This window comes from Hemiscyllium ocellatum, chromosome 30, assembly GCF_020745735.1.
Source record: "Hemiscyllium ocellatum isolate sHemOce1 chromosome 30, sHemOce1.pat.X.cur, whole genome shotgun sequence".
Taxonomy (NCBI): domain Eukaryota; kingdom Metazoa; phylum Chordata; class Chondrichthyes; order Orectolobiformes; family Hemiscylliidae; genus Hemiscyllium; species Hemiscyllium ocellatum.
In genome coordinates, this window is record NC_083430.1 from 32327057 (window position 1) to 32399145 (window position 72089).

Sequence of the window (72089 nt, forward strand, 5' to 3'; positions counted from 1 at the left end):
AAACAACTGATAAAGCAAAGGATCCGCTATTATCCATAATTTGTTTTTGACACAGTTAATCTATTTTAAAGTGTTCAAGAAATCCCTTGCTTTCTCTGCTGAGTCAAAGTTGTAAACAGACTCTCCACAGCTGAAGTGCAGTTTGGCCAGATACCGCACAGAATACTGAATGTTCAGGTCTCTCAATCACTTCCTGACTTCATCAAAGGATTTCTTTTTTCTAAGTAAAGCCCCAGCGTTCTGGAGACTTCCATAATCATTTGATTCTCCCTTTTAGCACTGGAGTTATAGTGGGACTGGGCAGGGGCGCTGATCTGACAGGCCTGTTGTACACACACCTGGCCCAACCAGACTCCCAGTTTCAGAAGCTGCAGGAGCCACTGCTCCAGGGAGCTGAGCAGAAACTCACCATCTTCGCGCTCCGGGTGCCCAATAAAACGCATGTCTTTTCTTCAACCTCGATTCTCAAGGTCATCGACCTGGTCAAGCAAGGCCCGCACCTGGCTTTCCACACCTCCGAATTCTCTGCTGTGGTCCTCTGTTCGACCGCCTCCATACATTGATCAAACTTTTGTAGCATGACAGAGATCGGTTCCAGTGTCAACGTGATTTTCTCTCAACATTTTACAAGCTCAGAGGCTAAGTTCTGCTGTTCCACTGGGTTCAAAGGCATTTGTGCGGGGGTTAGCTCCATGGCCCTGGGCACATTTGATAGAGGAGTGCCCTACTTGCTGCAAACTTCATGATCCCTTTCTTTTGATCATCTTCTTCTTCCCAAAATGTTAAAATTAGTGTTTAAAGGTTCTTAGGGTTTTATTTTACTTTATTTTCCTGATTTTTCTTATAAATGGCCAGTGGGGGGAGGGTGAAAGTACTACTTTACTTGGGTTATGGTACAGAGCTCAACCCATCTATCAGATCGCCGCTATCTTGGATCCCAATTTATGACCCATCTAACCCATTGACTGGCACCCCATCCACTCTCTCCACCATCTATGTGTACCATCACCAAGATGCACTGCAGGAACTCACCAACACCATCCAAACCTTCAACATTTACCACCTCGGAAGATAAAGGAAGCAGTATCACCCGGCCCTTCCAAGTCACACACGACCCTGGTTTGAATTATATTGCTGTTTCCTCACTGTTGTTGGGTCAAAGTCCTGGAACTGCCTAAAATTCTAACAGCACTATGGTGTACTTTTCACACACGAACAGTGAAATAACTTCACAGAGGTCAGTATCTCGTCACCAAGTCACCTTTTATTTACACGCGCATAGTATTTGAGCCAAGTCCAGCTTTCTCAGAACCAGCTCCCAAAACAAAACCCCTGACATTCCTGTTTGTACCCTGATTAGACCTGGAACAGCCCCAATCAGGGAGCTCATATGCTGAAATCCAACTGGCTGACCTCATTACAATCACTGCAGATGGCAATGTCTAATCCAGCAGCTCCTCATCTTCTCCAGGGCAATTTGGGATGGGCAACAAATGCTGGCCGAGCTAACGACACTCAGTTCTAGTAAAATATATTTTTAAAAAACTTTATCCTACTTCATGCTATATATTATCAGGTCCTTTTAACTGAGTTTCAAATAGAGTTTTCAATAAAGTCTATACATTAAATATTATAAACAATACAGCTTTATTTATTAGATAAGAAATTCACATTTTAAATGTTACATCTCCTGTATAATGCAATGCTGCCCATTTACTGTTTCTAAATTGAATCAGAGTCCTGTTTATGAATTAGGTCATGATGGGTTGGAGCAGGAGTAGGATTCACATCTCTACCTATGCAGAATTTAATCACCAGTTTTCTTTTCATACGTCAAAAGCAGACTGGCTTTGCTTTGAAGTAACTCCAGAACAACCTAAAATAAACAGGCAAAATGCCTAAAAGCAGGCTTCTCACCAAATCCAGTGCTCAATATCAGTGTTCAGAAGGAAAATAGTAATCACGGTAAATTTTGAGATACAGTTTCAAAAAGCTTCGGAAGTACACAAGTGTTTAGAAAATTCTCCAAGCTGCACACAAGCTGAAACACGATGCTTACTTTTGTTACCAGATCTGTCTCTCATTTCGTCCACCAATCTGGAAACCTCTTAGCAGCAAGGCAGCATAACATTAAGTGAAAGTGACATATTTGTACAATGTGTTGAAAGAAATCATTTCAATTAATTTTTTCCTTCTCCTATCAGGTAAAAATTAGATAGCCAAATGGCATTGAGAGAAAAATAACTCGATATGGGTACCTAGATCTTTTCCTTGGAATAAGAACCAAATTTAACTAACTTCTTCTCTTGAAAAACTTGAAGGGTTGGCTTTTTAAAAAATTTCACCTAGTTTTCCATTCATCGTTCATTACCATTTTCAGGCTTATAATTGTTCACAGATAAACAAACAGTCTTTTCATGCTTTGGAAAATATGTAAGTGTCAGACAATGGAATTCAGAGTTAGAAACAAAATATATTAGTCAGTATCACATTCAAACTTGGACTGAAGTTTACATCAGGTACCAAACCAAAAACATTTTAAATAACAAAATGAATACAAATAAGTTATCACTGGACTAAATAAAGCCTCCGCATCTTATTGCATAATTTTTGGGATATTAAGTACAAACAAAAAATCAGATTTTAGATAGGTGAAACTTTAAAATCTGAACGCACAAAGCATATTCAGTTTTCTATTGAAAAGTTTCTGGTACATACTAGAACCTTGACAATGGCAAGCACAAAATAAGTAACTTTATGGGTCACAGTATTTGTCCAGACAATTTGAATGGAGCCACCAAGTTGTATCAATTAGATGAATTTACATAAACGCTTTCAGTGCTGCAGTTTCTCAAAAAAGTACATCTTTTTACCATTGTTCTACCTCGAACAAGATGAACCCAACCTGTTATAATCATTTCAGGCAACTATATTGTCTGTTATTGGAAGTATATGGGGTGGAATTTCAATTGTTTACATTGGAACTTTAATGGAAGAAATTCAGAACTTCCTTTCTATTTTAATTAGATCATCTCTGGAGTATACAACCAACTGGACTTGAAGAAATGGGTTCTTGCTGGAGTAGAGTCCATTCAAAATTAAATCCCCAGTGAAGCAATATATAAGTAGAGTCAGAACAACATGATGCAGGATACATAGCACCCTCAATAAGCACAAACAAACAAGAAGGAAAAAAATGCAAATACAAGAAATAATGAAAACACAAAAAGAAGCAATACGAAGCTTCACCCAAAACTTGTTAAGGGTGTTTCCTCTTTCGCAGATCAGTCAGCATTTGAAAACTGTCCCAAAATTTATCACTATTTATCATTTTAAAGGCGTTTTCTTTCAATCCCCATGCAGCTCCACATTGCTACCAACATAAAATTTCACAAATCCATGATGTTAGCAACCAGAAACAATGATACATGTTAATGAGACAGTTCTTCAATCATTCTGAACAAATGCCTTAACCATAACGGAAGACAGGTTGGGGAGGAACAAAAGCAGTGGTGACCTTGTAAACATTAACATTGCATTCTTCAGAAGTAACACATAGGCTGTGTGTCAAAAGAAGTAGTAAAGATGACAAACTTTTGAAGACCCAAAGATTTATAATCCACAGATATACATATTATAGAACAGTAATGAAAAACACCAACATTTGATATGATCTGGAAGGATGTGGCAGAGCATGAACACAGGAATTCATTGCCATATTCAGTTTTTCGAGGCTCTCTGGGTTAAATCCATGGCTAATAAATTGTTTTCCATTCAGGGTCTTTAAATGTCAAACGTTTGCCAATAATACAACTTCACAATGCAACAATCTACTGTGATGACAGAATATCTTCTTACTGTACAGAATAATATAGTGCTATGACATATTATTCTTCTCCAGCTGGAAGGTTTTCTTCAATTCTTTTAATGAATTTCAGTCTGATTTCTGTTACATTGTCACCCTTGAGTGTGTCCTGGACAAATTTCACATCGATTGCCATTTGAACCTGTAAGAAAGAAATGGTTGAAGAAAGAATAATCAGTACTATTGATTCCACTAGCTTCTTGGCTGAGTGTCAGAATTGTTCATTTCCTTTCAACTCATGGTCAATTAACTTCAGGATATCTCATACTTACAGCATTACATCATCAAAAACACTTGATCATAGTTTCATCCATGATTTAGTCAGTCATTCTTTTATATACACATATGTCTTTAAAAAACTCATCCTGATTTAATGACAATTTAAAATATTTATTACTGAAAAATGAATAGACTATTCTGAAATCAATTTGTGGATATTCAATTTATGTTATACATCACACAAATGTAAACAACCAACTGAATAAATTGCTTTCATACAAGAACTTAATTTATTGGAATAACTATTTAAATAGGCAGGAGAATTATTTAAAAATAAGACAAACTTTTAAAATGGTTTTGATTCAAAGTTAATTCATATCACAATAACTAGCAAGGAGAAAATAATTTGCATGTAAACTTCATATCCTACTGTACAGGGTCAGTGGAAGTGGAATTGTATTAGGCATTTGAGAAACAGATGTGCTCAAAAGAAAATCTGACTGGAAATTTGAAACAAAAACAAAAATTGCTGGTGAAATTCAATGTCTGGCAGCATCTGTGTCAGCACAAATTTGTTAGATTAGGTTAGATTAGATTCCCTACAGTATGGAAACAGGTCCATCGACCCAACAAATCTACAGTTCATTGGAACGAAAAGTCTCAGTTATGAGGAGAGGTTGGATAGGCTGGATTTGTTGTCTTTGATGTACAGGATCTGATTAAAATATACAAGAATTACGAGAGGCAGAGGCAGGGTAGGTTATGAGAATCTTTTCCTTATATCTAAGAACAGTGGGCACAAGTTTAAGGTGAGGAGTAAGTGGTTTAGAAGAGATTGGAGGTTAAACTTTTTCACCATGAGGGTGATGGAAATATGGAGCATGCTGCCTGACAGGATGTGGACGCAGGTTCGATTAACATTTAAGAGGCACTTAAAACACTTAAAATGTCAAGACACAGTAGGTTGTGGATCAAATGCACATAAGTAGGATTGGTGTTTGTTGGTCAGTACTGACATGGTGGGCTGAAGGGCCTGTTTCTATGCTGTATTACTCTATGAACATTTCAGGTCCAGTGACCCTTCTTCAGATATGTTCTATTCTGGGCCAAACTACATAAGTGCATGCCAAATTCACTTTATTGAAACAATCGACAACTTTTCATAAGATAGTGCCTCTTGCATTGAAGAAATTCCCGAGGCAATTTGGCATGCCAAATTAGACAAAATAGGATACCAAATCAAAGATGATACTGGATAGTTAAAACCTTATTCAGAGAATTGAGGATTGAAGGATGGCCTTATAAATTGGAAAAAATTCAAGAGGCATGACAACAGCTTCCAGCTGAGTTGGCTGTAGTTATGGCTGCCAGTGGAGAGGGGGAATGACTAAGCAAGGCCAGTACTTTTTGCTCATTCTTGCTTGCCCTTGAACTTCTGGTTCTCTATACGATTTCAGAGGGCATTTGAGTTAACCACACCGCTGGAGTCTGGTGTCAAGTGTAGACTAGATCAAGTAAAATTGGAAGTTTCCTTCCATAAACTAAGGTTTTTTTAAAAAAAAAAATTGACAATGGTTACTTGGTGATTAATTTCACTTTTAATTCCAGATTTTTTTAAAAATTGAATTTACATTTCACCATCTACCTTGTCGGATTTCAAGCAATTTCTCCAAAACTTTGGCTTGAGCTGGTATATTACTAGCCCACTGGCATTAATACAGTGTCAGCACCTCCCCCAGAAGACAACAAAGCAGCAAGAGTCAGAAAGCATTAAAATGAATTTAATTATAAGGATAACAATTTAAAGGAGAGGTAAGGACTGATTAGGGATAGTCAGCATGGCTATGTAGATGGGAAATCAGAATGCCTAGTTTGGAAGAAGGCTATTCGCCTATTGAGACCACACCACCCCTCTGAAGAACAGCCCAGCCATGACCGCGAACCCCGTGCCCCCCACCACTCCAGATACCTTTGTACATAATCTAATTTAATGTTACATTGTAGTACTAAAGAGGTGCTGTTTGTCAGAAGTGCTTCCTTCAATTTAGATGCTCAAAGACGGCCACATTTTCTCCAAGATCCTGCGTACAAATATTGCTCACAAGCAAAAAATAATTATGTTGTCCTTATATACTTGCTGCTGCTTCTAACATCATGCATATTAATTACCACATACTGTTCTCTAGTTTACAACACATGAAGTACTGAAATGTGATCATTAACTGTGAAATGTTTTAAGACGCTATATCAATATAACTCTTTCTTTCGTTCATTAGAGCATGTATCAAGTTAAAACACAAGCATGGTCCTACTGCCTAAATAAACTCATATGGAATCAGATTTAGCTAAATGAGCATTAAGTGCTAAACTGTAGATGCACTCACCATTTCCAATGCACCTCTCAGAACTCCGCAGAGAAGATTAGAATAGATCAAACCAGAATGATTATCAGGCAATTCCACAAAGTCAACAAGTGGATTATTTTCCAGAATTAATGAAAATTCATCCCCAGCTGCACTCCAGTTGGTCACACTGGGAGTTATACCCAGGTACATTTTAAAAGCAACCTGTTAGCAAGTTAAAAAATTGCAAGCAATAAATCAACGTGACCACCTGATGACGTTTTTTTAAATAAAAGGCTACGATTTTACATATATAATAATTGTAAAACAGACAGCTTTCTACACTATGGAGGAAATCAAATTATAACCTCTGAAGCACACACTTGCAGGGTCAAATATGAAAATCCAGATTTTGCAGTCCAATTGCCATTCTCCTCCGAAGGCTTTACTATTACAGTACCTCAATATCAGAACACATTCAACTGTGTGAAGTTGAAGTACTTACACATTATTTATCAACTAAAAACATCACACGTTAAGCCTGCTGCAGTAAAGTAGAAGCTAATTATAATTATAGTTTTTTAAAAAAGTGTGGTTAATGATTATACTGTTAAATAACGTCATTGCCCAGGAAGCTTTATTTTACAAGATAAAACTCATTTGCTGTATTCATAAGCTATTAGTGATGAATTTTAAATTTAAAATATATTAATTGAACTTTTCCTATCCACTTAATTGTTTACTTCAATTAAATTTTTCACATCCAATCTTTATTTGCTGTCTTAATTTCAATTTTTTTGTTGCACTCCATAACTTTTGACTTGAGTCCAATCAGCCTTCAATATATATTAAATGATGCAGCCTCCGCTGCTCATTGTGGAAGAGAACTTCAGATATCAACAAACCTCAGGAAAGGTGTTCTTCCACATCTGTCTTAAATGGGAGACTCCTTATTTTTAAACTGCGCCCTTCATTTTGAATTCCCTTACAATAGGAAATGACATATCAACATCTATCCTGCTGAGTCCAATCAGAACCATATAATGTTTCAGTAAGTTCACCACTAATTTTTCGAAAATCCAACCGTACAGGTCCAACTTACTCAATCTTTCCTCATTAGAAAGTGCCTTCTTTCCAAATATTAGCCAAGCAAGGCCTCTACTGAATGAGATTCTAAATTAGAAAAGATCTCCATTTAACAGCCCACGAAAAATGTACAGGCAGCTGTATGCTTATGTCTTGTTACCGCTGACCACAAAATCAGGCTCAATAATTTTCACAAGGGCATCTTACAAATAGCCATGTAAATAGCTCACCTACATAATAACTTTTGTAAAGTAGATACCCCCTGGATATTACCAGATGCAATTTCCAGCCACAACATCAATTAACATAGTACCAAACACACTAGTTATCGAGTTGCATTTGCTACAAAACATAGCAAATTCTAGCCAAGGCTTGAAATTGTGTTATGACTGCAAGGTTTTAAGAAAGATATCGATTTAGACACTCTCCTTAAAATCGTATCAAGTAATTTAGAGTAAAGAAGAAAAACATGATCTGTTGGCAAGATCTGCCCCATAATCAGCCTATTCATAGCTTGCTACCATGGGTTCTAGGGTCCTAGATAAAGTGCTATTGAAATTCATGTCTCGGATTTAAACTCTGAACACAACGGAAGGGGCATATGTACTTGCTATTGTAGACTTCTTGTCTCAGATTTTAAAAATGAAAGAGAAAAGCAAAGGGAAAAGGCTGATTTTATTGTTCACTATGAGGCAAAGTGTTGGTCATGTGATTTTGCCTAATCAGAGACAATGTCTGTGGACATACAAGAACTCAAAAATTCCTTCTAGTATGGCCAGGACAAGAATTGTAGGTGCGCACCATGCTACTGGAGGTCAGTTTGGGACACTGATGGAAAGGACATTCAGCAGTCACTGACTCAATATTACAACACAGTCTAACAGAGAAAGGTGAACAGAAAAGTTGGGACTAAGTTTTACCTCTTAAAAACATAAGATGTATGTGAATGTGTATGGGTTTATTGTAGTTATGAAATTAATAACAGTTATCTTCTTAATACCTCTACTACTAACTCAATCAGTTTACGCTGATTTTAAGTTGCATTTTACTGTGTTAATTTGGAATTTGCCAGGGGATTCTTTTAAGATGGTCACAGGAAATACAATTTTTTTTATAAAAGAAGTTTCAACTGGAATTGTATCATGTTATAATGTTGAAACTTTTGATAGTGGATTACAGCCTTCACAACATTTAAAAATACATACACTTACTGATTGTAAAAACATGATTCTGAAGCAATTTTAGTTTTGCAAGTTCTAATAATACTGCCCATTTCTAACAAGTTTTGCTTCATAAGATGACCGTCAGCATTGAAAGGTTATTTAACTTGAGTTAATTCATGTAAAAATCTAACTCACCTTTGCAATGACATCTGCAGTTTCACGAAAATCATGACATCTTCCAACATTAGAACGAGCCAAAAAATCTTCTATCAGTCTGACTCCAATGTTGTATCCCCTTTGTTGAAACATAAGACAAACCAATATTGTTTATTTAGCAGAAAATAATTACTTTAAAAGAAGTCATATAAAACTCTTCAAACGCGGGTCTCCTTTGTAAACATTCAAAGTAATTAGAAAATTAGGAAATAATTTTTAGATACAAGCGAAAACAAATTTCCATTGCTGCCAAAAGATGCACTTATCAGCTTGTCAAAACTCAGAAACGCACATCAACAGAAAGTACGCTTAGTAACATAGTCAGGTGTTCAGAACACTTGAAGCTCACATTTCTTTTGGAATATGCTTTGTTAATAGGAACAGAATGCAGAATTCCCAACTAATTCACTTTCATTCAATCTCTTTAAAATTCTAAGCTTAATGCAATCACTGCATTGAAATGTACTTAATTTCCTCATTTAATCTCTTCAAACTTATTGTACTGGAGACCTCAAACTTTCACCTTGGCTTCTCAATCAAGAAATAAACTGTATCAATGTTAAAATCCAAATATTGCATTTCTGATAAATTAAATGCAGGAAGGATACCCCAGATGGTGGGGGAGTTCAGATACAGGAGTCATAGTTTAAGGAGAAGGGCTAAACCATTTAGAACCAGACTGAGAAGAACTTTTTTTCATCAGAGAGTGATGAGTTGATAAAATTCACTACCGCAGAAAGTGGTTGAGGCCAAAACCTGGTTGCTTCAAAGAGGTGGTAGATATCACTCTTGTGGCTAAAAGGATCAAGGGATATGGGCAATGATTGAGCTCAATGATGAGTCGTAGTAATATTCAATATCAGAGTAAGCTCAAAGCGTTGAATGGCCTACTCCTGCTACCACATTCTATGTTTCTATGTAACAGGCTGTTGCATTGCTCCCGAAAAGAATTAACCATGGTAACAGACAAACGTACATGCATCATCTGCCTCATGCATGAGTAATGAGAAAGTTTAATCCTTCAACAGAAGACTCACACAGCTAGATAAAGGTTAGTGTAGAATCATTATATCAGACATGGAAATATTACAGCAAATCTGGCAACTACAAAGGGCCTTGTATATATTGACTGAAGCATTCAAATAGACTTACATTTTATCCAACTGTTTATTAACATCTTCATCATTTTCATAATCTTTACACAGTTGTGTAACTAAAGCTCCATAGGTCAGAGTGAATAACTCTGAGTTCTGTTGAGGAAGGGAAAGAAATTTAGCAAAGTATTTGGAAACACCAAGAACTGCATCAAAAAATTTTACAAATCTTACCCCCATCTGAAGCTGGTTATTGATAAAGGAGATCAGAAGTTTGTTTAACAAGTTTGACAACATATTGACTGCATTTTAAAAACATGAACGAGCAACTTGCTCCTTGACCAAATGAAAAAAATTATTGATTCATATGTCAATCATTAGATACAGCCACTGCCAAAGAAAATGGCAGCAAGTGAGAAGTGGAAAACAGGTTAAGCAATACAAAATAAACAATTTTAATTTCTAGTTTCATTTTTGAAATTTTAAAATATTTATTTATGGCACATGCACATCACTGCTTTGGCCAGCATTTGTTGTCCATCCAATTACCCTCGACAAAATGGTTGCAAGCGGGGTTCTTGAATATTTTGACACAGCAATAATGAAGGATGGTGAAATTGTTCCATGTCAGGATGGTGTGTGGTGTTCCAACACACATGCTGCTCTTGTTGGTCTCAGTGAAGGAGGTTGCAGGTTAGGAAGGTGCTGTTGAAGAAACTTTGGTAAGTCACAGCTGTGCATCTTGTAGTTGGAAAAATGTTGAATCCACTGACCAAATGTACTGTCCAATGTTTTCAATGAGATAAATGCAAAATAATCATGAGTAAGTCCACAGAAATTTTATTTTCAAGCAACTGATCAGATCAAACCAGTTAATTAAAAATAATTGCACGCTCATTGAACTATTTATAGTTATTTTAATTAATGTTTTTGACAGGCTATGACACATCTCCGAGAGCTAGGACTTGAACCCAAGCCTTCTGTCACACTAATGTGCTAACTAATACTATTAATAACTTTCAGAATATCACAAATGAGCCTCATTGACAACTTTCAACCTTCAGTAAATTGGCACAAAACTACAGTGTTCATGTGCATTGTCAACTAAACAAATTGAAGAAATACACTTCAAAACATACTTTATATTCTAAAATGGACCTGTAATTTTTTAAAAGATATTTGATTTATAATTTTTTCTTAGACACTATTTCCATTCAGTATGATTAGATGTTACATCAGACAATTCATGGCCTATTTGACTTCAACAGTCTTCTGGATATTAGAATAATTCAAACTGAAGGGGACAAATTAATGGATAATGATTTCAGTATAGACTGACTCAGAACAATGGATGACAATATCGGAAGTGGAAAGATATCTTGGTGACAACAGCCCAAAATTTATGAATAACAGCTCAAGATCAAAGGATTAAAGTAACCCAACTTCAACTCAGCATTTACTGACCATTCCTAACTGCCCAAGAGAAGATGGTAATTAGCCACCTTCTTAAACCACTGCAGTCCATGTGAAGTTGGTACACCCAGTACCATTAGCGAGTGAGTTCCAGGATGTTATGCCATCACCATTGCTAGGTCAAAGATACAGTTCCAAATCAAGATGGTATATGGTTTGGAGGGGCATGTATAGGCAATGTTCCCACACTTCTGCTGCCTTTGTCCTTCGCAGAATTCACTGGTTTGAAAACAACCGTCAAGGAAGCATCAGTGAGTTGATTCAGCACATCTTGTATATGGCATACATGCTGCATTGATGGTGAGGGGAGTAAATGTTGAAGATGATAGGTGAGATGATATATTGGCTTCTTTGTCCTGGGTGACGTTGCACTTGTAGCAAAATCTAATGATGTAGGAGCACAGGTAGGCCATTTGGTCCCTCAAGCCTGCTCCACCATTCAGGATGATCAAAATAGTCTAAATAAATTGATTCAATATTATTTCCACTTCATGAAACCATGCACAGTCTTCCTCATTACCTCTCACTCCAAGTGTGTAGTTTATAATCTCTTCAATGATCAATTCGCGCACCTTCCCCACAACAGACATCATGCTCACTGGCCCAGTTTTCCAGCTTTCCATCTCCCTACGTTCTTGAATAGAGGGGTAATATTTGCTACTTTCCAGTCTGATGGAACCTTTCCTAAATGAAGGAACTTTGGAAAATTAAAACCAACACATTTACTATCTCACATATTATACCTTTTTAAAGATCCTAGGATGACATCCATCTGCACCCGAGGTCTTGTCAGCCTGTAGCTCCATCAGTGTGCTTTATGCTGCTTTCCTGGTGATTGGAAATTTACCTAGTTCTTCTCTCCCTTCCAACACCTGATTTACAACTAATGTTTTTTGCTGGCTTGCTAGTAAAGAAGAAAAATTTGTTTGTTTCATCTATCTTTCCTAATTGTCCATTAACCCCCCCATCTCTCTCTCTCTCCCTCCAGAGAACCACTAACTTTGCTTACTCTTTTGCTTTTTAAGTACTATCGGAACTCTTGCCATATGTATTGGCATTTGTAACTAGCTGCCTCTCATACCCCAATTCCTTCATCCAGATTAACCTTTTCGTCCTTTTCTGCCATTCTTTATATTCTGACCAATCACCTGACTGGTCAGTCAGCTTTGCGCAGATTTATACTTTTTCCTTAAGTCTGATGCTTTCCCCAACTTCTTCAGTTAACCACAGATAGTAGGTCCGCCTTTACATTTCTAAATTGTCATATGTTTGCACACTTGCACTCATCCAGGCAAATGGATAGCATATTATCACAATCACGATTGCACCTTGTAAATGCAAGGCAGGATTTGGGACAGAGATGAATGATTCACTAAAGAATTCCCCGACAGTGACCTGCTCGTGTAGCCATTGTTTTTACACAGTTCATTAGTTCAGTTTCTGGTCACTGGCCCCATGATGCTGATAGAGTCAGAGATATACAACATGGAAACAGAAGCTTTGGTCCAACTCATCTATGCCAACCTTCTTCATTATCCTATCTACTTGCAACTCCACTTTCAAGGAAGTATGAACCTGCAATTCAAGGTCTCTTTGTTCTGCAATATTCCCCAGGACATTACCATTAAGTGTATAAGTCATGCCCTGATTTGTCTTCCCAAAATGCTGAAGAAAGTGAGGACTGCAGAAGTTGGAGAGCAGCTTCAAAACGTCAACTCTCCTGCTCCTCGGATGCTGCCTGACAAGCTGTGCTTTTCCAGTACCACACTTTTTGACTCTTTCCAAAATGCAGCACCTCACAATTATGTAAATAGTAGTGATTCAGAACTATTAATGCAATTAAATGTCAAAGAGAGATGGTTAGATTGTCTCTTTTTGAGGTGGTCATTGATGGTATATAAGTGCCAGGTAAATATGCTAGTTGCCACTTAGCAGCCTAAGCCTGAATGCTGTCCATGTCTCGCTGCAGATGGACATAGATGCTTCAATATCTGAGGATTTGTAAATGGCAGTGAGTACTGTGTGCAATTCTGGTCTCCCTGCTGTAGGAAGGATGTTGTGAAACTCGAAAGGGTTCAGACACGATTTACAAGGAAGTTGCCAGGGTTGGAGAGTTTGAGCTATAGGAAGAGGCTGAATAGATCAGGACTACTTTCAATCATCAGTGACATCCTCCTTCTGGTTTTAATGACAGAGATAAAGTTTTGTTGAAACAGCAGAAAATGATTGAGCCTAGGTCACTAAAGTTTCCATGCATTCACCTGGAACTCAGTAGCCCTCATTGGAACACATTCTACTAATAATTTGAAGATTTATGTTGGTGGATGGGCCTGAGGATGGGCCAGAGAAGATGTGTCCCTTTGCTTCACAAGTGGAAAGTGAGCAACAGCTCAAATTGTGACTGATCATTTATTGTCAGACCATCACCCACATAGCAAATTTATGCTCATGGGCATTGTTTCTGGTAGTAGCACAACAATTTTGTCGGCTGAAGGCATTGAACAAATTGTTAATCTTGACATCAAACTGAAACTGCTTCCCCAGACATACACATTTTAAATATTGCTAAAAATTAGACAAAACTCTATACATTTTTCATGAATTTCTACAAAAGGCAAAAATTCAGGTTGAGCAATTTGATCCAATGCTTGAATACTCGCACAATATCACTATAGTGATACAAAAGACTGGAGCAGCTCAAGAATATGTAATTGTCATTTTACTAATTTTTATTAACTTTATGAATTTATTTACATATCATTTTAAACCTAGTAGAAAAGTAGTTTTTCAGTTTCATGGTAGTTAAAGATACATTATTCCAGGTTTGATATAAGCTCTTGGAAATGTGAGTATAAACCTTCCTATTGCTATTTATGAAACACACACGAGGAACAGAAGCCTTCATCAAGAAAATATTCATTCATTCAAAATAATGGAACAAAGCTAATTAATCCACCTATCCAGAGAACATTTTCAGGAACTGGACTTTGGTAGGCAGAACCCAATTACTAAAAAAACGTTACCCAAAGTAAAACTTACTTTGAAATGTAAAGTTCCAGAAACCTTTTAGAACAATCATAATGTTTTAACATCTTCTTCCTAATTGTTAGTTCAAACAAGCAAGAACAATGTCACATGTTACTACTTAAAACCTTATTTTATATTTCAAGAGAATGAATGTGAAAGCTAGGTTAGAAGATCAAAATGGTAACAACTTTTTAAAAAATCCATTCAGTGAATGTGGGCTTTGCTGGCTAGGGTAACATGCATTGCTCACCCCTAATTGGCCTGGAGAAGGTGGTAATGAGCTACCTTCTTGAACTGTGGTGGTCCATTTTGTGGAGGCACACCCACAATATTGATAGGAAAGGAATTCCAGAGGTTTGGCCAAGCAAAAGTGAAGGAATTGTTATTTTTCTTGGGGGTGTGTGGAATTTTGCAGGTCTGGATGCTTTCATGCATCTGCTGTCCTTGTTCCTCTAGATGGTTGCAGTCACAGATTTAGAAGGTGCCAAGGAGCCTTGGTGAATTTCTGCAGTATCTTGGTGAAGGCAGTAATGTTTGTGGATGCGATGTCAATGAAGTGGGCTGCTCGGTCCTGGATGACATCAAGCTTTTTGAGTGTTGCTGAAGCTGCACTCATCCAGTCAAGTTAGGATCATTCCATGATAGTCCTCATTTGTGCTTTACAAATGGTTGCACTCTGATCTGCTCTTGCAGCCATGAAGGTCAGTTAGCTCAATTGGCTGGATGGCTGGTTTAGAATGTAGTGTTGCCAACAGCATGGGTTCAATTCTGACATTATCATGAAGGCCCCTCTTTCTCAACCTTGCCCCCTTGTGGTGACCCTCAGGTCAGCATCAGCTGTCTCTCTCACCCCCTCTCTCTATTGAGAGAACATCCAATATCCTCTGGGACTATGACATCCATATTTCTTGGAGTTATAAAATTTATATAGCAAAGACATTTCAGCTTCTGGTCAATGGTTACCCCCAGTGTGTTGATGTTAGAGGATTCAACAAAGGTAATGTTGAGGGGCAATGTTTAAGTTCTTTCTTGCTAAAGATGGTCAGTGCCAAGCAATTATCATTAATGTTACTTGCTACTCGTCAGCCCATGCCCAGATATCATCCAGGTACTGACGCATGGGACGTCGACTGCTTTGATATTTGAGGAGTTGTAAACAATGCTGAACACTCTGCAATCACGATCAAGCATCGCCACTTCTGTCCTAATGATGCAGGGAAGGTCATTGATGCAGTAGCTGAAGCAGGCTGAACCTAGGATATGCCTATGGAACTCCTTCAATGATATTCTGGAATATGATACATCAGTGGGTCAGAGGTGAAATCTACGTCCTTGCATCACTCAGGGAAGAAAAATCAAACTAGCATATTTTGCTGAAACCAGAGTTTGTTTTCTTTTTCTCTCTCATCTGATTCATGGGTGGAAAAATATTTTCATAGTTGGCATTTTTAAATCCATTTGCATCTTATCTAATAAAGTCATGAATATTAAAATTGTAAGACGAAATTAAATGATTAATACAGATCAATTACAGGATTTCCACAACATAAACCTAATGTTCATTTTATTCCCATTGCTGAGTGCTACCAACTAATCTGGTTCTGCAACCATTTTAGATCAATGGGATCATAAAACACAGAACTTTAAATTTTTACTTGTTACAGCATTACTTAATGAACTGAATGCATTGTATTTTGAACAACTGTCAACAAATGCAGAGGTGCAGCAAGCAAAAGCTAAAAGCAGCATCGTGGTTAATATTTCATTTTGCCTTTTCCTCTTTTCATACAGTTTTCTAGAGCAAATGATCAAACAGTACTTCACTCAATGGTCAGTGGTAAGTAAGTCTCAACATTAGGTCCTGGCAGGTAATTAATTCGGTGATCTTAATCCAACAGGTACATGTACACAAAACACACACACAGAAACAATGTCACATGCCCAATACTTCCCTTTCTAATTTAGTGCCCAATGACTGACTTTCATTCAGCACAAACTAGAAATCAAACATACAACTCCCCTGTTGAATTAACTCAGCCTTGCACTCAATAAACTCACCTCGTTTAATCAGCCTAAGATTCTTTCCCAACTTCTTTCCTTATCCCAATTACAAAAGGAAAAGATCCTTTCTATTGATTCTCTTCAGTTCCATCAAATTTCACAGCCAGGTAAAGCATCCCCCATCTACCAGTAATTCTAACCTCTTTGGGAAGCAATACGCAGGGAAAAAAACTGCAAATATTTTATAATTACTTTAGGAAATCTCTCTGGCAATAGCCCCAAAACATCAAAGCAAACTCCTGAAAATAAGTGATAGTTATTCTATAAAAGCTACCGCACATCCCTTTGCCCTGTTATACTCCACACCAATGACTTTGAGACTATGGGGCTTCACAACATAGCAAAAAAACTCTTCAGCTAACAAGAACTGAAGGTGCAAACTCACATTTAGTAGTTCAACACTTGCACTTCCTCCTCTTAACTATTTACCTGGGTGAGAAAGAGTAAAATAGGTTGGGGGCATTGGAGGGCTGTAGACAATCTAAGTCAAAGTCCAACTCAACCTTCCTGCCAATATCTCTACAAATAAAGGCATACTACCATTCCAGTAGAATGTTAACAAGGAGCATGCACTTTTTTAAAAAAAAATTCTCTCCTTAGACCAGAAATGTAGTTTCCATACTGTTATAGATATATTCCTGATAGTTGAAGTTTAAACAGCAATTTTGGTCAAAATAATTCAAACACATTCCTTTAATGCGCAGAACATACCTTCAAACAAAGATTGTCATCTTCATGAAATAATCTTAAATCGTTTAAGATTAAATAATCTTTAATCTTTCACAGATACTAGAAATCAGATCATGTTTTGAATTCGGGTTAAAAATTTCACCTTCCACTTCATAATCCAAGGAGAAATTTTTCATCACACAGAAATAGCCATGAAGCAAATCAGAAAGCAAAATGAAAATATGCAATGCAGCAAACCAATTTTCAAAGAGATTAGTATTCCTAACACCTACCATGAGATGCAGAGATGCAGAAGGTGAAATGAATGGCAAATACCAGTACTACAGAATGAGTGCGTTAGGCAGAGGAGACAGGAAAAAGACAGAATTGAGATTTAGTGACATCACACAATTTGTACATAATGAAGTACACATTGCAAGAATGTATTATTTAGATAAAACATAACAGAACTCAATCCAAGATGCACAGAGCGCCGACTAGGTAATTCATCAAGCTTAATTCCAATACAATGGAAATTGGTTTTTGAATGTACAATTAAAAAGGTATTGAGAGATGTTTATCAATTTTATCTGGATGAAAATTTCAGCAAAACCAGTTTTTGATGTTTTAAAATTATTTTAAAAAATCATGCTTAAATTGACAAAGCTGATAGAAAATAATCTGAACTTTGAAGTTCTCAAACCAACATCATGCCAACATACTTGAACCTGTGCCAAGACAATCCCCTCAATCTCCTGAACCACACAAAATTGACAGGCATTTATGAAGTTCAGCAAGAGTAATTTAGCTGCTGTGTGCACAGGGTCACAAAATTCAGAGAAACACACAACAGTAGTAACATAAATAGGACTTGAAACTTACGCATTGATTAATTTGTGCCAAAGAATATCTTGTGCAAAAATGAAACTAATGCTGAAAATTTGAGATGAACTCAAAAGTCATTCTGAACAGAAGCGCATCCAGTGGATGCATGTAAGAAATAAGGAGGATCGTTATCTAAGTTATCAGATAGCCCTCAAATTGATTTGTAGTGCACTACGATCGAAACCAGAGATTCTAAATAAGCAATTCAGTGTTTGTCGAACTATGAAAACTTGCAAAGATCAAAATTCAGAATGGAAATACTTGTACTGGATCTAGCTTAACTCTGAGTGATGTTATGTCTTGCCCACATAGGCATAGATAGATTTGGGATATGAATTCACACACATGGGAAGAAATTTGTCAAAATATTGTGATAGTAATCTGAGTGTCTATACCTGTCTGGTCACAATCACATGATATGACAACCTAATGGCTGTTTATAAAAATTGTTTTGTTTCTGCTATTAGAAATATTAATTTAGCAGCCAGCCAGGCTACAAACTGTGAACCTGAAGAGATCACAGTGCTTATAATCTTCCTAAATTGGCCCAAGTTTTTAACCAAGCATCCATTTATGTCGTCTGCCTTCTGCCCTTCATAAAAGCTCAACACTGCGCAACCAATTGTGAGTACTGACCATATGAGAACTGCTCCATAATGTCAAAATTACTTATTAGTTCTAACAAATCCAGTCATTTTCACACATTTGTTAAAAAAAACCATTACTAATTTAGTGTTTAAAATATAAAACTGTAAACTATAATGTTCATGATTATGTTTTTAAACAAAATCCATGATAAAAATAAAGCAACATGTGACTTGACCAATGATGTATTATGAGTTACAGTCCAATTATATTACTACTGAATGCAATCCAATCTCCAGTTACTTTCTGGAGGAAACTGGATAATATCCTTTGTCTTGACAAATAAAAAAGGCTACCAGTTTTGAGTATAAGGATGATTTTTATCTTCAAGTAAAGCCATCAGGCTCTTCATTCATTCAAAGTGGACTCAATTCTTATATCAGTTACAATTTTAATTCAATCAATGATAAATACAGCGGATTTGGAATTCTATCCAAGTGTGAAAAATTGAACTTGCAAATATAGCAGTGACACGTCACTCAATACTTCCTCTGTACATTACATAAATATGACCAAATTACAATATTGCATTGAAGGAAAAATTTTCAAATATTTTTGATTGAATTTTATAGTGTACTAAATTCAAACTGTTTTTTTTCCTCTTACATTTTAAAAATCCAAATGGCCTTTGGCTTCCAATGCTATGTCTTTTTCTATGTTTGATGGAGAGGTGCCAGTGTTGGATTGGGATGGACAAAGTTAAAAATCACACAACAACAGGTTATAATCCTACAGGTTTAGGGTGTAGGTTTGCTCGCTGAGCTGTAGGTTTGATATCCAGACGTTTCATTACCTGGCTAGGTAACATCATCAGTGGCGACCTCCAAGTGAAGCAAAGCTGTTGTCTGCTGCTTTCTATTTATATATTTGTCCTGGATGGGGTTCCTGGGGTTTGTGGTGATGTCATTTCCTGTTTGTTTTCTGAGGGGTTGATAGATGGTATCTAGATCTATGTGTTTGTTTACGGCGTTGTGGTTGGAGTTCCAAGCCTCTAGGAATCCTCTGGCATGTCTTTGCTTAGCCTGTCCCAGGATAGAGGTGTTGTCTCAGTCGAAATGGTGTTTTTTTTTTCATCCATGTGTAGGGCTACGAGGGAGAGAGGGATGTGTCTTTTCTTTTTGGAAGTCCAAATAAACCTCTTGGATTATAACCTGGTATTGTGTGATTGTTAACTTTTTGTATCTTGCCCTGAGCCCCAAACATTGCGGTGGAGTCAGTGCTCGTAGCTATCACATTTACAAACATAATTCAAGCTTAAGACACATTAGATGGGACAAGCTAAAATGCACTTCTTTACATTTAAAATTTAAAATGAACTGAATTTAAGGAACTCAAAGGAAAATGCAAATGATGGCTAAGCATACAAAACCAATACAGATCAAGAACAGACCCTTCAGTACACCAAGCCTGCACTGATTCCTAGTCCTTGTTTAGACTGGCTAAGCATTACCCATAAATGGTTGCTATCCCCCTGTTTACCTTCCATTCATGTCTATCAAGATATGCCTTAAACATTGTAATGTGTCTGCTTTCATAACCTCCAGTGGCAGTGTCCTCCATGCACCCACCACCCTCTATGTGAAACATTTTCCCTGCACTTCTCCCCTGCTCACCTTGAATCTGTGCCCTCGTGCAGTTCACCTTTCCACCCTGGGAAAAAGCCTCTGATTTTCCACCATATCTATGACCCTCAATTTTACAGACTGCTATCAGCCTCCATCTTTCCAGTGAAAACAATCAAGTTTATTCAACTTCTCCCATAGCTAAAACCCTCCAGACCAAGCAACATTAGAGGTGGGTGGGGGGTTAAATGTTCTCTGCACACCTGTCCAAAGCGTCCATGTTCTTCTGGTAGTGTGGCAAATAGAACTGCACACAATATTCCAAATGTAGCCAAACTAAAGTTTTATACAACTGTAACATAGCTTGCCAACGTTTTTATTCAATGCCCAAGTCGATGATGGCAAGCATGCTGTTTGGCCTTCTTGACCACCTTATCCACCTGCATTGCTACTTTCTGGGATTTGTGGACCTGTATGCCCAGATCCCTTTCCATGTCAATGCTCCTAAGGGTTCTGCCATTTACTATACAATTTGTATCGGAATTTGATATTCCAAAATGCATTATCTCGTATTTGTCTGGACTAAACTCCATTTGCCATTTCTCTGCCCATACCTGCAACCTACATCCAACTGTATCCTTGGACGATCCTTCTCACTATCTGCAACTCCACCAATTTTGGTGTCATCCACAAACTCATTAATCGGATCATCTACATTTTCCTCCACGTCACTTAGATATATATTACAAACAAGGTCCCAGCACTGATCCTGTGGAACATCACTGATTACTGATCTCTATTCCAAAAAGCACCCCTTCCTCACTGCTCTATGATCAAGCCAAATGCATGTAGCAACAAGATTAGATTAGGCAAATATTGAGAAAAGTCAGAAACATTAATTGGATCATACTAAAGCTCAATAAATTACCACAATACAGCTAGTTTCTTTTTTTTCTAGTTATAACATGTTGGAATTTAAATGCAAATAAAAAATGCAATCTGTGTGAATGCTTTAATTTCAAAGGAAAATTTGAAAACAAACTTGATTATGTTTTCAAATTATAGATACCTTTGGCTTAGGAAATTTGATAGGTGAATGAGCCTTTTCTGTCTAGCAGAATAAATCATAGCTTGTTATTTCATGTGCCATCTAGGCAATAGGATTAACAACAAAAACATGGTCACAAGCCAGATCATTTTGTTAAAAAAAACAGCCAAACAAGTGCCTTAAACTATTTTCAAAGCCATAACTCCGGTGCTCACGTTCATGCTTATTTGATGATGGAATATGGGCATCGCTGACTGCAGCATCAGATAATTGTTGCCCATTCCCAATTGCCCTTGAACTGAATGATTCGGAAGGCCATTACAGACAGCAATTAAGAATTAAATATTTTTGTAGAACAAAAGTCCCACATAGATCAGACCCAGTAAGAAAAGCAGTTCTCCTTCTCTGAAAGACATTACTCAGCCCTTGGTTTTACCCGTGTATTCTAGTTTCGTGATCACCAATACTGGGATTAGGTTTTCATTTTAGATTTCATTAACTGAATTTAAATTCCACCAGCTGCCATATTTGGATTTGATCACATCCCAAGAACATTAGCCTGGGTACCTAAATTGTTCATTCAGTTATTCATTTAGAATTCCAATTCTTACAGCACTTGAAGAGGTCCATATTTATACCAACTGGCATTGTCAACAAAGTTTATTTTAAGCTTGTAAATAAACACAAGTTGCTGCACTTGTAGTAAAATTTCAATCACGCGATGTTGCACAGAACAATATCGTGTATTTAAGAGGTCCAAACTATTGGATGCTACAGTTTCAAAGAAGTTAAATGGTGTAATCAGAAGTGTTCAAATCTGCCAATGTTGGGCTAGGGGTAATGGCAATGATCTGGATGTGACAGATTCCAAAACAAAAACAGGAATTGCTGGCGAAACTCAAGAAGTCTGGCAGCATCAGTGGACAGAAAAAAAAAGTCTGGTGAAGAGTGACCGGAGTAGGAAGGTTAACTCTGCTCTCTCCCCATAGATGCTGCCAGACCTGCTGAGTTTTGCCAACAATTTCAGTGTTTGTGTTTCAGATCTCTAGTTCTCTACGGGGCACACTCGAAACTCGCTGCAGAGTACACTTTTAGGTGTACATCAGGCAAACTGAACACTTCAAACACATGGGGTTTGTCTCGCCGCATACTGTGACAGTCTGTAAGAAGTAAGAGTACGAGGGGCCTGTAGCGGCCATTGAGTTAGTCACCAGCACGGGAGCAGGCCCATAGCTGACAGACTTAGCACTTGATTCGGTTTGAGTTTTGTTTTCCGGCCATGTTAAACGCAGAAATTCTCAGCCACAAATTACCATTTTCTTGCTCTCGGTACCTCGGCTCGCCTGACGAGACATCTTTCGGCCGACTCGGAGCTCCGGACCGTCCCTCAGCTTCTTCGCCGGGAAAAAAAAACTCGTCACCACAAGAACCCAGGGGAAGGAGGGGGCGGGGCGAGGCGGAGCAGAGAGGGGCGCGCGCGCGGACTCTCAATGCCTGCTGGGAGATGTAGTGTCTTCCTGCGAAGCCAGCTGACCGTTACCAGGAAGAGAAAGGCAGCAGAAGACTACAACACCCGGAATGCACCGCGGCAGCATAGCTAAGCCGTTGGACTACTGGAACCAGAACTCCCAGCGACTTTTGGAAGAAACACAGCCATAACCCCAGAACAGGAGGCTATTCAGGCCATTGTGCTGGTTGTGTCACACAGTGCCTTGGAGATGTGCCCATATATAAGAGGGTTAGAGTTTTATCTTATAGAGTTATATGTCATCATTATTCGTAATCTGTGGCTAGAATCTATCTGTAGTTAAAAAGTAATCATTGTTAGCAAATGAATGTCTTCTGTAAGGCTATGTCTAAAAATCAGATAAATTGGGGGATTTTACATACATTTGTAACCTTTGTCGTGACTATGGGAATAGAGGGATTTGATTTCCAGATTATACTCCATTGAGGCATAATTTAGATTCCCTACAGTGTGGAAACAGGCCCTTCAGCCCAACTGACCCTCCAAAGAGTAACCCACAGAGACCCACTTCCTTCTGACTAAAGCACCTAACACTATGAGCAATTTAGCATGGCTAATTCACCTGACCTGCACATCTTTGGGTCATGGGAGGAAACCAGAGCACCCAGAGGAAACTCACACAGACACAGGGAGAATGTGCAAACTGCACACAGAGAGTCACCCAAGGCTGGAATTGAACTGGGGACCCTGGTGCTGTGAGGCAGCAGTGCTAACCACTGAGCTTCCATGCTGCCATGAATAATATTGATCACTACCCCACCAGTCAGCTATTCTTCCTGGCCAAATCTCACCTTGTACACTTTCATGATGCCCAATGCCCCACTGTTTGGCCAAATCAGTACAAACATGGCCTAAAATTAATTTCAGTAATTTGTTCTTATTAAGTGTCCAAAATCCTTAGTTTTAAAATAGCCGTTCTCTCATTTCAGTCCATGAAATGCTGGCAGAGGAGTAGAGGAGAAGGTGATTCCATCATATTGAAGTAGATGAAAATGATGGAAGAAGTTCCATTCTATATGGAAACTGATGGGGCTGAAGGAGATGGTTCTGGATGCGTTTAATAGAACAGACAAGATTGAAGGCTCTGACAACTATGAGGACAATAGATACTCTGACATAAGAGCTAGTACAGAGTTTACATCATCCAATCCAAAATGACAGGGACAGAGAAAAAGCAAGAATATAAAAGATTCCTTACAGGATTTGATGCGAAGAAGTGCACTCAAAGTGGATAAGGGAGACCTTGAGTTCTTAATGAATATTGGTTGATAACCTCTTCCAATAAATGAAGGCAGAGAATTTGAGGAAGGGAAAGGAAAAGTCAGAGCTTAATCATGTGAGAGTGAAAATTGGAGATTGAAAGTACAGTAAATTGAGAATTTTCTGTTTAGGGCAAGGGCAAGAAATAGCACAGACTGAGTCATTATTGTACCAGAAAAAAAGGTGATGAAGTGGGCCTGAGTAGGTCTGTAAGAAAGAAAATAGACTTTCATTTAAAACAAAAGACTTTCTGCATTTGGATCACATTTTAGAAATTAAAGGAACAATAATGCTTCTATGATTTTATGTGTAGACATTTCCATCTGTTGAAATTTTGTAATTTATTTGATATCCATTTAATTTATAGATTGCATTATTTGCTATTTCTTGGAGGATTCCTTTGCATTCTCCGCATATGTGTGAATTCTGTTCGTTGTACTATTTTAGTCCTGTTCCAAGCAATTTATGCAGTTCAACCACAGGCAAACCTCCAATAACTGATTTTTAAAATCAAGATAAAACAGCCAGACGTTTTTTTCAAAATTAGTAGCCACAAAGACTTTTTTTTCCTTTCCCTGGATTTCAATACTTTCTTCAAACCAAATGTTGTGGAAAATGGCATCAACGTCCTCACTTCATATTGGCCTATCCCTTGGTACCATCATAATGCCTTGTTGCATATGCACATTCACTAGTTTGTGAGAATAGCTCTGCATGCGGGCTTGCTTAATGCTGCTTGACTTCAGACAATCAAGGTAAATTTGGAATTGTGATGCTCTTGGATCACTTTCCGAAGATCTCATTTGCTGTAATCCATCCTAATTAATCCAGTTGTCTGCATTTTGTTATTACCAGCCTTTCTTCAATGCATATACTATGACAAATTGCCCAGAGTATATCTTATTGGATCATGCAGACAAGATGAAGATAGTTGTGTTATGACCAGTACCTGGGCAAGGATCTGTAATTTGTTCTGTTTCCAGGTCGATATCTGAAAATGATTATTATACTCCTGGTGAGGAGGGAAGAGCTGGTTCCCCTTCAGATTTCAACCCCTCGCTTATCACAACATAGAGTCATAGAGATGTACAGCATAGAAACAAACGCTTTGGTCCAACCCGTCCATGCCAACCAGATATCCCGACCCAATCTAGTTCCACCTGCCAGCACCCGGCCCATATCCCTCCAAACCCTTCCTATTCATATACCCATCCAAATGCCTCTTAAATGTTGCAATTGAAACAGCCTCCACCACATCCTTTGGCAGCTCATTCCATACATGTACCACCCTCTGTGTGAAAAAGTTGCCCCTTAGGTCTCTTTTATATCTTTCCCCTCTCACCCTAAACCTATGCCCTCTAGTTCTGGACTCCCCAATCCCAGGGAAAAGACTTTGTCTATTTATCCTATCTATGCCCTTCATAATTTTTTAAACCTCTATAAGGTCACCCCTCAGCCTCAGCTCCAGGGAAAACTGCCCCAGCCTGTTCAGCTTCTCCCTGTGGCTCAGATCCTCCAACCCTGGCAACATCCTTGTAAATCTTTTCTGAACCCTTTCAAGTTTCACAACATCTTTCCGACAGGAAGGAGACCAGAATTGCATGCAATATTCCAACAGTGGCCTAACCAATGTCCTGTACAGCCACAACATGACCTCCCAACTCCTGTACTCACTACTATGACCAATAAACGAAAGCATACCAAATGCCTTCATCACTATCCTATCTACCTGTGAATCCACTTTCACGGAGCTATGAACCTGCACCCCAAGGTCTCTTTGTTCAGCAACAGTCCCTAGGACCTCACCATGAAGTGTATAGGTCCTGCTAAGATTTGCTTTCCCAAAATGCAGCATCTCGCATTTATCTGAATTAAACTCCATCTGCCACCTCTCAGCCCATTGGCCCATGTGGTCCAGATCCTGTCGTAATCTGAGGTAACCCTTTTTGCTGTCCACTACACCTCCAATTTTGGTGTCATCTGCAAACTTACTAACTGTACCTGTTATGTTCACATCCAAATCATTTATGTAAATGACAAAAAATAGAGAGCCCAGCACCGATCCTTGTGGCACTCCACTGGTCACAGGCCTCCAGTCTGAAAAACAACCCTCCACCACCACCCTCTGTCTTCATGGTTAATCAGAACAAATCTCTTCCTTGGATATACCCTCGTCCAAGCCAAATTAACCAGGATTTTCTAGGATAAAAAGTTTATGAGATACTACATGTGAGAAAAGAAAGTTAAATGTGACACGCATTCACACACACACACACACACACACACACACACACAATAGAAATATAAATTGAGTAAAAAGGTAATGACTAAACTGATATATAAATCAGTCTCTGGGTTCTGAGATGTGAGGTTGGTGGAATGTATCAGATGTTAGATTGGATGCTACAACTGACTAACCAGCTGCAGGGGTGCATGGTGACTCAGTGGTGAGCAGTGCTGCCTCAGAGCATCAGCGACCTGGGTTCAATTCCAGCATTAGGTAACTATCTGTGTGGAGTTTGCACATTCTCCCTGTGCCTATGTGGGTTTCCTCTGGGTGCTCTGGTTTCCTCCCACAGTCTAAAGGTGTGCAGGTTAGATGAATTGGACATGCTAAATTGCCCATAGTGTTCAGGGATGTGTAGGCTTGGTGCAATGTAGAGTAATAGGGGTAGAGGAATGGGTCTGGGTGGGACCCTCTTCAGAGGGTCAGTGTGGACTTTTTGGACCAAATGGCTTGTTTCCACACTGTTGGGTTTCAATTATCTTTCCAAAGTAAAGCTGATGTTGTCAGTGAAGCAGTTGATTTCAAAATTGTTAGCTGATACAGTTACATAGTGATGAAGGTTGGGAAATGAATTTTCAGGATGTACAATATTTTGAAAAGGTAAAGCAATGGAGGAATAGTTGTGCTAGTATGGAGTGACATGAGGACATTAGTAAAGAAGGATTTTGGCTCAGAAGACTTTGAAGTAGAATCGGTATGAGGGCAGATTAGGAATGGCAAGTTTAAGAATTAATAGGTGGGAGTAGTTGATAGTTTATAAGAGTAATTTCATTCAGAAATTATTTACTATATCACAAAGACCATGCAATAATTGTAGGGAATATCAAACTTTGTGTAGGTTGGTAAAGCATATTGGTTACATCATTGCGTAGAATGTTTTTGTGACATTTGTCATAAGGATTGAGTGGTTCCATCATCTGTGCTAATATCTCTGAATTTTGGACTGAAATATTTTTAAAAAGGAACCAAAATAACTGACTAAAAATGGATATGTGCATTTTCTGACCACATAGGTTGGCTAGATTTCATGAAACAAATGTGGATTAAACAAAATATTGCTACTCCGTCAATATATACTTGATTATTAATGAAGTGATGACAGGGTCATCAACAGTGCTGTCAAGCAGCACCTTAGGTAACAGTGATTATCTTCAACATTAAGGCTGCACTCAACCATGTGTGGCATCGAGGAGACCAAACTATTTTAGAGTCAATGGGAATCAGGGACAACTCTTCACTGGTTGGAGTCATATCTGGCAGAAAGGAACATGTTTGTGGTTCTCTGCAGGAGTTTCTCAGGATAGTGTCCTAGCTCCAATCGTTTTCAGCTTCATCAAAAACCTTCCTTCGAACATCGGGATGTGCACTTATCACGGAAGAATGTTCAGATCATATGCCACTTTTCATATGCTAAAGTAGGCCACATCCAACTTTGAAAGTATGCTAGCTTGGATTGAGAAGTGGTAAGTAATTGACAAGTGTCAGCTAATGACGATTTCCAAAAAGAGACAGAATCTAACTATCGTCCCTTTACATTCATTGGTATTACCTTTGCTGAATTCTCCATCAACAGCGTATTGGTTCTCAAAAGCTGAATTGGACTAGCCATATAAATAAAAGCTGAACTAGACTAGCCATATAAATAAAACAAAGAACGGTGAAGGCTGAAGATCTGAAACAGAAATTGCTGGAGAACTCTAGGTTTGGCAGCATCTGTGGAGAGAAAACAGAGTTAATGTTTTGAGTGCAATGACCCTTCTTCAGAAGCCATACAAATACTATGTTTACAAGAGCAGGTTAGAGGCTAGGAATACTGCATCGTGTAATTCACTTCTTGAATCCCCAAAGTCTGCTCACTATGTACAACGCAGGAATGTGATAGAATACTCCTTATTCACCTGGATAAATGCAACTTTAACAACTCTTAAGAAGCTTAATAGCATCACGGGGAAGCTGCCTACTTGACTGATACCATATCCACTCTTTACACCATTAACACAGTGGCAACAGTGTGTACCATCTGAGAAGCACTGCTGCCAGTCACCAAAGTTTCTTAGTCAACATCTTCCAAACCCATAACCGAACTGCAATCCAAAAGGATAAAGTCAATTGATGTATGGGAACATAAACATCTGTAGATGCTCCTCCAAGCAACTCACTATGGTGACTTGGAAATATATTGCTCCTCACTATTTATCAAGGGCATTCAAGGTTGAACAATCTATGCTGACCCAGTCGATGATGCCCACACTGTGGCTGTGTCAGAACAAGGAAGGTGAACTTTTGATTATAGAATTTTAAAAAGGCACTCTTGCATTTTTTTTGGCTGTTTTGCACTGTCTGTCTCTTTAAAGTATCTCTGTTGGTGAAGGTAGATGCAGGATAGAATTGGACTTACTGCCCCCCCCCCCCCCCCCCCCTCCCTACAGCCCAGAGACTATTGAATGAGCTGGGTAATAGGCCTGCAAGAGTTCCTGGAGCTCCATCATAGTTACAATCAAATTTTAGTCTTTTTAGCTTTCACCCAGCCATACCGATTACCACCAGCAAACACCCACATGATTCAATGCCAACTCCTGAGCTCCACCCATCCCATATTATTTTAACAGCACTGTGACAATGTATTGCCAACTCACCATCCACCCTTGTCCATTCCCATGCCAACATGCCCATCATCCACCATGGGCAGACCTCAGGAAACATCGTGAGATGAAATAGTACAGAAGTCTAAATTTTGATCTTCTTTAGATTAAAGAAACAGTTCCATTCATGAAAGCCTATTTAAATATTTAATTCTCAAAGGTTTAGTTCCTTGGAAAAACAAACCTCTATTCATAACCTAACAGCAAAGGCAGCTACATCCTTAATAAGATAATTGAGTTGTAATTACAATGAATTTAGAATTCCCTGATCAGATAATTATCGCTGGTGATAAAAGCAAAGTATCAGTGTCCTTCAGTAAATGCTAACAACTATTCCAACAATTGAAACCGAGTTTTCCAATCTCATTGACAGACAGAAAAGAAAATCTTTAAAAAGAAATCAAGAATTTGGGATTTAATAACCTCATATCATGGCAGTTTTTCACCAATCAAGACCATTTATATCTGTACTATAAATCTGTGACAACAAATCAGTGGATTAAGGGTCTTGCTGCTGGAAATGAGGTATATACATGAACTCAACATTGAACATTCAGTTTTAATGAGCTGAATGAGTTTGGGTTTCTCTCTGAGTCCCCCTTTCCTCCACAGCAAAGAATAATGTGATTGGTCAGAACAGAGGGTGGCACTTCTACATCGGGTACCACCTGCCATTTTAGGGTCTGTGGAGTTCTCAATATTCCCTGGAAATCTGACAGTAAAGTGACATTTCAGTTTCTAATTTTGATTGAAGCATCATCCTCCATGAGAAAAAAGCATGCATGTATGAATCAATTTGCAATAATGACGCGAACGATTTATAAATGAATATATTATTTATTCTTAAAATATATCAAGTGCAATACGTAAGATAAATGATCAAACAATTAATGAAGTTTTATGGATTAGTAATATTGGAGAATCACCTAATTATTCTGTAAGGAAGAGAAGTTTGTTTGTGCTTAGTATGGCAGGGCAATCTCTCGCCACACCTCATCAATGTCTGAAGATTACTCTCTTGGCTACCATTATATCAAAAGACTATAATGAATAGAGGAATTGTTCTGGGAAAACAGCCCAAAAGTATATTAGCCTGTAGAAGTTGGCAAACAAGATAAATTGTGAAGTCGAAAAAAACATCCTCCAAATGCAAGGATCGACTTATACACCAAGTATACAAGAAACACTCCCATGTATATGAGTGGTCGCCTTTTTGATGTATAATTGGCATTCGACTAAAGGAGTGTCATGATCAGTGTCGTTTCTGCAGATTTTCATAAAACAACCCACATTTCTTGATAGGGCGCTTGCATCTAATTTGAGGTACCAGGAAGATAAAACATATATTGTCAGATGAAAAATTGAGACTGGCTGCTAATTATGCGAGTTGATGTGTCCGAAAACGAGGTTGAGTTATAGAGGAAATGCAAAAACAGGATTTCAGGCGCCCAAAAAGTGAGCACATCTTATCTGCCAGGTTGTCTTAAGCACTACAGTTCACATCACTTTAAATTATATATTTTATTTATACATGAGAAATTTAAATGTATTGACAGAGATTTTGCAATTCACAAATGTACTGCACTTGGTTTTCATTTCATGTACTCTTGCTTGCAGTCTTTTCGTGAGATTTGTAATCATCGCATCTATTATGAATTTGACATTCATTGATATATATATCACAGTGTGTGTGTGTATTTGGACTATATATAACAACTATTAAGATCTAAATGTATGTATATCAGTGAATAATTGAGACTAATATGTGTAAGTATTGAAGATAGCAGCTTAAACTTAGAGGAGATTATTAAGGTGTTTGCATATTAGAAGTTTGGTGTTTAGCTAATCATGAAAGAAAGCTGTAGATTTCAGAAAAATATTAATTGACTGGTCAGCAACACTCAAATACTTGGGAAAGTGGAAGAATTTCCCTCAAAATCCTCTTAAAAGGTCTGGCAAAATTTTATCACCGGGACAACAATTGGGAGTAAAGCTATTCCATCAACAGAATGGACAATATCTGTGAGGAGCTGCACTTCCAATCACAGGCTGGTTCTGTCTTAGAAACTGTGTGCAATCAGAACATCAGTGAGGTGAGTGGGAGCAGTCAGTAAGGCTGCCAGGCAGAAGACTGTGGCAATGGAAGATGAGGCCAGGGGCTGGGGAGCAAAGCTATCAGTCCTAGAGTCTGGAGGGAAGTGTAGATGCAAAGCGGCAAGAAACTGAAAAATGGGGGTGGAAGGAAATGCAAAGTGAGGGACTGGAGCTATAAAAGGATGGGGGAAGAGGAACTCCAAATTTACACCTTTTACCTAGTGAAGCTATAGTAATGAACATGGTCAATTGGCTAGTTTAACATTAAACAGTTTTATTTCTGTAAAATACGTTTTTTTTTATTACTTAAGGTGAAGTGACTGAGTCAAAAGCAATCATGCAACTGTTTAGTTGCGACATCATCAGTTTATTCAAAGACTGTTTAAGGCATTTTTTTATGTAAAACGGTGTGTGCAAGCTATTCTTTTAAATAGAAGACTGATGTTGCTAAAGTATGCCTGTTGTCTCATGCCAATTTAAATACTGCAGTGCTGAGGAAATTAATGATTTCCTTATATGTTGTGGCTTTAAGTTTAGGAGAGTTAAGGATACTTGAGGATGTTGTTGAATTCTTTTAATTGAGAGTCCAAATACACCAAATATCAGCAAAGATATTCCAGACATTACGATAAATCAAAAGTTAATTTGTGACCCACAAAACACAAAAATTCGTCAGGAAGAAATTCTGAAGGGAAGCCCTTGAAAAATAAAATATTTTGACACTGGTCAGATGAGCAAATGGAATTCAATTCGGAGAAGTGTTATCTGCAAAAGTGTTTTTGGATAAAGCAAAGAAATACTCTACAAATGGTACTGAGAAGTTTCTAGGAACAGAAGAACCTTACAGTGTTTATCCGCAGGTTTCAGAAGATGTCTGGGCAGATAGTTAAAGTGGTTAAGAAGGGATGCAGGATATCTTTCTTTATTATCAGGCGGAGGCAGTTGCATAATGATAATATCACTGGATTAGAAATCCAGAGGTACAGGCTAATGTTCTGAGGACATGGGTTAAAATCCCACTATGGCAGCTGGTAAAGTGTGAATTTAATATAATCTGAAATTAAAAACTCATCTAATGGTGGCCATGTAATCGTTGTTGTAAAATCCACCTGGTTCACTAATGTTGTTTAGGGAAGAAAATCCATTGTCTTTAACTGGTAGCCTACATACAACCCGAGATGCACAGTAATATGGTTAACGCTGAAGTAGCCTGGAAAACCAGTCAGTTCAGGAGTTGTAAGGGAAAGGCAACAACTGCCAGCCTTACCAGATTTGGGATATGTGAGGGAGAATTTTGAGAAAGGGGTTTATTGAGGCAATGAAACGGAAAGCCAATAAGGAATTCCTTGGAATTGTTGTGTCGGGAGACAAAACAAAATGCTTGGATCCGAAACAAAAGTTCTGGTTTAGTGCAAAAGGAAGTGAATACAATGGAGGGAGGTCATTCTTCAGTTGTAATGGCCATTGGTGAACCATATTCAAGTACCGCGCATAGTGTTGGTCACCTAATTTAAGGAAAAATGTAGGTACATTGGAAACAGAACAGAGAAGATTGACCAAAGCAATGTCTGGTTTCATGAGCAAACATTGAACAGGGTGAACTTGATCCAGTGGAGTTTCAAAGTTTGAACAGTACAAGATCTTGAAGGGTCTAGTACGGTTTGATGCAAAATAGATATTTCACGCTATGGGAGAATTTAGAGTTAAGGGTCTTTCTTTAAAAATTATTTAGAATTTCAATTTGGAATTTTCTTCCTTTAAAAGGCAGTGGGACAAGAGTGAATATTTTTAAGTCAGGGGGTTGGAAGATTTTTGATGAACAAGGGGGATGAAAGATGATCATGGTTTGGCAAGAATGTGAGTTTAAGATGACAATCAGATCAGCTACATTTTTATTAAATAGAGCAGGCTTGAAAATCTAAAATGCAGACTTCTGTTCCTACAACTTCTTTGCATGCCCTTATAGGATATATCAGGAAAAGCTCGATAGAAAGGTATTGGAGAATCACACATTTTGCAATTTTAAAATGACAGATTATTTGGGAATGAAGTCTAATCAGTCACATATTGTCAAACTTCAGAGGGAAGTCTCCCATTTTCTCCTGGTAGATGGAATTAAACCACTCATTCTGAGACACAAGAAAGTGATTCTTCCAGTCTCCAGTAATTCCTAAGAGCAGAAGATCAGAGATTAAATATTTAGTGAAATGGGCTCGACACATAGACAAAGAACAAAGAGATAAAAACAATGACTGCAGATGCTGGAAACCAGATTCTGGATTAGTGGTGCTGGAAGAGCACAGCAGTTCAGGCAGCATCCGAGGAGCAGCGAAATCGACGTTTCAGGCAAAAGCCCTTCATCTCGAATAAAGGCAGAGAGCCTGAAGTGTGGAGAGATAAGCTAGAGGAGGGTGGGAGTGGGGAAAAAGTAGCATAGAGGACCATTGTCTCCATGACTACCTGGTCAGATCCATGCCCCCCCTACAACCCACCCTCCCATCCTGACACCTTCCCCTGCCACCGCAGGAACTGTAAAACCAGCGCCCACACCACCTCCCTCACCTCTATCCCAAGGCCCTAAAGGAGCCTTCCATATCCATCAAAGTTTTACCTGCACATCCACTAATATCATTTATTGTATACGTTGCTCCCGAAGTGGTCTCCTCTACATTGGGGAGACTGGGCGCCTCCTAGCAGAGCGCTTTAGGAAACATCTCCGGGACACCCGCACCAATCAGCCACACCGCCCCGTGGTCCAACATTTCAACTCCCCTTCCCACTCTGCCGAGGACATGGAGGTCCTGGGCCTCCTTTACCGCTGCTCCCTCACCACCAGACGCCTGGAGGAAGAACGCCTCATCTTCCGCCTCGGAACACTTCAACCCCAGGGCATCAATGTGGACTTCAACAGTCTCCTCATTTCCCCTTCCCCCACCTCACCCTAGTTCCAAACTTCCAGCTCAGCACTGTCCCCATGACTTGTCCGGACGTGTCCTACCTGCTTATCTCCTTTTCCACCTATCCACTCCACCCTCTCCTCCCTGACCTATCACCTTCATCCCCTCCCCCACTCACCCATTGTACTCAATGCTACTTTCTCCCCACCCCCACCCTCCTCTAGCTTATCTCTCCATGCTTAAGGCTCACTGCCTTTATTCATGATGAAGGGCTTTTGCCCGAAACATTGATTTCACTGCTCCTTGGATGCTGCCTGAACTGCTGCGCTCTTCCAGCATCACTAATCCAAAAAACAAAGAGACCTTGGAGTGCAGGTTCATAGCTCCTTGGAAGTGGAGTCTCAGGTAGATAGGATAATGAAGAAGGCGTTTGGTATGCTTTCCTTTATTGGTCAGATTATTGAGTACAGAGGTTGGGAGGTCATGTTGCGGCTGTACAGGACATTGGATAGGCCACTGTTGGAATATTGCGTGCAATTCTGGTCTCCTTCCTATCGGAAAGATGTTGTGAAACTTGAAAGGGTTCAGAAAAGATTTACAAGGATGTTGCCAGGGGAGGATCTGAACTACAGGGAGGGGGTGAACAGGCTGGGGCTATTTTCCCTGGAGCGTCGGAGGCTGAGGGGTGAACTTATAGAGGTTTCCAAAATTATGAGGGGTATGGATAGGATAAATAGACAAAGTCTTTTCCGTGGGGCAGGGAGTCCAGAACTAAAGGGCATAGGTTTAGGGTGAGAGGGGAAAGATATAAAAGAGACCTAAGGGGCAACTTTTTCACGCAGAGGGTGGTACATGTATGGAATGAGCTGCCAGAAGGTGTGGTGGAGGCTGGTACAATGGCAACATTTAAGAGGCATTTGTGTGGGTATATGAATAGGAAGGGTTTGGAGGGATATGGGCTGGGTGTTGGCAGGTGGGACTAGATTCGGTTGGGATATCTGGTCAGCATGGACAGGTTGGACAGAAGGGTCTGTTTCCATGCTGTACATCTCTATGACTCTATGACACAGTATATAGATAAGTCTAAATTTGAAATTAGTAATAGATTAATAATTTCAACAGAATTATGCATTTACAATGTTGCATGTCAATTCAAATCTGAATCGGAAACACAGATTGAATGGTTCTGTGATAGACCATTACTATTGAGGTCATGATTGGAATTGCAAAATTGAAAAGCATGGGGCATCAAAATTATTATATCCATGGAGTGTCACCAGGGATTTCCTGAGATGGCGTCTTTGTGCGTGTAATGTTACTGCAGGAGGTATTGGACTTTGGAATCACCCCTATGGAGTGCGAATAAAGATCTACTATGAAAACATTCCCTCCTAATTTGAAAATTCAACATTAACACTAATGCTGTTTTTCTGTTAAGCAATTCTGTTTCTCAATTTCAGGTAAAATCCATCCCAATTTAGATACTCGCTGGAAAGTACAAGCACTAAGAAGTCTCAAGACAATATTCTAGGTTTGTGTAGAGATTTGTCACTCAGGTTCCGGTTGTTGTGGCTGTAGTAGTGGATATGTTCGCTGAGCTGGGAAGTTGATTTGCAGATGTTCGTTCCCTGTCTAGGTGACATCTTCAGTGCTTTGGAGCCTCCTATGAAGCGCTGCTATACGGTGAGTTCTGGGTTCTATTTTGTTCCATTTCTGCTGATTCCGTTTGTTCATTGTAGTGGCCGGTATATTGGGTGTAGGTCCATGTGCTTGTTGATAGAGTCTGTGGCTGAGTGCCATACTGGCCACGACAACATACAACCAGAACCAGCAACGAGTAGCAGCAGAAACGGAGCCAACTAAATTCCAGAAAGTACAGTACAGCAGTGCTTCACAGGAGGCACTGAAGATGTCACCTAGACAGAGGACAAAATGTCTGCAGATCAACTTCCCAGCTCAGTGAATATAACCACATCTAAGAAACCATCCTTGAAGACCATTAATGCTGCGAATGCACTATTAAGCCAATTATTTTTACATACTTTCTATTATTTTAAATTCCTTCTCAGTAAAAATAAGGGCTGAATAGATGCCAATCTTCCAAGCAACCATAAAGCTGATTTGCACTAACCTGCTTATGATCACTTCATTACTCACCTTTTCGATAAAAAGAGCCACTCTCAAAGTCGAACAGCTCTGGTACACTTTTGTAGTTTGTTTTTGGGTTTTCTTGCATATGTTTAAATGTGCATTGATTCAAAATTGACTCCAAGGTTTTTTCATCCAATTTTTTATTCAGAAAAGATGCAACTTTTTGGACCACACTCCGGAGATCCTTCAACAAGTCAAAACAGTGAGTTATTCAAAGATAAATCTAAAACATAATTATTTTATAACATTAATAAATCTGACTAGCATTCTCTTATGCTCAAGGTACACACGTTGACTAACAAATTTTATTGTTGAGATCAGAAAAATTGTATTCTGTCTCCTAATGACCATAATTCAAATTTTTTCAACATCATCATGATGAGTGATACAGTAACTCATAGCCATTGTGGGCCTGAGGCATTCATGTCTGTGTCAGGTATTAATGGGTTCAGGCCACACTCCAGAAACTTGAGAACGCAGTCCACCTTGCCAATTCAATATAATGGTGATGGTGCACACTACGAGAAATGGGGTCATTGGTAGACTTGTTCCAGCAAATGCTTGTATCTCTCTTTAGGTGATATAAAGGATCCACAGAATTATTTAAAGAAGAATATGGGAATGCTTTTGACTCTCCAGATAAGTTATGTGAGATAGCCCAAACTTAATTTTTCTCTAAATTTGCATTGTCCCACTGTATATTCTGAATGTGAGATTCAGGCGAAACATAAAAACACCCCGGTTTGGCTGAAAAGTAGATTGTATACCATGTTTTCCAGCCATTTCAGGCCAAGACCTAGAATTATTAACTTGACTTGTTCGCATTATAGTTATCACCAAGGTTTACTGTCTGAGATTAAACAAAACGAAAGAGCCATTCGTGAGAAGTACTCAAAATTAATCTCACTTTCTACGCCACAAGATTCCATTGAGCCAGGGAGATCTCGCCCACTGTTTCAATGAAGTTGCCTCTTACTCTTCTAAATTCCAGTGAATATGAGTCTAGCCTGTCCACCTTTACCCAAGAGAGAACCCACACATACCAGGTATTAGTTAGCAAACTGTCTTTGAACTGTTTCCAACTGTTTCTTTGATACCTTCCTTAAATAAGAAAACCAATACTGTACATGATATTCCAGATAATGTACATGATATTCCGATTCCAGATAATGTCTGAACAATATCCTGTATAATTGAAGCATAACCACCATACTTTGTTTCTTGTGAACTACCAATCTATGTCGAGGACAGTACATTGCCACTGAAACTGTGGGCTTTAATTTTTTGTAATAGCATTGGAAATGGCACTTTACTAAATGCCTTTTGGAAATCTGCAACAAATATAACCACTGATTCCTGTTTATTTCCAGCATGTGTTACTTCTTCAAATAACTCCAATAAAACAATTAATACTAAAATTTTATTAATTTTGCCTGATTATCTTAATCGTTTCTAATTGCCCTGGTATCGTGTATTTATTAATAACTTCTGGTGTTGTTCCAGTGCGTTAAGATGCCTGCTCTGGGTAATTCACATTTCAGCTCCATGAGGAATGTGGGAAGAACAATGGCTTTGTAGACCAGAAGTTTAATCTGAGCCTGTAGGTCATGGTCTTCAAACACCCTTCTTCTGAGATAGGCACACGCTCCACTGGCACAGCTCAGGTGGGGTGTTGTATTTCTGCATTGAAGTTGGCCTTGGAGGAGAGAAGTCTGCTGAGGTATGGAAGGTGATCCATGTTTTCAAGGAGATGGTCATTGGCCCTTGTTGTAGGAGAGGTGGAGAGACTGTTGATGGAGTACTAGAGTGCTTTTTATGTTTAAGGCTAAGGCATTGGAGCCTTATATTCCTTGGCAAAGCCATCCAAGATTCACTGCAGACCTTCCACAGAGCATGCTGCAATGGCATTGTCATCAGCATTTTGAAGGTAGTAGCCTTGAGCCTATTATGGTTGAGGAGAAAGCGAGGACTGCAGATGCTGGAGATCAGAGCTGAAAATGTGTTGCTGGAAAAGTGCAGCAGGTCAGGCAGCATCCAAGGAGCTGGAGAATCGACAGTTCGGGCATGAGCCCTTCTTCAATCCTGAAGAAGGGCTCATGCCCGAAAAGTCGATTCTCCTGCTCCTTGGATGCTGCCTGATCTGCTGCGCTTTTCCAGCAACACATTTTCAGCCCTATTATGGTTGAACCTGTCATCCATATGATAAATGATTTGAATTTCCTTGGGCAGGTTTTGGCCAGTGAGATGGAGGGTGGCATCAACGAAGGTGGTGAAAGGAGTGGGTGCAGTGATATAGCCCTGTTTGACCCTGTCTCCACGGTGAAAGGCTGAGTCTCCAATCCACATTTGCTAAGCACTATCGCAGACATGTCAACATGCAGCAGCCTCAGTATCCTGATGAACTTATCAGGGTGGCTGCATCATGACAGTATCTGCCAGAGAGCCTGGTGGTTGACCATGTCAAACGCCTTAGATTGGTCAATGATGTCTTTGTAAAGCAGCTGTTCCTGTTCCTGATATTTTTCTTGTAATTGGTGTTCTGTGAAGATCACATCTATTGTTCCTCTGGATGGGCAGAAGCCACACCGCAATTCTGAGAGTATTTCCTCACAAAACAGCAGAAGGCTGTTGCCAGTGGTTGACAGAAGGGAAATAACTTCTGTAATTCCTACAGTTAGCCCTGTCACCCTCTTTGAAAATGGTCACAATCAAAGCAGCTCTGCGCTTCAAAGGGAATTCTTCTTAGAGCCAAATCTACAAGAGCAAGATACGCATGTGTTCATGGAGCTGTAAGCCATCCACCTTTAGGAACTCGGCAGGAATCCCATCAGGACCAACAGCCTTGTTGTTTCTTCCCCATGATGGAGAAAATCTTCCTTTCCCCACCCTTCCCTGCCTTCTGCGAGGACTGTTCCCTTCGCCAATCCTTGGTTCGTCCTACTGTCCCCACCAACACCACCATAACCCCACCTGAACCCAAGGTACCTTCTGCTTCAACAAGAAAAGATGCAAAACCTGCTGGCACACCACCCCAGTCCCCTCCACCCATGGCTCCAAACAGTCCTTCCAGGTGAGACAAAAGTTCACCTGCCTCTCTTACAACCTAGTTTACTGTATCCGGTGTTCCTGATGTGGTCTTCTCTACATTGGGAAGACCAAACGTAAACTGAGGGAATGTTTTGCCGAGCATCTCAACAGGGGCTTGACCCAACCTCCCAGTCGCTGCCCATTTTAATACCCCTTCCCACTCCCTTTCCGACATGACCATCCTTGGCTGCCTCCATTGCCACAATAAATCAGATCACAAATTGGAGGAACAACATGTCATCTTCCACCTGCATAGCCTACAGGCCAGAGGACTCAACATTGAGTTCTTCAGTTTCAAATAACCTTCTTCCCATTACCTGACTCTTTCCAGCCCTTCTCTCTCCTTTACATTCCTTACACCAACACTTCCTTCCAGCCACCAACCGGATTCATTCCTCCTTCCACCCAGGTTGTACCCTTTATCTGTGTTCACCTATCCCCACCTCACCACCTTTTCTCTGCAGCTCCTGTAACACCCACCCCCAGTCCTGAAGAAGTGTTACACCCAAAACGTTGACTTCTCCACCTCCTGATGCTGCCTGACTTGCTGTGTTCTTCCAGCCTTCTGCTTGTCTACGTTGGATTCCAGCATTTGCTGTTTTTTTTGTCTCCAACCTAGTTTTTGGCATCTGTCCCACTTATTTATGATGGAACCTTCTCCAAATCTAGGGAATTTTGAAAATTAAATTCATTGCATCAACTATCTCTCAAGTCACTTATTTTCAGAGCCAAAAGGAAATGCATTAGGACCCAGAGACTTGTCAGCCTGTAACTCCAACAATTTACTCTGTACTACTTCTCTGATGTTTGGAATTTGTTTGAGTTCATCACTCCCTTTCATTTCCTGATTTATCATTTCCTAAATAAATATTTTTCTCTCTTGCTATGTCTCTACTCTTTGATTTATCACATTTTCATTATTATGATCCTGTGCCATCATTATTTCATTTAAAAACTTCTCTGCTTCCCTACTTGTATAGCTCATTGGAACATTGGTTCTACCAAGATTCAAATATGGACCATCCCAATGGGGCAACTCCCACTTTCCCTCGTACTGATGCCAGTCTCATGAAGCATGGCCCATGTGTTAACATTACCCAGCCATTTTACCCATTCATATTTGCTTTATATTTCTATGTCTCACAAACTTGATTGAGTTTTTTGAAAAAGTAACAAAGAGGATTGATGAGGGCAGAGCGGTAGATGTGATCTATATGGATTTCAGTAAGGAGTTTGACAGGGTTCCCCATGGGAGACTGGTTAACAAGGTTAGATCTCACGGAATGCAAAAAGAACTAGCCATTTGTATATAGAACTGGCTCAAAGGTAGAAGACAGAGGGTGGTGATGGAGGGTTGTTTTTCAGACTGGAGGCCTGTGACCAGTGGAGTGCCACAAGGATCGGTGCTGGGTCCACTAGTTTTGGTCATTTATATAAATGATTTGGATATGAGCATAAGAGGTATAGTTACTAAGTTTGCAGATGACACCAAAATTGGAGGTGTAGTGGATAGCGAAGAAGGTTACCTCAGATTACAACAGGATCTTGATCGGATGGGCCAATGGGCTGAGAAGTGGCAGATGGAGTTTAATTTAGATAAATGTGAGGTGCTGCATTTTGGGAAAGCAAATCTTCGCAGGACTTATTCACTTAATGGTAAGGTCCTAGGGAGTGTTGTTGAACAAAGAGACCTTGGAGTGCAGGTTCATAGCTCCTTGAAAGTAAAGTTGCAGGTAGATAGGATAGTGAAGAAGACATTTGGTGTGCTTTCCTTTGTTGGTCAGAATATTGAGTACAGGAGTAAAAGGTCATGTTGTGGCTGTACAAGACATTGGTTAGACCACTGTTGGAATATTGTGTGCAATTCTGGTCTCCTTCCTATTGGAAAGGTATTCTGAAACTTGAAAGGGTTCAGAAAAGATTTACAAGGATGCTGCCAGGGTTGGAGGATTTGAGCTATAGGGAGAGGCTGAACAGGCTGGGGCTGTTTTCCCTGGATCGTCAGAGACTAAGGGGTGACTTTAATAGAGGTTTATAAAATTATGAGGGGCATGGATAGCATAAATAGACAAAGTCTTTTCCATGGGATTGGGGAGCCCAGGCCTGGAGGGAATAGGTTTAGGGTTAGAGGGGAAAGATATAAAAAAGACCTAAGGGGCAACCTTTTCACACAGACGGTGGTACGTGTATGGAATGAGCTGCCAGAGGAAGTGGTGGAGGCTGGTACAATTGCAACATTTAAAATGCATTTGGATGGGTATATGAATAGGAAGGGTTTGGAGGGATATGAGCTGGGTGCTGGCAGTTGAGGCTAGATTAGGTTGGGACATCTGGTTGGCCTGGACGTGTTGGACCGAAGGGTCTGTTTCCGTGCTGTACACCTCTCTGACTCTATGTGGAAAAGGTTTGCTGATTTCCTCCTTGGTTTATTGTTTAACCAGCAACACTGTCAACTAAACATGCTGCCAAATCTCTCTTCTAGTGAGGTAGTTTGAAGAACACCGCGTAAAAAGTGAGGTCTGCAGATGTTGGAGATCAGAGCTAAAAATGTGTTGCTCGTTAAAGCGCAGCAGGTCAGGCAGCATCCAAGGAACAGGAAATTCGACATTTTGGGCACAAGCCCTTCATCAGGAATGAAGGGCTTGTGCCCGAAACGTCGAATTTCCTGTTCCTTGGATGCTGCCTGACCTGCTGCGCTTTAACCAGCAACACATTTTCAGCTCTGAAGAACACCGCTCCCACTTTTCCCAAAATGGTAACCATTGTGACTTTCTTTTATTCATTCATTAATGGGTTGTGGGCACTGGTTGCTGGTTCAGCTGGCAGATGTTGCCTGTCCAAAATAGAATTGCCCATTCAATTTACATACTAAGAATTTTGAGCATGTTCTTCAAAGTAAACATTCTGATTTATAGAAAACCTGGACTCTGAAAATTTAATGACACATTCCCTGCTTTAATTGTTTTGGGTCCACATAGTTCATGATTTATTCACCATCTTTAGTTCCAAACATAAACAAATAAAACTTACATTTTTCATGTCCTCATATGCCATAAACAAGATGTTGAGTTCATCTTTATGACTGTACCACTCTCTGATATGTTCAAACCAAGATCCAAAAAACACTTCAAAGAAGAATAAATATAGTGAGTCATCCACAAACATTCACTTCTGTCATTGCATGTCTGTTAATATTTATTGTAAATAATTGTGGTTAGTCCTGATCCTGTGCTGCTCAACTTTTCACAAGTTACGATTCTATAAATGCTTCCTTTATTGCAATGTATTTTATTAGCCAGTCACCTGTTCATGCTGATGCGCTATCTCCAATACCATGGCTCTTATTGAGTGGCCTTATATGTGCTGTGCCTTATTGAATGCCTTTTTGAATCCCAAAAATATCAGATCTACTGGTTCTCTTTTATCTCACCTGCTTGTTACCTCGAGAAAGCACACTAATAAATTTCTCAGGCATCATTTTCATCTCGTGAAGCCATGCTGATTGTGCTTGGATATATTGTGTATTTCTAAACCCACTCCTATTACACAAAAGACTTTATTGTTTGCCCAATGACATTAAAGCTTTGGAATAAAAGTAAAATACTGCAGATGTTGGAAATCTGAAATAAAATCAAGAAGAGCTAGGTAAACTGAGCAGATCTGGCAGCATCTGTGGTGAGAGAAAACCGAGATGATACGAGACCAATATTACTCTTCATCAGAAATGAAAGGAACTGGAAAGTTGTGGTTGCCAGGCTGTTGGCAGAGGGTGAGTAGTCGTGGGTGCGACAGATTGTGAGGCTATCCCCAGCAAAACATAAAGAGTGCTAATGATGATAAAGTGAACTAGAGATCTAAATGAAGCTGTGACAAGGAGAATATGTGCCTGCTCTGCTGACAGCAGTCAACAAGAATCAAAGATATGGCCAGCAGAGGGACGTAAGAGAAATGGAGGATAGAGGCCATGGAGATGTCAAAGTGCCAAAGAGGAAACCAGTGTTAAGCTAATTGGGAGATAGTTGTCTGTTTTTTTTCCCTCGCCTTCCGTTTTTGAATAAGTGTTTCCACCGGCAGTTTTTGATTGCAGAATCTATAAATTCCTGTTCAACTAATACCAGTATGTCCATTATCTCTGTGGCTACTTCCTTTGAAATCCTTGCACCCATCAGTTCCTTTCCCCACGTTTTCCTCCACTACATCAATGACTGTAGCAGTGCTACCTCGTGCTCTCATGAAGAGCTTGAATAGTTCATCAACTTCACAAATACCTTCCGCCCCAACTTCAAGTGCACCTGGAGTATCTCAGACACCTCCCTCCGCTTCCTGGACCTCCATTGCAGCTACTGACTAAACACAGATGTTTACTACAAACCCATAGACTCCCACAGCTACCTGAACTACACCTCGTCTGCCCTGCCTCCTATAAAAATGCCATCCCCTATTACCAATTCCTCTGTGCTCCGCAGCATCTGTTCCCAGGATGACAAATTCCACCATAGAAAATCCCAGGTGCCTTCCTGCTTTAAAGATTGCAATTTCCTCTCCCATGTGGTTAATAATGCCCTCCAGCTCATCCCCTCCACTTCCCGCACCTCTGCCCTTGAGCCCAATCCCTCCCAATGCAACAAGGACTGAACCCACCCCATCCCCAGTCCTCACCTTCCACCCCACCAACCTCCATATACATTGCATCATCCTCCATCACTTCCACCACCTACAAACAGATTCCACTGTTAGCGATACATTTCCCTCCCTGTCCTGATCAGCATTCCAGAGAGACCATTCCCTCCGTGACTCCCTTGTCAGATCCAAGTCCACCCCTCCCCACCAGCTTTCCCCCCCTTCCCAGCACCTTCCACTGCCACCGCAGGAAGTGCAAAGTACGTACTGAGACCTCCTCCCTCACCTCTGTCCAAGGCCTCAAAGAATCCTTCCACATTCAAAGTTTGGGCGAAGATTTGTACCTCGGGTGGATCCTTCCACATCTAACAGTAATTTACCCATACTTCCACACACATCATCTACTGTATCCATTGCACCTGATGTGATCTCCTCTACAGCGGGGAGACAGGACACCAATGTGCGGATCATTTCAGAGAACATCTCTGGGACATCCGCACCAATCAGTCCCACCGCTCTGTCGCTGAACAATTCAACCCCATCCTCCCACTCCACCAAGGACATGCAGATCACTGGGCCTCTTCCATCACCACACCCTTACCACCCGACACCTGGAGGAAGAATGCCTCATCTTCCGCCCTGGGACCTGCAAACACATGGGAATAATGTGGATATCACTAGTTTCTTAATTTCCCTTTCCCGCACTTAGACCAATCCCAAGCCTCCAACTCAGCACTGCCCTCTTGACTGTCCATCATCTTTCTCATCTGTTCACTCCACCCTCATCTCCAACCTATCATCTTCTCCCCTGCCTTTATTTATCTATTGCATTCCAGCTACCTTCACCCCCACCCCAATCCCATTTATCTCTCAGCCCCTGCCCCCCAAGCCTCATTCATGATGAAGGGCACATGCCCGAAATGTCGATTCTCCTGCTCCTCAGATGCTACCTGACCTGCCGTGCATTTCCAGCACCATACTCTTTGACTCTGACAGTTATTATGTGATATTTTAGCCCTTTGATTATTTCACATTTTGGGAATGCTATTCATGTCTTCCTCTGTGAAGATTGTCACAAAGTATTATTCAACTCCTGAGCCATTTTTTGGTTCCCCATTCTTATTTTTCTAGTCTTCTTAGAGAAAAGGGCCTTTTTAAAAACATATTTTTAAAAAAACTTTTATTATTTCCTTTTACATTACTTGCTAATTTGCCCTCGGTTCATTTTCTCCCTAAATTATTTTTTGGCCTTTTAAACTTTCCCAATCCTGTGGTTCACCACATTGTCTTTCACTCGGATACTAACCTTAACATCCTTGGTTAACCATGATCCATTTATCCCCTTGCTTGGATTATAGAGAAGTAACTGGTGGTGATTTAACCTAAGTGCTCCCAGATCTCAGGCGAGAGAAGAGGTTGAGAAGGAGAGTCCTTCATGGTAACCTCAAACTGGTGATGGGAATTGAACCCACACTGTTGGCATCACACTGCTCTGTAAACCCACAATCCAGCCAACTAATTCCCAATGCACATAGTATTTTGAAGAAAAGAAATGAATTAATGCTACAAATAGATGTTAACGTGTATGATCCGATAATAATTTCAGAGACATTGTTGCATGGAGATCAAAGCTACAAACTAAATATTCAGCCGTAGCTGCCTATTGGAAGGTCAGACAGGAAGGGGGGTTAGATTACTTACAGTGTGGAAACAGACCTTTCAGAGCACCCAGAGGAAACCCACGCAGACACAGGGAGAATGTGCAAACTCCACACAGTCAGTCGCCTGAGGCAGGAATTGAACCCAGGTCTCTGGTGCTGTGAGGCAGCAGTGCTAACCACTGCCACCGTACTGCCTACATTGGTGAGACTTGTTTGATAGTACATGAATGATAAATGTAGTAACAGGAAATTATCTAGGATTAGATGGTATCAAATTCACATGGATGGAGGTAAGAAGTAACAAGGGAGAGAAGACACTAACTGGTAGTTTTTTGCAGGCCTTCTAACACTTGGTGTTCTGAAGAACAGAATTAATCGGGATATAATAAGGGCATCAGTTTAGCTCAGTTGCCTGGATTGTGGGTTTACAGACCAGTGTGATGCGAACAGTGTGTATTCAACTCCCATCACTAGTTTAAGGTTACCATGAAGGACTGTCCTTTCCAACCTCTTCTCTCGCCTGAGGTCTGGGGGCACTCAGGTTAAATCACCACCTGTTGCTTCTCTGTGATAAGAGAGCCTCTATGGTCTGCGAAGACTATGGTGACACAACAACTATATGCACTTAAGTAAACAGCCATTAATTTTGTCTTTTTGCCAGATGTCTTTTCTTCGACCATAGTTGCTCACTTTCAAATGCTTGTACACCCTGTCCCACGCTGGATATCATTGTCACTATAATTTCCCTGTAATACCATCATATCATTTTGCTTTATAAGTCTACATACTCCCCACCAAAGCCGTCCTCATCATTTGTTGTTGGCTGACACTCAAAACATATGCTGAAGTTTGTGGAAAATGGACCATTTCAATAAATATGGCGGAGAAAGCTGGAACAGCTGTTTGATATCATGATATGACGAGCTGGGAGGCTTCAGGTGTGTGCACATATGTTCATCCCTGTCTACGGAGTAGAGTAGGACCACATCAGGAGCAGCTCAAAGAGCTGTGTTCATCCCTCTGAAGGTTTTGGCTTTTGGAGCTGAATTTCTAGTTCAGAGGATCTTAAACAATTTGATTATTTAAAACATTTGATGAGTCCAAAAAAAACTTTTGAAAAAAAACATACCATTCCCTTCAACAAACTTCTCTAAGAAATCCTGAAAATTCTTTGGTTCCTCCAAGAAATGACTACATTTGTGAAAGTGATATGAAGACACAATCACATCCTTGGGATTTCTGGCAACATAAATGATCTGGGTTGGAAACAAATACAAGAACAAATACAAATTAGTTGTCAGTTGCTGCTCATTTCATAATACCTATACTGGGCAATAATCTACCCAAACAATTAGGTTTAGTGCAAAAGCAAAAATTGCTGGGAAAGCTCAGCAGGTCTGGCAGTATCCGTGGAGGGAAATAAGTTAACATTTTGGGTCCTTGCTCAGCACTAGACCTGAAATGTTAACTCTGATTTCTCTCCACAGTTGCTGACAGACCAAATGAGCTTTTCTAGCAATTTCTGTTTTTCTTTCTAATTTGCAGTTCTTGATTTTTAATTAGATTTAGTGCACTTGGTCTTATCAGTGCTTGTTTCATTCCTCTTACTTTGATTCAATACTTTTACATCTTTTTCACATCTTAATTGTATAGTGACAGAATGCATAAATAACGCCTTTTACTGCACAATCATCACTTTATGTAGAGGATAATAAGCCTTTAAAAGTCATTTCCCAGATCACAACACATAGATTAGGAAGGAGATTTTTCTTCTGGCAGCCAGAAAGAGCCACACAGCATCCAAGTCTTTTTAGTGGCTGTGTGTGAAAAATATTTCCTCTGGTCAGTCCTAAATTTATCATTGTCTATTTTAAACTTGTGACTGCTTATTCTACTCCAAATTAAACTGAAAGTATCTTTTGAAATTTACCACCTCCAGTTGTTTCACTTTGTAACATTCCTTTGTAAGATAAAATATCAAAAAAACATTTTATGGGCTAAGTGCTGGCAGGTGGAATTAGATTGGGTTGGGATCTCTGGTCTGCTTGGATGGGTGGGACCGAACGGTCTGTTTCTGTGTTTTTCGACTCTATGACTCTTTTGCAGTCTGAAAATGAGAAATATCTCCAAGCTTCCCTCCTCACTTAGATCTCTACCAAAACTGTCCTCGGCTTTATAGGTTTCTTCTGCTTCTTCATATATACTTCGTCCAATTTATGACATGACTTTTAGATGGTCGTTCAATTACATTTTCTTTTCTTTGAATGCATACGTAGTCCCAGGTGGCCTCCTTCTTCTACGATTGCAACGTCTCTTCCCACGTGGTTGACGATGCCCTCCAGCATATCTCCTCCACTTCACGCACCATTGCCCTTAAAACCCACCCCTTCTAATGCAACAAGGACAAAACCCCCTAGTCCTCACCTTCCATCCCACCAACCTCCGCATACAATGCATCATCCTCCACCACTTCTGCCACCTCCAAACGGACCCCACAAACAGAGATATATTTCCTTCCCCACCCCTGTCAGCGTTCTGATAAGACCATTCCCTCTGCGACTCCCTTGTCAGGTCTATGTACCCCCACCAGCCCACACCCCACTCCTGGAACCTTTCCCTGCCACTGCAAGAAGTGCAAAACCTACGCCCACACCACATCCCTCACCTCCGTCCAAAGCCCCAAGGGATCCTTCCACATCCGTCAGAAATTTATCTGTACTTCTACCAATGTTATCTACTGCATCCATTGCACCTGGTGTGGTCTACTGTACATCAAGCAGACAGGACGCCTTCTTGCAAATCATTTCAGAGAACATCTCTGGGACACTCACACCCACCAATCACACCCCTCTGTGGCTGAACACTTCAACTCTCCCTCCCACTCCGTCAAGGACATGCAGATTCTGGACCTCCTCCACCGCCAAACTGTTACCACCTGACACCTGGAGGAGGAACACCTCAGATTCCACCTTGGGACCCTGCAACCACACAAAATAAATGTGGATTTCAACAGCTTCCTCACTTCCCACCCCACGTTATCTCAGTCCCAAGCCTCCAATTCAGCACAACCGTCCGTACCTGTCCATCACTGCCATCTCTGACTAATCCCCTTCTCCCTCACCTTCATCCACCTATTGCTTTCTGAGCTAACTTCGCCCAAACCCCACCCCCAACTCTTTATCTCTCAGCCCCAAGCCACATTCCTGATGAAGGGCTTATGCCTGAAATGTCGATTCTCCTGCTCCTCGATGCTGCCTGATCTGCTGTGCTTTACCAGCATCACACTCTCGACTCTATAGGTTTGCTGTCTATTTCTGATATCCATGGTGAACCATATTCTTGAACCAGGCAGCATCCAAGGAGCAGCAAAATCGACGTTTCGGGCAAAAGCCCTTCATTAGGAATAAAGGCACAGAGCCTGAAGCGTGGAGAGATAAGCTAGAGGAGGGTGGGGGTGGGGAGAAAATAGCATGGAGTACAATATGTGAGTGGGGGAGGGGATGGAGGTGACAGGTCAGGGAGGAGAGGTTGGAGTGGATAGGTGGAAAATAAGATAGGCCGGTAGGACAAGTCATGGGGACAGTGCGAGCTGGAAGTGTGGAACTAGGGTGGGGGGGGGGGAAGGGGAAATGAGGAAACTGTTGAAGTCCACATTGATGCCCTGGGGTTGAAGTGTTCCGAGGCGGAAGATGAGGCGTTCTTCCTCCAGGCGTCTGGTGGTGAGGGAGCGGAGGTGAAGGAGGCCCAGGACCTCCATGTCCTCGGCAGAGTGGGACGGGGAGTTGAAATGTTGGGCCACAGGGTGGTGTGGTTGATTGGTGCGGGGTGTCCCGGAGATGTTCCCTAAAGCGCTCTGCTAGGCGGCGTTCAGTCTCCCCAATGTAGAGGAGACCGCATCGGGAGCAACGGATACAATAAATGATATTAGTGGATGTGCAGGTAAAACTTTGAAGGATGTGGAAGGCTCCTTTAGGGCCTTGGATGGAGGTGAGGGAGGAGGTGTGGGCGGTGGCAGGGGAATGTGCCAGGATGGGAGGGTGGGTTGCAGGGGGGCATGGACCTGACCAGGCAGTCACGGAGGGAACGGTCTTTGCGAAAGGCAGAAAGGGGTGGGGAGGGAAATATATCCCTGGTGGTGGGGTCTTTTTGGAGGTGGCGAAACCAAATCATCTGCCGACATTTCCCCCACTCAACTATTGTACTTCATGCTACTTTCTCCCCACCCCCCCCCTCCTCTAGCTTATCTCTCCACACTTCAAGCTCTCTGCCTTTATTCCTGATGAAGGGCTTTTGCCCGAAATGTTGATTTTGCTGCTCCTTGGATGCTGCCTGAACTGCTGTGCTCTTCCAGCACCACTAATCCAAAACCTGGTTTCCAGCATCTGCAGTCATTGTTTTTACCATATTCTTGAACCAGTTAAACTCTTTGTGGTGTTAATACATCCATAGTCTGTTGGGAAGGATTTTCGACCAGATAATTTGGTCTTATCAGTAAATTTGAAAACTAAGTGCAAAGCAAGTTATTGGAGAAATATTAGCCACCAAATATAGTTGAGTGTTTTTGCAAAGAGCAGATTAAAGTGAACAGAAATCTGTGGCATGTCAAGAAACAGGCAGGAATTTGGAGATTTTTGCATTTAACCAAAGCATCTTTGGTAATGTGGCCATTGCTCAATCATAAATGATATTTTAACATGTTAATATGCAATTAGATGGAGTTTTAACCTTGGATTTGGTCTTCAGCTCTATGCACACAGCCTTCCAGGACCACCTGAAAGGCCCAGTTAAAGCAGTGGGGATTAACAGGGCTGAACAATTGACAGGCAAGAAAGGCTTTAAATACTAACATATGACATTGCTTCCTAAATTATGTAAAAGACTTGTTCTCAGAGTATTTCATCACTCCATGGGAGGTGATGTCCAAAACTTTGGACGTCATTTGCTCTGTTTACTTTTGTTTTGCCCTTGGCCTGCACTTTCCAGCTGATAGCCTTGTCATCAGCACGGCAGGTGTTTCGGAAGCTCTACTTTAACAATTGCAACAGGTGGCTTCCCTTCAACTTCACACCTCTGCATAAAACAAAAGGAATGAAGATATTGCTCTATCTTACAGGAGACAAAACCTTCAACAATGGGCATACTGGCAGCAAATTAAAATTTTGCACAAGATGGAACCCCATGTTTAAGGAGACTCAGACATTCTGCTTGCTGGTTGCTGACAATTGCAAATGGGCCACTAAACATGATTAGTTTCAATTCAAGATCCAGTACAGCTTAGGCAAATGACAACGCAAATGCTGAGGCCATTCACTGGAAGACTCCCCACCGGAAGAACAACCTGGGGCTAATTGAAGGCTGGTGGCTGGTACTCTGCCAATGAATAAAGTCGAAAGCAGCATTCTGTTCCCATTCCCCCTGCCATACAGGTTACGATTCAACCAAGTCCCTTCAATGCGCTTATGAGTGAGATCCAAACTGAGGTAGAGCCAGGAATAGTTTTGTTTTTGACCTCTCTCTCAAAAAGGCCCTCAGACAGCTCAGCTGATCGACTTTGACTGCACCATGACAAGAAGGCTCAACAGCTGCCAACCTGATGCCAGCTGATGAAGGAATCTGAACAGGCACAAACGATGTTGAGATCCTGAAAAGGATCAGGCAAGAGCAATACGTGTTCTGAAGGCTGCTCCATGACAGAGAGAGGTGATGCAGCTCATGCTTCCTAACAGCCTCAAGTAGCAAGTGTTAATTGTGGTTCATGATCAAGCACAACACCAAGCACTGGGAAAAATTACTGCCCTGATCAGAGACCAGTGTTACTGCTCCTGGGTGGCTGCTGATATTGAGGAATACTGATGAAGTTGAGAGAGGTGTACATTTGCCAAGCTGCAATCAACCTCATCCTGGCATGGGATCCCTGGTGATCAAAAGACCTCAAGAGGTTTTTGCAGTGGGTTTTCCAGACTTTGACTCCAGCAATTAACAGGGCCAAGCAAATTCTCATACACATGAATGTCTTCAAGTTTGTACAGGACATTCCCACCTATGCACCCAATGTGGCCTCCTCTACATTGGAGAGACAGACCGCCTACTTGCAGAATGTTTTTAGAGAACACCTCTGGGACACCCGCACCAACCAACCCAACCGCCCCGTGGCTGAACACTTTAACTCCCCCTCTCACTCCGCCAAGGACATGCAGGTCCTTGGCCTCCTCCTTCACCAGACCATGGCAACACGATGCCTGGGGGAAGAGCACCTCATCTTCTGCCTAGGAACCCTCCAACCACAAGGGATGAATGCAGATTTCTCCAGCTTCCTCATTTCCCCTCCTCCCACCTTATCTCAGTCCCAACCCTCAGATTCAGCACCGCCTTCTTGACCTGCAATCTTCTTCCTGACCTCTCCGCCCCCACCCCTTCTCCGGCCTATCACCCTCACCTTAACCTCCTTCCACCTATCGCATTCCCAACACCCCTCCCCCAAGTCCCTCCTCCCTACCTTTTATCTTAGCCTGCTTGGCACACCCTTCTCATTTCTGAAGAAGGGCTTATGCCCGAAACGTCGTTTCTCCTGCTCCTTGGATGCTGCCTGACCTGCTGCGCATTTCCAGCAACACATTTTTCAGCACAACTCTGGACCAGGTGACGTTTGAACCCAGGACTCTTGATCTGTTTAGAAGTTGATAGACTGAGAATAAAGAGCAGTACATTCAAGGAAATTGCCTCCCTTTAAGGCATCTTAAATTTTAATGCCACAACCATGGCTCAACTTTTAATTCAAATAAAGTAAAATATATTGGCTGAGCTAACTTAGTAAGTTACTGCACTTCAGTTGAGTGAGTCACACTGAGGAAATGTCTCCAGCATAGACAAGTTCCAGACTGGGGGATTGAGCCACATCGAGCTACTCTATACTTAGCCACAATAGAATGATAGTTTTAGGTTTTTACTTACTTGAGAAAAAAAATCACGTTCGTGAAAGAAATATAACTAATATGCTGCTAGAAATTAGAGATCTTGTATGGTTAGAGCTTATTTTCTGTATATTTGAATTTAATCTGAAAGATTGAGTGAAACAGGTAAGTACAATTTCACTGTACCAAATATCTTATTGAACTGCAATTATATTTAAAGTTAGTTTCAAACACACCTTTAACATTTTGTTTTTCACACAGTTTGGCACCATTTGGTAGTTTAAGTGTGATGTCAATAGCTGATGGTCCATGTTTTCAAAGTTGTATCGAACACTCTCCATCCATGGGGCTCTCTCGTAGAGGTTTATCGCTTTTGTAGAATCATCGTCATTGCATAAGATCAGACTCATAATCTGCTGCATCCAAGTTGTTCCTGAACCAGGGAGATGTAAAATTGTTAATTAATAGAAAAACAGATTGGAAAAAGGTGCCTTAACTTCTCTATCTTGTTCACAACATGGGATAAACCCCTCTGCTCATTTAACCCACTTCGCACTGTAATCTGTTAACTTTCAAGAGGCAAAGAACTATTCCAGATTTTACTATTTAAAGTAAAAATTAGCAATTTTATTCTTTTAAGTCATACAGAGAACATTAAAATAACAACTATTTACAACTGCTTTCTCTTAAACCTATCTTTTACCTCCCACTCTACAATACTGGTCCGATTAAAACAAAAATAACCCTGATTAAGATTTACAAAAAAAAAAATTTTTCAAAACCAGCCAGCATTGTCGATTTTCCTCTGTATTTTCCAGGGTCATCTTCGGTATTCTGCTGCACAAATTTCATATGGATAGGTCCCTTTCAGAGAGCTATTCTGCTGGCAGTCTTGGTGCTTGCTTGGCTGCTCTTGCCAGTTCTCCTCCTTAACCTTTCAGAATGTCCAGTTTTATCCCCCAAAAATCAGATAATTTCATTGGTTTGATGTCATCCCAAACAGTAAAATTCAAATTCCATTAAATTTTGTTATCTGGGGCATAATTTAAACTGATTGCCGAATTTGAATTCGTTTTGTTCCATGGCAATGCAACTCAAGCCATATGTTTCAACCAAATGTTACATTTTTAAATTTTTCAGCATACTCTATGCTTTCAGTCAGTCCTTGCTAGCTTCCTCTCTCTCAAAGGTATAGTACACAACTACACTTTCATAACAACCCTCGTGTGGCAGGTTCATTATGCAATTTATTTGTGACTTTACTCATAAAATTTATGAACTTACTATCAACTCAAATGTTATCAAATAACTAGCAACTCTTGTGTTCGTAAGAGTGACTGTTCCATTCTTTCTGTCGGGGGCACACATGCACTCAAAACAGGAGGATCAGGATACACAGGGGAATGTCATTGTTCTGAAACTGTCAGCAGCAGACTATCCACTGTGAAATAATTGAAATGCAACAGATATTCAACATGCTTGTACAAAATGGATTATGTCAGTCTCAATCAAATTTTAAAATTCTTTCCATTATAGATTTAAGGGTTGCTGCCAAATTTAATTATTTACATTCTGAACAAACACTGGCTCCTAGCATCATCTTATCAGATTAAGGTTTCCATTTACATTTCAAGTATCTTTAATAATGTGGAATGAATATACTTTAAGTCACATTAAGTTATAATTGCAATCTACAATGAGGTAGTTTCTTCAGAAAGAGCATTGTGGGTTCAATTCCCATCAGCGATTTGAGAGTACTATGAAGGGCTCTCCTTTTCAACTTCTTCCCTCGCCCTCAGGTTAAATCACTCCAGTCGCTTGTCTCTAATGAGAGAGCAGTCCCCTATGATCTGCTAAGACTATTGCAACACAATCACAAAAGTGTCTGAAAATTGGGCAAGAGCACTGTACTTAGATGAGTGAAGTTGACAATACTGTACATGCATCATGGACATCCAGTAGCAGAGAGAATGGGAAACATTGTGAGATGCGTGTGGAGGTCAGCTGGCAACTGGACAGACCAGCCCAATCTACAGATATTGCAAGAATTTTGGGCCAAAACTTCTGTTAATGCTGTGCCTTGTCTGTCAGCTTCTAGGTTTGGTCAAGGAGACCAATGCTGAGAAAATTCTGACGTTAAATAGATTCTTTATATTTGTTTGCTTTTGTTATCAACCATAACCTATTGTCAATAAAAGTAACATTTTTTTGAGGGTCTCAAAAGTGAACTGATAATTATCTGAAAAGATCTTCACAGTTACTGGAGATAAATAGGGAATGAGACTTGGTGAATTGCTCTTGTGACACTTTGTGATATCCTCCATCACGGACTGGCACTGGTTATCTAAGCTAACAAGGACAAAGTAAATACCTGGGCAGCACTATAGGTCCGGCAAATGTGATCAGCAGAGACTGATTTCTGCTGCTTTCTACAACTCCATTTAAAACGAGGCATTGTGCATACCAGCCAAGCCCAAGCAATAACAGAATTCAGTTTTTATGGGAGGCTGATATATAAAGAGTATGAATGTATTTTTATCACAGATTCACAGATCACCTTCATTCATGGATTCAATCCTCACAGGGAGTACCTCACAGACAGAAGAGAAAATTAAAAGGCATAAATACATGTTAAACATGCTTTTGAAGTAATTGTTCAGCAACTCTGGACACAACAACATTAAATCACAACAGTTCCTCACCAGATTTGGGGTAAGTGAGAAGGACTGGAATATGTGGATCTATGTTGGCATCTTTCAGCGATTCAAGTCGCTCAACTGAGTGTAGCTGCGAACAGAATATGATGCCATTATGTCGAAAGTACGTCATCGGTTCTTCACTGTTTTCCATTGTGGAATTTTTATCTAAAAAGAAAATATTTACTTTAGGCTTCATTTTGCATACATTAGCAGCAGGCAATTGCAAGATCAATCCAGAATGCTGTAACATATTACAAGAATTATTATCCACGTCTTTGCTTCAACAACTTGTGCCTTCTCTCAGCACAAAGTCAGGGAAAGTGTGTGGAGGTTCAAATCTCTGCCCCTTCTGTGTTACCCAAAGATTTCCAGGAGTTTATCTGAAAGCCGGATAGGCTTGTTTTCCCCACCTTCCTGCCCCACAGCCATCCTAGTCACCTGCCACCCACCATTCACCCACCAACTACCTACTAGCCACTTGCTTACTCACCCACTTCTACCATTTTCTTCCTCACCCAGACAGTCACTCACATGGAGTACTGGCCGGGTACAGTATCACACAAGCCCAAAAGATAAAATGGTGCCATATGTACACTCGTGAAGCTAGCCATTTCATTTTTCTATCATGCAACAGGAACATGTGGTATTTTCCAATAACCGGACCAGGAATATATCACAGTGTCACAGAATTGATATGATGCAGAAGGAGGCTATTCAGGTCTGCAATGACTGTCTTGATTTATTGCCAATTTCCTGACTTATTCTTCTACCTCTGGGCATTGATTATTCAAACCAATTGATTATTTCACGTTCCATATCGTAATTCCAAAAACAAATTTCACCTCCAGACTCTGAGACCTAGGACTCTGCTTCTCCCTTTTATGACTGGATCCTAAACTTCCTGATCTCCAGTCCGCAATCAGCAAGAATAGGCAACAATACCTCCTCCACGATAACTCTCAACACTTGAGCTATGATCTAAGCTCCTTACTATCCTGTTTAAGCACTCTCAAGATTATGTGGCCAGATTCTGTTCTAACTCCATTTAAACACTTGCTGATGACCCACCATATAGTGGGTTGGATCTCAAACAACAACAAGACAGAGTACAGGAAGGAGATAGGCACCTTAGTGGCATGGCGTGAAGACGACAATCTCTCCCTCAATGTCAGCAAAACAAAGGAGCTAGCCATCGACTTCAGGAAGTGGAGTAGAGGTCATGTTCATGTGTGTAAATGGTGCTGAGGTGGAGGTGGTTAAAAGTTACATGTTTCTTGGAGTAAATGCCACCAATAATCTATCCTGGTCCATGCACTTCAACGCTAATGTGAAAACAGCACACCTGCCTTTACTTCCTCAAAAGGCTAAGGAAATTCAGCATGTCTGCAATGACTCATCAATATTTACACAGAATTGTGTGTGTGTATATATGTGTGTGTATATATCAAAGTTATGGAGTTTCAAGTGGAAAAGTGTGTAGTGATTCACTTTGGAAGATGCAACAGGAATGAAGAGTATTGGGTTAATTGTAGTATTCTTGTTAGTGTAGATGAGCAAAAATGATCTTGGTGTCTATGTACATAGATCCCTGGAAGTTGCCACCCAGATGGATAGGGTTGTTAGGAAGGTATACGGTGTGTTAGCTTTTGTTAGTAAAGTGATTGAGTTTTGGAGTCACAAGGTCATGCTGCAACTGTACAAATCTCTGGTGTGTCTGCATTTAGAGTATTGCATAGAGTTCTGGTCACTGCATTACAGGAAGAATGTGTAAGCTTTGGAGAGGGTTCAGAGGAGATTTACTAGGATGTTGCCTGGTCTGGAGGGAAGGTCTTATGGGGAAAGGCTGAGGGACTTGAGGCAGTTTTCATTAGAAGAAGATTGAGTGGTGACTTAATTGATACATACAAGATAATCAGAGGGATAGATAGGGTGGAGTGTGGGAGCCGTTTTCCTCAGATGATGATGGCTAGCACAAGAGGACATAACTTTAAATTAAGGGGTGATAGATATAGGATAGATGTCAGAGGCAGTTTCTTTACTCAGACAGCTATAGGGCATGGAATGTGCTGCCTGCAAGAGTCGTAGGCTCGCCAACTTTAAGGGCATTTAAGTGATCATTGGATAGACATATGGATGAAAGTGGCATAGTGTAGGATAGTGCAATATGGTTGTGCAATATTGTTTGATGTTCAATAGAAAGCAACCTTTCTGGATATATATATGGCAATTCAGCTCCCAAGACCACAAGAAATTACAAAGAATTGTAAATACAGCCACTTTCATCACAAAACGTCGCCATCCTTCCATTGACTTCGTTCCACTTCCAGCTGCCCCGGGAAAACAGCTAACATAATTAAAGACCCCCCTGACCTCGGTTAGACTCTTTTCCACCCTCTTACATTGGATAGATGATGCAAACGTTTTAAAACACGTATCAAAGGATTTAATAACAGCTTCTTCCCTGCTGTTATCTGACTTATTGACGGACTTCTTATATATGAGAGTTGACCTTACTCTGCACCTTCTCTCTAGTTTTAACATGAAATTCTGCATTCTATTCTATTACCTTGATGTATTTATGTAAGGTATGACTTGTCTGATTAGCACATAATACAATTCCTTTCACTGTATCTTGGTACATGTGACAATAATAAATCAAAACAAAAATAGAAACATTGAAAGCCATCTCGAATTGCCTGAATTCAACCACAATTCTAAGTAGTGCATTCCTTACCCTAACTACTCACTGTGTAAAAAAAACTGTCTCTTACTTCACATTTGCATCTTGATCCTTTTACAAGTGGGAAAAGTTTCTCTCTATCTACTCTGTCCAGGCCCATCATGATTCCATAAACTTCCATCAAATCTCCTCTGAGCTTTCTCAGATCCAAGCAAAATGATCCAACTTTACCAATCTATTTTCACAATTGAAGTTTCTCATCCATGGAATCATTTTTAGGATTCTTTTTCTTCACTCACTCCAATGTATTCACATCCTTCCTAAGGGTGCAGTGTGCAGAAATGTACACAGTACTCCAGCTGAGCTTTAAGTAGTATCCCATAAACATTCAAAATACCTTCCCTGCTTTTGTACTCAATGCCTCTATCAAATAAGCTTAGAATACTCTCCACTTTATGAACAGCGCTCTCTACCTGTGCTGCCACCTTTAAAAATGTAATCACACACACATTCCGGTCCCTTTCCTTCTGCACAACCTTTAGAGTATGATTTTTGATTGTAAACCATCATTGTGTATTCTTTGGATCAAAAAGTATTACATTTCTTACATTGAAATTCATAAATCATCCGTCCGCCCATTTCACCAAGTTCTTGTGGTCTCACCATATTTCTGAGATCTTACATTTTGATTTCTTCTCTGAAGTGTTCTCACTCTCTCAATCGCAGCAGCAGCAGCAGCAGGTTGCCTCTCTCAATGGCAGCTGAACTCTTCTGGCCTCCCATCCTTCCTTGCACTGTTTTTTAAATTCACGGCCTTGAACTTACCCCTTAGTCTCCATTCATTTCAGTGAATATTCAATCAATAAAAATATTGTAGGTGTCATTGCCCGTTTAATTCAATTGCCCAATTTGACCAAAGTACAAGCTACAGCAAACAATACAACACAGAATTTTTTTTAAGATAAACACCACTGTAAAACAAGCAACAAGTTAAATACTATCTCGCAAATCAGCCGTCCTTGTACTAGCCCTTCTAATCACTTGAAACCCAGATCTGTAAACCCATTTTAAGTAGGTTAAATCTCGGAACTATCCTGAGACAGAAAATAGCATAAAGTTGCTTGAGTAGTCACTGTACCCTCATGCACAGCCAAACTGGGTGACCAAAGCACACCCGACTCATTATGACATTGAGCCCCCACACAATATCACCAGGTAAAACAGCTTCTGTCATGGTAATGCTCCATCCTCTGGGCCAGAAATTCCAGTTACTTTCAAGTCATAATGTGTCATAACAAGTTGATGAAAATAACTATCACCAGGCTAACTTCAGGTGTCACAACATCCATTTTCCCAACAGTAAATCAGCCATGATTTGAAAATCCTCAGAGGATTACTTCTTAAAAGATATTAAAAGCTTCCTTAAACTCTGTCTTCAACTTTTCTGATTGTTCCAGCCAAAAATCCAAATGATCACAAAGTAGTTTGTTTTTTCCAGTTAAAAAATCACACAACACCAGACTATAGTCTAACAGGTTTAATTGGAAGCACTAGCTTTCGGAGCGTTGCTCCTTCAATCACCTGATGAAGGAGCAGCACTCTGACAGCTAGTGTTTCGAATTAAACCTGTTAGACTATCACCTGGTGTTGTGTGATTTTTAACTTTGTACACCCCAGTCCAACACCGGCATCGCCAAATCACGGTTTCCCCAGTGACGGAATGATCACAAAGTAGGTTGTTTTCCCCAGTGACAGATCAAGTCAGTTGTTTACTATGAACTTTGTTCCAATTAAGTACTGGAAGGTAAACTTCGGACTCCAGACTTTTTTTATAATATTGGTGTCAATTCCTTCCAATTCAACATTCCTTAAACACCAAAACAATTGCTGTTTGAAATTTGATCCATCCAGGAAAGATCATGGGCATGGCTACAAGCTTTGCTCTCAGATTTCAATACAGTTTAACTTAATGGACATTGACAATGGGGATAGCTCTTAATGTGCACAAATTTGATCATAATCAACAGAATTAACCTGACACAAATTTCACAATTTTGTAACGTCTGGATGATGCAATAGCTGAACAGCTCACTACATCAGAACCGTCCAAAACCACTTCAAACTACAACCCACAAAACAGCTGAAATTGCAATCCATGAGGGATTTGCTCTCACTAGTTGAACTCATTTAGGAAGAGAAAGGGAAACCTGCAGATTGTCCCATTTTAAAAACTGGAGAAGCTGTTTCACAGATTAATAGTGAAATGGTGGAGAACTTTGAACTTAGATGGTAATCTTGCGTTACATGTAAGCACTAAATGGCAGCATTAGGAAAGAATATCAGCAATGTACGAATTCACAGACATTTACAGGTTGTTCTGCTGTAGCCCACGTTTCATTAGCATGAGTTTGCTATAATGCGATTGACGAATTTGTTCCTAAAGCATGACGTTTTAAAGCTTGTACTGGTTATAACATGATTCCAGCCCCATAAGTTTAAATGGTGCTGCTCTTACAAGACTTTCTTATAACACAGGGTTGCCTGAGAACAGAACTACTGCTTTATAGCAGAACTGACTGGCTTTTCAATAAAATTAAGTGCAAAAATTTAATTTTGGATTTAAAGACAGCTTGTTGCATGGTTTTAGGTTTTAATATGTTACACTGTAAGGAGACAGTTTCGAGTTGTAACATATATTAGCCAGATAGAAAACAGTGCATGTGCACCAATCTGTTCAAATTGGTGCAGATCATTGAAGTTTTCATAGCCCAGCCTAATTTAACTGCAGTCGGACTTTTCATGCCATTCGTGCTGTCCAATGGATAATTCTCCATGTGGGGAAATCTGAAAGTTTCGAGTTTGTCATTAATTAAAGGCAACTTGGAAAATTAACAGGTATGTATACTTTTCTGTGATGTCCAGTGGATTTTCACGCTTAGGATTTTCAGAAAATTGACTTAAATCATTACATCAAATTTGCTACAATTCAGCTCCTCACAGATTAAATCAGAACAGCAAAGTTTGTTTCCTTCCAACGGTTGGCGTGTGGCTGGACAAATGTTTCTGCAGCAATAGATAAAGACCTCAGAAGTTGTAAAATCATCTTAAGAATTATTCTCAGGACTTGTCCTTTGGGTATAACCTTATCAGCATTGGCAGTGGAAGAATTTCCTTCATGTCACACACCATTGCATTATTATACTTGAATCACAAACCCACTATCAATTCTGTGGTTCCCAAATCATTTTTCAATTATAACAAAATGCTTCATTGCATTTTGTTGTCCTTGCACATTCTCAAAACCACCTTGCATGCTCTCAAACAATTCTGCCTCTTGGTTATGCCAGCGAATTCTTTCTACTGTCATGTATTCTGTTTTAAGCTGCCTCATAGAATAGGACAGATGCCAATCCACACATACTGCCTGAAAAATGGATGCACAACAGATTGGGTAGTCGAAGAAGACAAGGCTTTGCTGCCTCTGACCCTGGTGTCTGTGGGAACATCTGCCACCATTCTGAGAGCAAGCTGGCAGCAGGAAGATGGTCTGAATGGAGGCGATGATCAGCAATTTGTCCATGAATTGATTCTTTCTTTTCACTTAACAATTTCATGCAGTCAGCCTGGTGGGCTATTGGACTCTTTGCTCCTGCTTAATGTTCGAGTAAAAAATGAGGTCTGCAGATGCTGGAGATCACAGCTGCAAATGTGTTGCTGGTCAAAGCACAGCAGGTTAGGCAGCATCTCAGGAATAGAGAATTCGACGTTTATGATATGTTAACCTCAGCCTGTCCAATCTTTCTTGTACGTGGGTGTCACATTTCGTTTACACTGTCAGTTGGGTTTGCGTGCAGTGAGCAAATCTCACAAAGATAAGGTTTGCAACAACATGTGTCTTGGGAGTGGTGGAAGAAGACAATTTCAAAATATGAATTGATCATTTAAATCAATAATTAACACAAATTACCATTCAAACATGCAAGGCATTCAAGCAAACTAACAAAGCCCCTTATTTTGTTTCGGATGCAAAGTGAGAATGAATAAACTTTAGATCTTGACCATCAGAAAATGGCGCAGAGATAGGGGTTGCTGAGTTAAGGAGTATAGTAACCAGGTACAGCCTGGTGGGGCAACCTCCAATCTTGCAGGCAGGGAATGGAAGGGAAGGATAGACGTGTACAGGATAATCCAAATAATTTCATCTGTCACTACGTCAGTAATTCACTCATCCATCAACATTTCTTTCCCAGGCATCTGCTCTCCACGCACACTTCCAGTTGCTCTCATTCATCAACCCACTCCAGTCAGTTTCTCACTCAGGGTCATGTACATCTCCCAGCCGCTCATTCACTGTGTCACCCACACCCTCCAGCCTCTCACTCACTCACTGAGTCACCCACATCTCCCAGTCCCTCAATCACTCACCGAGTCACTCACACCTCCCAGCCCCTCACTCACTCACGGAGTGACCCACACCTCCCAGTCCCTTTCTCACTCAGCGATTCACCCACACCTCCCAGTCCCTTACTCACTCACCGAGTCACTTCCATCTCCCTGTCTCTCACTCACTTATGGAGTCACCCACACCTCCCAGTCCCTCACTCACTCACTGAGTTAACCACTCACCAAGTCACCCACACCTCCTAGTCCCTCACTCACTCACCAATTCACCCACATATCCCAGTCAGTTGTTTGCGTGCGCACAGCTCCCCTAGTTGCTCGCTTGTTCTCTCATCCAGCCGTGCACCTGTCTTCATTTCTAGCTTAGCATATCATGCCTCCCTGTCAATTGCTCCTCCACGTAATCCTGTAGCCACCTAGCTTGTCTGCTCACCCACCCTGTTATCCATTGCTCATGCATACACCAATGAAGTCACCCAGTATCTGCAATTTTCTGGCACACTCATCTGCACAGTCAGCCAGCCTTCCCAGACCTTCACTCACCCACTCAACTAGTCACTTTGCCCTCTCACTCAGCCACCTTGCCATTCACTCACACATGCATCCTCCCCTCCATTCACTAACTCACTGACTTTACCGTCTCACTCACTTGTTCACATGCTTCATTGATTTACCAAGCCACTCTCTCCACCCATTTATGCCGTCCTTCCCCCAGTTACCAATCCCTCCCATTCCGCTCACATCTACATCTGCCCCTCAGTCCCTCACACCAAAACCCACTGTTCCACTCTCTTACCTACATGGATGTTCTATAAGTTACTTAGATAATGATAGACACCTCCAGAAGCTCAATCATGCACCAATCCTAGTCGGTGTGTCATCTGCTCGATTCCTGATGAAGGGCTTATGCCCGAAACGTCGAATTTCCTATTCCTTGGATGCTGCCTAACCTGCTGTGCTTTAACCAGCAACACATTTTCATCTGCTCGAACAGTCATTCATCTCTACCAATTTCTGTCCTGGTCACTCCTCCCCATTCCTCCCTGTCCCTTCTTCACCACTCCCTACACACCCTTCCTGGTCATTTGATCACTTATTTTCTACCTACTCCTCCTAATCACTGGCTTGCTCTCACAATCACTCATTCATTCCCTACCCGCCCTTCCCAATCACTCACTTGCTTTCCCCTTATGTACATATAGTTCCCTATCGCTTGCTTGCACTCTCCCTCACCTACTTTTCCTGGTCACTCACTTGCTTACTAGATACCCATCTCTCCCTGTCATTCGCACATTCAACCCTACTCAACAGTCCTGTTCACCCATTCACCTTCCGAGTCCCATGCTTAATCATGCGCTCCTCCCAATCACTAATTCAATGCCTCTTCATGCTTCACTCACTCATCTCCCCATGTTCCATTCACAGTCACTCATGACTCAGCCTTCCCATCACTCTTCTGCTTACATTCATACATATGCTCGCTTACCCGCCTAATAAGTCCACCAGTCATTCACTCACTCTCCATTCACACTTCGCGCAGCCAACGAACCAGCTGGTAACTCAGTTATTCTGCCAATCATACACTCGCCTGGAATAGTTAATTATGGTTAATAGTGTGTGAATATGTGCAAGTGGGGAGCTGGTAGTCAATGAATAAGTTTTATGAAAGTTAGTTAACTGAAATAAAATTCTCACTGAAAGTGTGAACTTGGATTCTGTTCAAAACTGTTATCTTCAACTAAATAATGGTGGTAGCAGAGGATAGTGAATGAAAATGTTACGTTTCAGGGTATGATTACCCACCTCTATTTTCTAAAGATGCTCTTTATGACCAGTGGAAGAACCAAGTAATTACATTACTTTATAGAGTGGAAACAAGGTATGTCCCAGCTATTGATGTCTTCATGACAGAACCTTTCATTTGAGCAGCATTAGAAAGTGATGGATATCTACTGCATGTGGAATCGACTGGCTAAAATGCGACTTGGACTCTTGAGGAAAAAGAATCAGGAGAAAGTTAAGCATTTCAAGAGTTCTGTCAGTTTCAGACATGAGGATAATGGCATACTAAAATCTTTTCAAGAGCGAACGTTCTCTTTAATATACCCAGAGTCAATAATTCTAAAATTGGTTTTTCAGACCATTGACCACTAAGTGTGTTTTCTCTTCCATCCTCTATACATTGGAGTGGTTATCCATATCTGTGTTCCTGACACAGATATGTTATGTATTGTCAGCTCAACAGGCCAGAGGAAGTATCTGTGCCTTAACCACTCAGCAGGCAGGGGATATGGGGGGAAGGGCAGGTGGAGACTGCAGCTGATGGAGTGGAGTCTTCCCTCACTGACAGTGTCTGCAGAGAAGGCTTTCTTAGTCACTGCTCCTTTGTGATAGTCGCTTCATCACCACTACCTTACACCCAACCCTCTCTAGCTGCAATTCTGCCTAATTCAACCATTTAAAAGTGAGTACAGGTAGACAACCTTGTATCTGAAATTCTGAAATCTGAAAAGCTCCAAAATCCAAAGGTTTTTTTGTGAAGTTTTTATCTCATTAACAAGGTTGTTTGGGATGCAGTTAATCCAACTCCACACCCACTCGATGCAAGTCACTCAGACTTGGTGGGTGGGTGTGGCCCAGTACTAGCAGACTCAATTCTGTCTCAGGACCCGTTACTCACAGTGAGTCTACTGTTCAGTAAGATTTTCAAAAAATTTTGAATTCTGAAAATCAGCTGATCCCAAGTGTTTCAGATAAAGGATTGTGTATCTGTACTGAAAAATAAGTTTCCAAATTGAATTTATGCAATATATTCTTTATATAGTCTATAGTCTGCATTTTATACTCCTCTGTGTAATAAACATCTGTCTTTTTAAAAGTTCACACCTCATAAGTATTTAAAAGACTGTATTTCTTACAAATGTCAACCCATGAAATCTTATGCAATATACAGTCTTCATCACTGTTAAACCAATTCACACTTTGTTTTTTGTCAGGAAATGACTTTGCCAAGACCAGCACTTATTTACTCTTTAGTAAAACCATAACCAGAATAAACATATCCAATCCAGTGGTGAATAAACATGTCAACACTCAAAATGCATCGTCATGTATTTGTCTATCACAAATGTAATTCTGATTAGTCTTCTGACCTTTTTTTCACTTGTTTTCAATCTTGACCTTGAGGCATCCATTTGTTTGTTCTGTGTAAGATCTGCTGCAGTTCACCTAGTGTAAACAGCTTATATTTTGCATTCGCATTAGCTTCTTCCCCATTGCAAGTTATTGGGGCTGAGTTATTTTTCTCAGGAGGGTCGTCCGACAGTTCAGGTGGTGTGACCGGGCTCTCCCAGATGATATGTGGTGGCAATGGTACCAACTGACTATCCTCCAGGAACTGATCTTTCTTTTCCACTTCCCTGAGTTGGGATTGAAGCATCTGTTTTTCCTTAGTCCATTTCTTTGTGGATTCCAAAGTCTGACCTATGAAGCCAGCCAATTGATGTACCAAAAGGACACCTATTTTCTTGGTCTTATCTTTATTTTCACCCATGAGCCAATTTCGCTGTTGATGTAGGGCCTGGGATGGATCCCATCAACTCTTCCTCATCTGTCTAATAAGTGATCTCCTGTCCTGCCATAACAATGAAGGGTTTATGCTCACAGATCCTCTGTCGAATGATCATGTTTACCCATGGGCCATGACTTCTGTATGTTTTCCTACCAGCGGCCTCTCACCCAGATTGCTTCCTATCAAAGTCCAGCGATACCTGTTTTAGCGAGTGATCATTTCCCCGAATGCTGCTTATTTAATCTAGGCCTTTATCTCAGGCAGAAACAATCACACTGGCTTCTGAGTATGACTCACTCTTACCAGATCAGCAGCTTCTGCTTTTGTCTGATATCCTGCCCCGACTCCTGGGAGGTGGCCACCCTACCCGGAACGTGAACAGGACCCTGCTTGCAGCGCCAATTTGTTATAGTAAAATTAATCAAATTTAGAAGCAACTCAATCAAATTTGTTAAGTCAAAAGCTTTTGGGAGGGGCAGCGTGATTCTGACGCGGCACCTGGCCATGCCGTCCCTCATCTTGTGTGTTGCGTTATGTGTGGGCAGCAATTGCTGTTTCCGGGAACGGCGTATCACCCTGTTGGACTCTGCGACTATTTCTTCTTTAGTTAGTTACTGTTTTCACCTTAAACGAACAAGGCATCATGTAATTGTAGCAAAATGTCTACGATTATACCCTCAGAAAGACAAACACATCACTACCTTCCTAATAACTTGTTACCCTGTTACTAGGAGCACAAAACCTCAATTTATTCTTCAGTAAAAATATGTATAATTTCCCAGTTTATCTGCCTTTTAGACCCAGGTTGACAGAAAGCACTGATCAGATTTCTGTACTTAAGAAGGATTATTAATTAGTAGATAGATTCTACAACAATTATGAACTATTGAAATCTAACTGTACAAGTTAAAACTTTAATCTCCTCAATGAACCCCCACCACCAACCCCTCTACACCCCCCTTCCCCCCCCCCCCACACACACACACACCACCACCAACCCACACATACACATGCACACAGATATAGATAGACAGACAGACACGGTGGTGGGAAAAAAGTTCAGAAAGCAGTTCACTGGTTCCTTGCCAGCATTCTGCCAGTTGAAAAATGGTGCACTGAGAACAACTTAGCTCTCAACGCTGGCAAAACCAAGGAACTCATTATTGACTTTCGGCGGGATGTTACTCATGTTCCGCCAACACATTAACAGCACAGAGGTGGAAGGTGTGGAGTATGTCAAGCTCCTAAGAGTGGTCATCCACAACAAGCTTTCTTGGACTCTTCATGTAGATACACTGGTTACAAAGGCCCAACAACGTCTCTTCTTCCTTAGGCAGCTGAGGAAATTTCACATGACGGTGAATAAACTTGTCAACTTTTACAGGTGTGCTATCAAGAGCATGCTGTCTGGATGCATCACTACCTGGTATGGCAGCTGTACCATTTAAGATTGGAGATGGTTATGGAGAGTGGTGAACTCAGCCCGGACAATCACCAAGGCCAACCTCCCATCTCTAGAATCCGTTTACCAGGCCCACTGTCAAGGAAAGGCCACCAGCATTCTCAAAGATCCATCCCTTCCTGGCAATGCTTTTCTACAATCTCTACCATCGGGGAGAAGGTACAGAAGCCTGAACACACGCACCAGCCAATTTCGTAACAGTTTCTACCCTACTGTTATTAGAATACTGAATGGACTCACAAACTCTTAACATTCGCCTGTACCTGTGTTTTGGTTTTGCTGTTGTTTAGCTATTACTTACTTATCAATGCTACTTAACTCTGTGACCTGCCTGTATTGCTCGCAAGACAAAGCTTTTCACTGTGCCTCGGTACACATGACAATAAAATCAATACAATTCAATTCAATTCGATTCCATTAACTTATGAGGATTTTCTGTTTATTGAGTTCTCTCTTTTCCATATACCTTCACATGCTAGCTGAAGTCATAGAGCAATTGGCTCACAATTTATGAAGTCTCTCACTTATTGATAAAAAGCTTAAAGCAACAGGTGATGGAAAATAAACCAGCTTTCTTTATGTTTTAGATGTTTTTCTACAAGGCTAATGTTCCTTTCTTTCCAGTGGTTTGAAGGTTTCTGGTTATCCCATTCACACTCACAAGTTGTTCAGTTACCTGGGAGGCAATCACATGGTTGTTGGCAGACAGAACACATTTGTCATCTTTGGCTGCAAAGAAAAGTCTGGGAAATATAGACCAGTAAGCTTAACATCTGTGGTTCATAATTTACTTGAGAAGATTCTGAGACATAAGATATACATGCATTTGGAAAGACAGGGTTTGGATGTAGTTTGCTCGCTGAGCTGGAAGGTTCAATTCCAGACGTTTTGTCACCCTACTAGATAACATGTTCAGTGGGCCTCCAGATGAAGCACTGTTCATGATTTCTGATTTGTATTTATATGTTTGGGTTTCTTTGTTTGTTGATAGTAAATCTTTACTTACTCACGCCACAGACCATGAATGGACAGACATAGTACCACAAACCATAGATATTAGACAGCGACAAACATAGAAAATGAAAAAAACCACACCTGCAGAAGAAACTTACACAAAGTAACAACACTGACAATACAGAAACATGGATAAAAACCTTAGCTGACCGAACCTTAACAGACACTGAAAAAGTTGAAAAGTGTGGTGCTGGAAAAACACAGCAGGCCAGGCAATATCCGAGGAGCAGGAGAATCGACGTTTCTGGCATAAGCCCTTCTTCAGCCTCCCGCCTCCAACAACCCCATCCACCTGGACACCACATGCTGACCTCTTACCAGCCCTCAATCTCGCAGCCACTTCCGCCCCAGTGACGCCACTCACCTGCTCAAGGACCACACCACTTGCTATGCCACTCCCACGTCGATCTCTGCCCCCACGTCGATCTCTGCCCCCACGTTGATCTCCACCCCCATGACCAACTCCGCCCCCATGCCTAACTCTGCCCCCCACTCCCACTCCAGCCCCACACCAGGTCCTAGCTCCCAGCCCTGCCGTATTTTCACCATCCCTCCAGACCTCCCCGTCTCTGAGGATGAGCGATCAGTCCTCAGCAGAGGCCTCACCTTCATCCCCCTACGCTCCCAGATCAATGAGTCGACATGTGGCTAGACATCGAGCATTTCTTCCGCCGCCTTCGCCTCCGCACCTACTTCTTAAACCAGGACTCTCGCCCACCCTCTGACGACCCCTTCTCCCACCTTCAACACACCCCATCCGCCTGGTCACCCTGTGCTGGCCTCTTACCTGCCCTCGATCTCCTCATTCCTGAAGAAGGGCTTATGCTCGAAACATCGATTCTCCTGCTCCTCGGATGCTGCCTGGCCTGCTGTGTTTTTCCAGCACCACATTTTTCAACACTGGTCTCCAGCATCTGCAGTCCTCACTTTCTCCCAGACACTGAAAAAGCTGTTTTAGTAAGAGGATTAGATTATAACTGCCAGGGTGTAGACAATAAAGATTTCTTAGCAGCATTAGAAAAAACACTAAAATACAACCAATTCACAGAAGAAACCCAGCAAACCATCAAACAGGTAGTCGCGCCAACATTAAGCAAAACAAAAAGGAAGGAAACACACTCAATACACAAGAAAAGAAAGCACTGGAAAGACTAAAAAAGATAAAAACCTTGTTATCCTACCTGCAGACAAAAGATGCTTGACAGTCATTCTAAATTGAAGAGACTACACTGAAAAAGCGAATGCACTGCTTGCAGATACCAGCACTTACCAACGTGTGACAATAGACCCAACCCCACAACTAGAGAACCAAATCACAGCCCTAATTAAAAAACTTCAGAAATCTGGAGAAGTAAATAAGACCAACTTCCAAAACATGAAACCAGACAAATCCAACACACCACGCTTCTACAGATTACCCCAAATTCACAAACCAGGAGTCCCCCTCAGACCCATAGTCTTGCTACCTAGAACACCAACTTATAGATTGGCCGAGGTGTACACTCATCTAAGCCGCTCCATCCACTCCATCCAAGAATTCCTGACGACTATCAAAGACACGAAGATAGAAGAGGATGAAATAATGGTCTCCTTTGATGTAACAGCCCTGTTTACATAAATCAACATTAACCTGGCCAAGGAAACACCGACTACATTATTAGAAAATCCAAAGACACATACACCAAATACCACTAACTTCATCAGCAAGGACAGTATTGTCAAGCTAGTGGACCTATGCCTTACCACATACTTCACCTTCAACAACAAAATGTACAGACAAACTAATAGAACACCAGTGGGATCTCCGGTATCAGGGAGGCAGTAATGCAGAGATTGAAACAAACAGCTCTGTCAACCATCCATCCCAAACTTTGGGTCCGCTACGTGGATGACACCTTCGTCATCATGAAATGAAACAAGTTAGAGGAAACCTTCAAGACCATCAATAATACCCTTACTGGCATAAAATTCACTAAAGAGGAGGAAAACAGCAACAAACTACCATTCCTGGATGTCACTGTAGAGTGAACAACAAATGGGAACTTCAAACCAGCGCCTACAGGAAAACAACACATACTGACCAAATATCAAACTATAGAAGCAATCATCCCAACACCCACAAACGAAGCTGCATCAGAACATTATTTCAATGAGCCAACACACACTGCAGCACAGAGGAACTATGCAGAGCAAAGGAAAATCACTTTTCCGTATATTCAACAAGAATAGATACCCAATGAACACAGTCCACCGATTTCTCAGCAAAATCTCAAACAAGCAGACAAAATACATCCAGAAACCCTAACCACTCTCTCCTACATCAAGACATCTCAGAAATGACTGCCAGATTACTCAGACCCCTTGGCATTATGGTCGCTCACAAACCCACCAACACACTGAAACAGCAGCTAATGAACATGAAAGACCTTATACAGACAAGAAGCAAATCTAATGTCATTTACAAAATACCGTGCAAGAACTGTTACAAACACTACATTGGACAAACAGGCAGAAAACTAGCCACCAAGATACGTGAACATCAACTAGCCACAAAACAACATGACCCTCTCTCACTAGTATCGTTGCATAGAGAAGGAAGGACTCCACTTCAGCTGGGACAATACATCCATCCTAGTACAAGCCAAACAGAGACATGCACGAGAATTCCTAGAAGTATGGGATTCCAACTGGAATGCTATCAACAAACACATTGAGTTTGACGCCCATCTTCCACCTCCTGAGAAAAATAACAGGAATGACATCTGCACAGGAAGTGACAGCACCAGAGGAAATGACATCATCAATTCAAAGAAAGCCAAACATATAAATAGAAAGCAGGAATCATGAACTGTGTTTCGCCTGTCAGCCCACTGAAAATGTTACATAGTAGGGTGACGAAACGTCTGGAAATGAACCTTCCAGCTCAGTGAGCAAACCTACATCCAGAACCTCAACCTGAGCTACAAATCTTCTTAAAACTCGCTAAGACATGGTTTGATTAGGAATAATCAGCATGACTTTGTGAGTGGGAGATCATGCCTCACAAATTTGTTCTCTGATGAAGTGATCAATAAGTTGACAAGTGCAGAGCAGTAGACATAGTCGATATAGATTTCAGTAAGGCCTTTGAGAAGTTTCCACATGGTAGACTGCTCCAGAAGGTAGGATCACATGGAATCCAGGGCTAGCTGGCAAATTGGATACAAAATTGGCTTGATGGTAGGAAGCAGAGGGTAATAGGGGAAGGTTGCTTGTTGGTTGGAGACCTGTGACTAGTGGAGTGCCTCAGGGGCTGATGCTGGGCCCATTATTGTTTGTAATTTATATCAATGATTTGGTTGAGAATACAAATGGCATGATTAGTAAGTGGTATCGTGGACAATGAAGAAGGTTATCAGAAATTGCAGCAGCACCTTGATCAGTTACAGAAGTCGGCCGAGAAATGACAAATAGAGTTTAATATACATAAGTATAATGTCTTGCATTTGGAAAGCAAAGTCAAGGCAGGAGTTTCACGGTGCATGGTAGGGCCTCATGGAGTACTGGAATAGAGGGATCTTAGAGGTCAGGTGCACGGTTTTCTGAAAGTGGAGTCACCGTAGACAGGGCAGTGAAGAATGCTTTTGTCATACTGGTCTTCATTAGTCAAAGAAGTATAGACATTGGTAAGTTATGTTGTGGTCATATAGGACATTGGTGAGGCCATACTTGGAATATTGTGTTCAGTTTTGGTCACCTTGTTAAAGGAAGGATGTTATTAAACTGGAAA

At 40.7% G+C, this 72089-nt stretch overlaps 2 protein-coding genes across 3 annotated transcripts; both read right to left on the reverse strand.

Moving 5' to 3' along the window:
• Window positions 1–1244: 1244 nt before the first annotated feature.
• On the reverse strand, window positions 1245–22785 carry trappc3 (trafficking protein particle complex subunit 3). 2 transcript variants are annotated; one of them, XM_060847555.1, is made up of 5 exons: window positions 22669–22785; window positions 10044–10141; window positions 8871–8970; window positions 6469–6651; window positions 1245–4007 (listed from the first exon to the last, which is right to left on the reverse strand). In XM_060847555.1, the coding sequence occupies exons 1-5, from the start codon at window positions 22708–22710 to the stop codon at window positions 3888–3890; spliced, it is 543 nt and encodes a 180-aa protein (XP_060703538.1). In that variant the 5' UTR covers window positions 22711–22785; the 3' UTR covers window positions 1245–3887. The 2 variants fall into 2 exon arrangements, with proteins under 2 accessions (XP_060703538.1, XP_060703539.1); XM_060847556.1 differs by having other exon boundaries at window positions 22689–22777.
• Window positions 22786–33226: 10441 nt separating this feature from the next.
• Window positions 33227–55343, reverse strand: LOC132829803 (amine sulfotransferase-like). Its single transcript, XM_060847167.1, has 6 exons — window positions 55196–55343; window positions 52730–52926; window positions 46712–46838; window positions 42332–42426; window positions 36221–36398; window positions 33227–33336 (listed from the first exon to the last, which is right to left on the reverse strand). The coding sequence occupies exons 1-6, from the start codon at window positions 55341–55343 to the stop codon at window positions 33227–33229; spliced, it is 855 nt and encodes a 284-aa protein (XP_060703150.1).
• Window positions 55344–72089: the final 16746 nt, after the last annotated feature.

Coding starts and splice junctions, on each gene's coding strand:
- trappc3 (XM_060847555.1), bottom strand. CDS start 22,710: ATGTCTCGTCAGGCGAGCCGAGGTACCGAGAGCAAGAAAATG. Junction 6,652..8,870: donor CTGCAGATGTCATTGCAAAG/GTGAGTTAGATT, acceptor ACTTGCTAACAG/GTTGCTTTTAAAATGTACCT. Junction 4,008..6,468: donor TGAGAGGTGCATTGGAAATG/GTGAGTGCATCT, acceptor TCTTTCTTACAG/GTTCAAATGGCAATCGATGT.
- LOC132829803 (XM_060847167.1), bottom strand. CDS start 55,343: ATGGAAAACAGTGAAGAACCGATGACGTACTTTCGACATAATGGCATC. Junction 42,427..46,711: donor GAAGTTTGTTGAAGGGAATG/GTATGTTTTTTT, acceptor TCTTCTTTGAAG/TGTTTTTTGGATCTTGGTTT. Junction 33,337..36,220: donor TGGCTCTTTTTATCGAAAAG/GTGAGTAATGAA, acceptor TTCTGCTCTTAG/GAATTACTGGAGACTGGAAG.